Genomic DNA, 72089 nt, shown 5'->3' on the forward strand with positions numbered 1-72089 from the left:
AGAAGAAGAAGAAGAAGAAGAAAAGAAGAAGAAGAAGAAGAAGAAGAAGAAGAAGAGAAGAAGAAGAAGAAGAAGAAGAAGAAGAAGAAGAAGAAGAAGAAGAGGAGGAGGGGGGGGGGGGAGGGAAGGGAAGGGAAGGAAAGCACCAAAAAGAGTTATGCTTTCATTCACATTTATTTTACACATTGCAGATTTTTAGGATCTTTCCAGCTGTTAATTACTGTACCTCTACAAACTTACTTACAACTTTAAAAATAAAACTTATTTAACTTAAGAAAAACAGGCAAAATACATAAACCAACAATTCAAATGATTACAACAACATGCCTCATGGAGGAGGGTCCTACAATGTGTGTGTTTTTGGAGATAACAGTGAGGCCCAGAGGAGAGGGACCTCCTGAAATGCATGCTGGACATAATGAGACATGACTGCTGCTGTCCCAGAGGTCTGTCCTCTCAACGTCCTCTCTGTTTTCAGACCTAAATCAGAGTTAATATCCGTCTCTGATTCTTACCTTGCAGACTCGAGCCACTGATTGTTATGTTTTTATTTATTATTTTTACATTTGTATATTTAATATGATTTTTAAATGTATTTATTCTTTCATATTTATTCTTTGGATATTTATTTCTTATTTAATTATTTGAATTTAACATTTTCTTTTCGAATTATATTTAAATATTTATTTTCTATGTATTGGATTTTTTAGTAAGGTAAACATCACAACATGCTGTTTTGTGGCGCCTATATCATGGATGTATAATAAGAACTGGATAACAGCGTGGGAGGCGGGTCTCGTTAATTCCTTCGAGAGCTGCTCATTGGGCACATGAAGGCAAAATGGCCAACTTTTGAGAGAGCGAAACGTCACAGATTACCCGTCATGCCTGGCTGCCAGAGCAGAAGAACCCGTATGTGCACTCACAGAGCATGCGCCCCTTAAGCCCCGCCCCCCAAGCTCCCACTCTCTCGGCTCACTAGAATGAATGGAGAGAAAAATAATCTAGATTCGGCTTTTAGTGCATTTATACACTTTAAGGACCTAATAGATTCTATTAAGGGCTATAAGATTGTTCATACTGGGTAGTTTATTTACAGACGTGTCTTTCCCAATGTTAGTCAATGGGAAAAAGTCTTATCACGACTGATACGGAAATTGTAGTACTGCCGTTTGGACACAAAATGTGTTCCTCTGAGTCCGGCGCACTTCCTGGGGGCTTGGGCTATATTCCCATTGCTACCAAACCTCCACATACACCAGGTGCCCTAAATACCATTAACCACACCCATGTGATGATCACCGGTAACAACCAATTACAAGTGTGTGTGGTGTTAACAAATAATGAAGATTATATAACTATGAACACAGGCTACCACAGCGTTTTGATTACTGATGTAACTAAAGAAAAACAAGCAGAGTAACTAAAACAAAAGATCAACAACAGTGAATATAACTGGCTGTTACCTTGCAGACTCTGGCCACGCGGCTGTACGTCCTCTTCTCCCACTGACCCGCCTCCACCGCTCGCTCTCTGAAGAAGAAGTAAACTTTATCATCGTCCGGGCTGTGAGTGTCGGGGATCGAGAAAGAGCCCACGAACTCCGGCTCTGAGAGGAAGGAGAAAGGTTCACATGAAGACACCTCACTTCCATCAGAGACTAGAGAGACTAGAGAGACTAGAGAGACTAGGGACACCTCACTTCCATCAGAGACTAGAGAGACTAGGGACACCTCACTTCCATCAGAGACTAGAGAGACTAGAGAGACTAGGGACACCTCACTTCCATCAGAGACTAGAGAGACTAGAGAGACTAGGGACACCTCACTTCCATCAGAGACTAGGGACTCTACTAGCGACTAGAAAGACTAGAGACAACCTCACTTCCATCAGAGACTAGAGAGACTAGAAAGACTAAGACACCTCACTTCCATCAGAGACTAGAGAGACTAGAAGACTAGAGACACCACGCACTTCCATCAGAGGGACTAGAGAGACTAGAAAGACTAGAGACACCTCACTTCCATCAGAGACTAGAGAGACTAGAGAGACTAGGGAGACTAGAGAGACTATAGACCCTCACTTCCATCAGAGACTAGAGAGACTAGAGACACACCGCACTTCCATCAGAGACTAGAGAGACTAGAATACTAGAGACACCTTACTTCCATCAGAGACTAGAGAGACTAGAGAGACTAGAGACACTCCTTCCATCAGAGACTAGAGAGACTAGAAAGACTAGAGACCTCACTTCCATCAGAGACTAGAGAGACTAGAAAGACTAGAGACATCTCACTTCCATCAGAGACTAGAAAGACTAGAGACACCTCACTTCCATCAGAGAGAGACTAGAGAGACTAGGGAGACTAGAGAGACTAGAGACACCTCACTTCCATCAGAGACTAGAGAGACTAGAAATACTAGAGACACCTCACTTCCATCAGAGACTAGAGAGACTAGAAAGACTAGAGAGACTAGAGACACCTCACTTCCATCAGAGAGACTAGAAACTAGAGAACCCACTTCCATCAGAGACTAGGGAGACACCTCACTTCCATCAGAGACTAGGAGACTAGAGAGACTAGAGACACCTCACTTCCATCAGAGACTAGAGAGACTAGAGAGACTAGAGAGACTAGGGACACCTCACTTCCATCAGAGACTAGAGAGACTAGGGACACCTCACTTCCATCAGAGACTAGAGAGACTAGAGAGACTAGGACACCTCACTTCCATCAGAGACTAGAGAGACTAGAGAGACTAGGGACACCTCACTTCCATCAGAGACTAGGGATACTAGAGAGACTAGAAAGACTAGAGACACCTCACTTCCATCAGAGACTAGAGAGACTAGAAAGACTAGAGACACCTCACTTCCATCAGAGACTAGAGAGACTAGAAAGACTAGAGACACCGCACTTCCATCAGAGACTAGAGAGACTAGAAAGACTAGAGACACCTCACTTCCATCAGAGACTAGAGAGACTAGAGAGACTAGGGAGACTAGAGAGACTAGAGACACCTCACTTCCATCAGAGACTAGAGAGACTAGAGACACCTCACTTCCATCAGAGACTAGAGAGACTAGAAATACTAGAGACACCTTACTTCCATCAGAGACTAGAGAGACTAGAGAGACTAGAGACACCTCACTTCCATCAGAGACTAGAGAGACTAGAAAGACTAGAGAGACCTCACTTCCATCAGAGACTAGAGAGACTAGAAAGACTAGAGACATCTCACTTCCATCAGAGACTAGAAAGACTAGAGACACCTCACTTCCATCAGAGAGAGACTAGAGAGACTAGAGAGACTAGGGAGACTAGAGAGACTAGAGACACCTCACTTCCATCAGAGACTAGAGAGACTAGAAATACTAGAGACACCTCACTTCCATCAGAGACTAGAGAGACTAGAAAGACTAGAGAGACTAGAGACACCTCACTTCCATCAGAGAGAGACTAGAAAGACTAGAGACACCTCACTTCCATCAGAGACTAGGGAGACACCTCACTTCCATCAGAGACTAGGGAGACTAGAGAGACTAGAGACACCTCACTTCCATCAGAGAGAGACTAGAAAGACTAGAGACACCTCACTTCCATCAGAGACTAGAGAGACTAGAGAGACTAGAGACACCTCACTTCCATCAGAGAGAGACTAGAAAGACTAGAGACACCTCACTTCCATCAGAGACTAGGGAGACACCTCACTTCCATCAGAGAGAGACTAGAAAGACTAGAGACACCTCACTTCCATCAGAGACTAGAGAGACTAGGGAGACACCTCACTTCCATCAGAGACTAGGGAGACTAGAGAGACTAGAAAGACTAGAGACACCATCACTTCCATCAGAGACTAGAGAGACTAGAAAGACTAGAGACACATCACTTCCATCAGAGACTAGAGAGACTAGAAAGACTAGAGACACCTCACTTCCATCAGAGACTAGAGAGACTAGGGAGACTAGGGACACCTCACTTCCATCAGAGACTAGAGAGACTAGAGAGACTAGAGAGACTAGAAAGACTAGGGACACCTCACTTCCATCAGAGACTAGGGAGACTAGAGAGACTAGAGACACCTCACTTCCATCAGAGACTAGGGAGACTAGAGAGACTAGAGACACCTCACTTCCATCAGAGACTAGAGAGACTAGAGAGACTAGGGACACCTCACTTCCATCAGAGACTAGGGACACCTCACTTCCTTCAGAGACTAGAGATACTCTCTCTCTCTAGAGACTAGAGATACTCTCTCTCTCTAGAGACTAGAGATACTCTCTCTCACTAGAGACTAGAGATACTCTCTCTCTCTAGAGACTAGAGATACTCTCTCTCTCTAGAGACTAGAGATACTCTCTCTCTCTAGAGACTAGAGATACTCACTCTCTAGAGACTAGAGAGACTCACTCTCTCTCTAGAGACTAGAGATACTCTCTCTCTCTCTAGAGACTAGAGAGACTCACTCTCTCTCTAGAGACTAGAGATACTCACTCTCTCTAGAGACTAGAGATACTCACTCTCTCTCTAGAGACTAGAGATACTCTCTCTCTCTAGAGACTAGAGAGACTCACTCTCTCTCTAGAGACTAGAGATACTCACTCTCTCTAGAGACTAGAGATACTCACTCTCTCTAGAGACTAGAGATACTCACTCTCTCTAGAGACTAGAGATACTCACTCTCTCTCTCTCTAGAGACTAGAGATACTCTCTCTCTCTAGAGACTAGAGATACTCACTCTCTCTAGAGACTAGAGATACTCTCTCTCTCTAGAGACTAGAGATACTCACTCTCTCTCTCTCTAGAGACTAGAGATACTCTCTCTCTCTAGAGACTAGAGATACTCTCTCTCTCTAGAGACCAGAGATACTCTCTCTCTCTAGAGATTAGAGATACTCACTCTCTCTAGAGACTAGAGATACTCACTCTCTCTCTCTCTAGAGATTAGAGATACTCACTCTCTCTAGAGAAGAGACTAGAGCTACTCTCTCTCTAGAGACTAGAGATACTCACTCTCTCTCTCTCTAGAGACTAGAGATACTCTCTCTCTCTAGAGACTAGAGATACTCACTCTCTCTCTAGAGACTAGAGAGACTCACTCTCTCTCTAGAGACTAGAGATACTCACTCTCTCTCTAGAGACTAGAGAGACTCACTCTCTCTCTAGAGACTAGAGATACTCTCTCTCTCTCTAGAGACTAGAGAGACTCACTCTTCTCTAGAGACTAGAGATACTCACTCTCTAGAGACTAGAGATACTCACTCTCTCTCTAGAGACTAGAGATACTCTCTCTCTCTAGAGACTAGAGAGACTCACTCCTCTCTATAGCTAGAGATCTCACTCTCTCTAGAGACTAGAGATACTCACTCTCTCTAGAGACTAGAGATCTCTCTCTCTCTAGAGACTAGATATACTCTCTCTCTCTAGAGACTAGAGATACTCACTCTCTCTCTCTCTAGGACTAGAGATACTCTCTCTCTCTAGAGACTAGAGATACTCACTCTCTCTAGAGACTAGAGATACTCTCTCTCTCTATAGACTAGAGATACTCTCTCTCTCTAGAGACTAGAGATACTCACTCACTCTCTCTCTAGAGACTAGAGATACTCACTCACTCTCTCTCTAGAGACTAGAGATACTCACTCTCTCTCTCTCTAGAGACTAGAGATACTCACTCTCTCTCTCTCTAGAGACTAGAGATACTCACTCTCTCTAGAGACTAGAGATACTCTCTCTCTCTAGAGACTAGAGATACTCACTCTCTCTCTCTCTAGAGACTAGAGATACTCTCTCTCTCTCTAGAGACCAGAGATACTCTCTCTCTCTAGAGACTAGAGATACTCACTCTCTCTCTCTCTAGAGACTAGAGATACTCTCTCTCTCTAGAGATTAGAGATACTCACTCTCTCTAGAGACTAGAGATACTCTCTCTCTCTAGAGACTAGAGATACTCACTCTCTCTCTCTCTAGAGACTAGAGATACTCTCTCTCTCTAGAGACTAGAGATACTCACTCTCTCTCTAGAGACTAGAGAGACTCACTCTCTCTCTAGAGACTAGAGATACTCACTCTCTCTAGAGACTAGAGATACTCACTCTCTCTAGAGACTAGAGATACTCTCTCTCTCTAGACATTACATTACATTACATTGCATTTAGCTGACGCTTTTGTCCAAAGCGACTTACAATAAGTACATTCGACCAGGAAGACACAACCTTGAAGAAAACAGCATCATAAAGTACATCAGGTTTCATAGAGCCAAACATTTCAAGTGCTACTCAACTGGCTTTAGGTATCCAGTCCTTTATTAGTATAAAGTGCTTCGTTAATCGTTCTAACGCTCGAAGTGGAGTCGAAAGAGATGAGTTTTCAGTTTTGCGCCGGAAGATGTGCAAGGCTATCTGCCGTCCTGATGTCAATGGGGAGCTCATTCCACCATCTTGAGAGCCAGGATAGCAAACCCACGTGTTTTCGCCGATGGGAACTTGGGTCCCCCTCGCAGCGATGGGCGCAACGAGTCGTTTGGCTGATGCAGAGCGTAGTGCACGCGCTGGGGTGTACGGTTTAAACCATGTCCTGGATGTAGGAAGGGCCAGATCCATTCGCAGCACGGTAAGCAAGTACCAGTGTCTTGAAGTGGATTCTAGCAGTTACCGGAAGCCAGTGAAGGGAGCGGAGGAGCGGAGTGGTGTGGGAGAATTTAGGAAGGTTGACTAGAGACTAGAGATACTCTCTCTCTCTAGAGACTAGATATACTCTCTCTCTCTAGAGACTAGAGATACTCACTCTCTCTCTCTCTAGAGACTAGAGATACTCTCTCTCTCTAGAGACTAGAGATACTCTCTCTCTCTCTAGAGACTAGAGATACTCACTCTCTCTAGAGACTAGAGATACTCTCTCTCTCTAGAGACTAGAGATACTCACTCACTCTCTCTCTAGAGACTAGAGATACTCACTCTCTCTCTCTCTAGAGACTAGAGATACTCTCTCTCTCTCTAGAGACTAGAGAGACTCACTCTCTCTCTAGAGACTAGAGATACTCACTCTCTCTAGAGACTAGAGATACTCACTCTCTCTAGAGATTAGAGATACTCTCTCTTCTAGAGACTAGAGATACTCACTCTCTCTCTCTCTAGAGACTAGAGATACTCACTCTCTCTCTCTCTAGAGACTAGAGATACTCTCTCTCTCTAGAGACTAGAGATACTCACTCTCTCTAGAGACTAGAGATACTCTCTCTCTCTAGAGACTAGAGATACTCACTCTCTCTCTCTAGAGACTAGAGATACTCTCTCTCTCTAGAGACTAGAGATACTCTCTCTCTCTAGAGACCAGAGATACTCTCTCTCTCTAGAGACTAGAGATACTCACTCTCACTCTCTCTAGAGACTAGAGATACTCTCTCTCTCTAGAGACTAGAGATACTCACTCTCTCTAGAGACTAGAGATACTCTCTCTCTCTAGAGACTAGAGATACTCACTCTCTCTCTCTCTAGAGACTAGAGATACTCTCTCTCTCTAGAGACTAGAGATACTCACTCTCTCATCAGAGACACAATGGGGGCCTGACTGAAGAAGGTTGGGAACCACTGGATTAGCTGATATAAATAACGTGTATAAGAGAAGTGTTCCTCACCGTTGAGCCAGTTGTGATCAAAGGCCTGTGAGCTGATGTAGTTCTGAGTGTTTTCCTGCACTGAGGAACGGACAAACGCAGCGTTCGCTCCCATAAAATCCACCGAAGTTCCTGCATAGAGCTCACCGTCTGGGGAGGGGGGGAGAGCAGGAGAAATAATGAGGAGATAAAGAAATAAAACACAGACTAAAAGAGACAAATGGTATCCCTTGAGAAAACATAATCTGCATTTTGAAACAGAGCTTTAGTTAGATTCCTTTACTGACCAATGTAGGCCCTGAGAGGCAAGAGAGCAAACCAACATTCAGATGATGTTCTGAGTGTGAGTTGGACAGTGTAATCTAACATGTTTAGGACTTGGAACTAAGTGGAACTAAGTGGAACAAATGTTTGTTTAGTATTCACCGGAATAATCCTCCATTTGTTCAATTTAGCTACGGACACCGGTGTAAATAGCATTGTTAGCTACAGACACCGGGTGTAAATTGCATTGTTAGCTACTGACACCCGGGTGTAAATAGCATTGTTAGCTACGGACACCGGGTGTAAATAGCACTGTTAGCTACGGACACCGGGTGTAAATTGAAATAGCACTGTTAGCTACGGACACCGGGTGTAAATAGCATTGTAAACTACGGACATCGGGTGTAAATAGCATTGTTAGCGCCGGACACCCGGGTGTAAATAGCATTGTTAGCTACGGACACCGGGTGTAAATAGCATTGTAAACTACGGACACCGGGTGTAAATAGCATTGTTAGCTACGGACACCCGGGTGTAAATAGCATTGTTAGGTCTACCTACAGACACCTGGGTGTAAAAAGCATTGTTAGCTACGGACACCCGGGTGTAAATAGCATTGTTAGCTACGGACACCCGGGTGTAAATAGCATTGTTAGCAAATGTTTGTTTAGTATTCACCAGAATAATCTCATTTGTTCAACTGTGAAAAATGAAAAGGCTGAAATGCATTATAGCTACTGATAATCGCGCTGATTCATGCGATAATGTTACAAAACGTTGTTACGTGCCGTGTTTTGTTAGTGTGTGACGTGTCTCTCTCTTTAATCACTTTATTTTATATGAAAGTTCTTCTTAGTTTGTCTTAAGGTTATTTTGTAAATTGACTAGTAAGCCCTCTTTATTTTGACACTCAAATCCAGACACTTTTTACTCTGACTATGGACTAACGCACATTCTCAAGATATTGAAGTGACTGTTATTTTGTATATATTGATTGTTGTGTTTTTATTTATGGCTTACTGTGTGCATATGTATAAATGTGTCTTTGATTGTGTATATATACATATTTACAAACATATTTGTATATATTTGTATTTTTGTATTCTGGATGGTGGGAAACGGTATTTCGATCTCTGGCTGTACACACAAACTGAAAGATTGACAATAAAGTTGACTTTGACTTTGATTAACAGAACAATTATCTTCTTATTGTTATTTCACAATTGTTACGGTCTCCGCCTTCTATCTGCTCAGTAATCTGTCTGGGAGTGTTTTCAGCGGTGTGTGGGTGACATGTAAATGAGCTGTGCGGTAGCCCTGACGTCATTGGCTGCCCATCCTCTGGTCCGCCCCTGAAGATTGTGATTGGAGCACGCCGGGCCCGACGCACTCCAATCGCAGCGCACAGCCGGCGCACACCGGCTGGAGATGACTACAAAGCCTGGGGACAACGATCACTCTGGAGGCTCTGTGATGTGGGACAGACGCCTCTAGCCTCTTGCTGTACTTACTCGTTTGTTTGATGATTTAGTGACTTCTCTGTGTTAAAGCTATAGGCTATTGTTTAGCAGCGTGTTGAACTAGTGTTTCTGTGTTTAGTTAGGTACTGTAGTATGATAGTGTAAATAGGATCCAAGGTAGCTTAGCGGTTAGCGCCTGTCGATTAGCAGCAGCTGTGTTTTTGTACAGCCCTTTTCAGTTAAATGTACCACGTTTAAGGTGAGGTTTTTGTTTCCCTTTTGTGTACTAATTATTACTCTGTATAATCTGTAAAACTCCCTTTTGGAGTCCTCTTTTAGTTGATTGTTAAACAATCAGTATTTGGCACTTTGTTTGTGCCAGGCTGTATGCCTTTATTATTTTGTAACCACTATTATATATAAATAAATACCTATAATTATACCAATTCTACACTGGTGTATGTTGTTTCTCTCTACCCCTAGAGAGAGACGTAACAACAATGTTCTTTTCCTGGTAATGCTCCAGAGTCAAACTGTACATATTTATAAGCTAAGTTATGAAAATGCTTGCCTCTGTTAGCAAGGAACAACACATACAAACATGTATTATGTCATTCTGCAATAAAAAACATAATTTGCTGTAAAAGTTTGGCTCCTCTTGCTGCCAACACACAGCTATCAGATGTAGAGGAACTCAGTTTAACGACTCAAATGGTTTATGTGTGAAATGGATCCGAACTCTGTTGATGTGTTTTATGTCCGTGAGACAGCAAAATGTGAAATAAGTGGAATAACTGAAGCGGACCACCGGCAAACAGACAGAGGAGAGACTGTGTGTGTGTGTGTGTGTGTGTGTGTGTGTGTGTGTGTGTGTGTGTGTGTGTGTGTGTGTGTGTGTGTGTGTGTGTGTGTGTGTGTGTGTGTGTGTGTGTGTGTGTGTGTGTGTGTGTGTGTGTGTGTGTGTGTGTGTGTGTGTGTGTGTGTGTGTGTGTGTGTGTGTGTGTGTGTGTGTGTGTGTGTGTGTGTGTGTGTGTGTACCCGTCAGGCGAGCAGTAAACGGCTCTCTGGGACTGAAGGGACATTTTCCTCTGCCCGACTCCATCGTATCAGACAACTCGAACAACGGCTCCTAAAGAGAGAGGGGGAGAGATAGAGAGGGAGAGAGAGAGAGAGGGGGACAGAGAGAGAGAGAGGGAGAGAGAGAGAGGGGACAGAGAGAGATAGAGAGAGAGAGGGAGAGAGAGAGAGAGAGGGGACAGAGAGACCACACACACATTTAGAATGACAGATATTACGAAGGGCAGAGAGGAAACTCCACTTGAACTTGAAAATTCCCTGATGGATTTCTTCCTGTATGTCAGAGCACAATGAGGCTCTTCAGAGAGGGACTCCGAGACTCTAAGGACTGAGAACAGTCTCTATGTGTATCATGTGTAAAACGTCCTAATAAACATATGCGAACAACAGCATGGCCAGGTGTATTGGTATGATAATCTTTGCACTCTATAATGCAAATAAGTGCCATAATGAACGATTTCACCATTCACTCTTTCTGCATCAGCACAACTATATACATACACTATCAAACGTTGTGGTACTCAACATGTCAGGGTTCACTACAGGACTCTATGAGCTGTACAACAGACTTTAAAGGTCTCCCATTATGCAACATGCACTTTTTGATGTCTTTTATACATAATATGCTCAAAGAAACTCTCTCCTGTCTGAACAACAGATATCTTCTAATATGCAATACCAGGACACACCAATGGTTTCTCAGCGGTTTGAGACTGGGCGTGTCTTTATAACATGTGTATATAAATGTGTGTATACCTCTGTGTCGTGTCCCACATGGAGGTAGGAGCACTGAGGATGGAAGGCTCCGGTCCCACAGGCGTAAACATGAGTTTTATTGAAGGGCTGCAGCAGCCGCACGAAGTTAGCACAGTCCGTCTGCAAACAACAACACGTCAATATCAACAGAAATACACTGATATATATTACTGTACAGACAATAAAGCAGGGGTGTCAAACTCAAGGCCCACGACCTCATTTAACGTGGCCCTGCAAGAGCTTACAAAGAATATAATATACAATACAATTGGAGTAATTGTTGAATATTTGTTTGCAATTATTTGCCCCAGACTTCTGCTTTCAGACGGAGTCATTACCAGAACTGATAATAATCCAATGCAGAGCCAATAATGTAATATAATACATAATTTTATATATATAATGTATTTATATATGTATATTTATATAGTCTTAAGGTTACAACCGGCCCTTTGAGTGTAACTTTAATATGGCCTGCGAGGAAATAGAGTTTGACACCACTGTCTTAAAGGGACAGTCGCACATTTTAGGATGTAATGAGAAATGAACCAACGACGGTTGATGAAAACTTTAAAACGTTTTTAGTAAAAGTATAATAAGATATGTTTATTGTCGACTGTTCTTTACTTTTCTAAATCGAATTGAAGGACTCTTACCTCTGGATTCTTCCCCGCCATGACGCAGTGTATCTGGTGTTCTCTAGCAGCCGGCCAGTGGATCTGACGGAGGAAATACATCACATTACATCAAATATAGTTATTTAGCTTACACTTTTATGCAAAAATAACTAACAATAAGTGCAATAAACAGCTTAAAACAAGCCACACCATTTTAAGCACTGGTGCATCAGTTTCAAATGAGCTAAAACCCTTTAAATACTTTTTTGGGTGTGTTTGAGGTTTAAATGCAATTGTAAGCGAACCAGGTGGAGTTTCAGTCTGCAAAGTATTCCTGATATCGATGGGCAAACGTTTCCTAAATTGGGATCAATAAAGTACTTCTTATCTTAAAGAAGAGGAAGAAGAAGAAGATGGACCTTTGCCAGGATTAGAGATACAATTATACTTCACATCCATCTACAGTTTCTTTACTGCTCAGTATTTACAAAACTATATAGAATAGAAGTACTCATTATAACTACTTCCTTGATAATCTGTACTAGATAACAAGACACGTACTGATATAATAATACACATTTTAAAAACAAGAATCATCTATACCAAAAATGGGATAAGAAAGGAGAACTTCATACTAAATGGCACCCTTTACAAAAGTTGAATATTCCTCCCTGATTGAGCTTTAAACGTCTCTCATGCACCAGCTTCTCCGCAGTCAGACTCGTTTGTAAACTTTAACTTGTTGTGATTGGTTGATGAGATGCTGTTCCACTTCCTGTTCCTCACCGTGTGTGTGTTTAGCGTCAGGTTGTCGGCTCTCAGCAGGTAAACGTGGTCTTTCCCCCCCACCAGCAGCCAGCCCTGATCCTCGTCCAGCAGCAGAGCCTCGTACCCCCCGCTGACCCCCGCCTGCCACCACACTGAGCTGTTCATCAGGTCTGAAGGGAAAGAAAAAAAACAAAACTTGAATGTCCTCTTCCAACGTGAGAGTAACATGATAACACAGGTATCCCAACTGTAGCTGTGTTCATGACAGGATGTGTGATTAGCAGATGATTGCTCTGTGATTAACATGATGATTCAGCCTCTATGGAGAGAGACATCAAGCATGCTCATTTCTGACGTGGAGCTAATCTGAAGTAAACATTGAATACTGCTTTCTACTCCTCCATCTTGTGACTGTGTAACTCCCTCTCTTGATATCAGCATGTGAAGGACACTGTTCAGGAACTAGTTGATGCTCTGTATGTGATGACTACTTCCATTCTGGAGAGGATCACAGATACATGGATCCTGAGGTTGAAGCTCAAGCCGGGACCAGGGAGAGTTCTCTATTACCAAGTTGAGAAAATTAGCTTTCTTACACCCAGCAGCACCTTTAATCTGCACGAGGTTATAATCAGTAAATTCAAAAAATGTCACGTAAATGTGTTGGAGCGCTAGCCAATAGGAGCGCGGGTGTTCCATAGTGATGTCACTATGTTCAGGTCACACTAAAGGAGAGGGAACACCCCATGAACCACAATAGGGCCTCTTCAAAGTATTATTTATTACTGGATCAGTAATAGTAGTCCAACTGTAGAACAATATAAAACTAAACGCAATAAATACCTGAACCTTTGGTATTTAAAAAAAAAGTGGGGTATTACCACACACACACACACACACACACACACACACACACACACACACACACACACACACACACACACACACACACACACACACACACACACACAGCAGAAATAATGACCACATTTCTTCACAAACTTCAATATATCTGAGCTGGAGAGTCCTGATAATAAATAAAACCGTGGAGCCTGGAAATATATGACTAATGCCAAAAGCCTTTTGCAGTGATGAAGTTTTATGTTTTCATTGTGTTTCTATATATATACAATTGTAAAAACTCACTTTCTTTGCCAAATTTGAGCATAATATGTCTGGATTTATGGCTTTTATCCCGACCTCAAGTCCTCCTCATTCCTCTATTTCGGAGGTAAAATAACGTATTAATCACGCAGCTGTTTTGATGCTCAAATAATTGCTATATTTCAAGCAAAAATACCATCAAAGTTCTGGTTTAAACTTAAGAAATGTCATGATTTGCTGCTTTTCTTTGAGTTATGTGACCGTGACATCTTCATTTGTGATGAAAATGACCTCTGCATGCAGTTATAGTGCATGTTTAGCAACTCAAAACATCACCTCTGGATGTTTCTTTACATTATGTATAAATCCTGTCCTATAACTCCTGCAGTGAATGTGTGTCGTCTGTATAAACCACTGAACTCCTGCTGGAAATGTGAACTTGAGTATATAACTATAACCATTTTTTGAGCAAAAATACCATAAGAGCTCTGGTCCAAACTTACAAAAGTTCAATATTTGTTGCTGTGACCGTAACTGAATATGCATCTTAAAGGTGGGGTAGGTAAGTTTGAGAAACCGGCTCGAGATACACTTGTTGTTATATTCCATGGAATGCTCTGAACATCCCGATAGCAATGAATATCTGAAGTGCTTTGAAGCCGTGGCGCTGTAAAAAGCACGACCAATCATCTGAGCCGGCTAAAGTAACTGGATGGCCTACCTGCCTGTCAGCCTTCCATCGGGGCACAAACTTATCTCGTGCCCTCATTGGTCATGTGCGCGTTCGTGTGTGTTGGAGGAGGGGCTCTGTGAGGAAGTGGCAGATTTTCTCCGGCTGTGTATTTTCAAATTCTAGCGTTCTCGAGCTGGTTTCTTCAAAATTACCTACCCCACCTTTAATTTGTTCAGACGATGATCACTAGATGCAGTTATAGTGCATGTTCAGCTCTGGGTGTTTCTGTAATATAGAACAGTCTAGTATCTCACATGTTGTCCTGCAGTGAATGTGTGTCGTCTGGTATTAACCCATGATCTGTAAACGTGAGTTAAAGCGACTCATTGTGAGTTTTCCTGGCAGATAATCAGCTGAATGAGTTCAGGAAACGAAGCGAGGGGAACCTGCAGACCCCCCACAGAGAACACCCCCCCCCCCCCCCTCTATAGAGACACTTCTGTGCAAGTGGCCGTGTCTTTGAATGCACCACGGCACATTTGTTACACTTCACCACCATTTAAAAAGAGATAATCAAAACGGGGGGGGGGGGGGGGTTCTGCTCGCTCACCAGCCGCGGAGGAGAAGGAGAGAAGCAGAACAAGTCGTTAGAGGAAATAATAAACGAGGCGAGGAAGGAAAGTGACGAGGGGAATCTCTCTTATGCACTAAAACCATAAATTACACACTAAATGTTTATTTCCGGGGGGTTTCTGCATGACTCGATTCAATGCTTTTTCTTAATGTTTCCATTCAGACGCACCGTAATGTGATGTTGACTACAAGCCAACTCAGCTATCTGATTAAACAGATTAACATCAACGTTTTCATGGAACACACTCGACCCAAACACATTGAAGAACATCCTCTGGCAGCAAAGTTCAATTTAACACGTCAGAGGAGTGTGTTACCTTCATACAAAGATACATCCAGATTATGAACAACACACACCTTGGGTCTGTAGTTCATGCTGTAAATAAAATGATCTTCTGTATGTGACAATTAGAGCTCTGGAGAACATTAAACACACACACACACACACACACACACACACACACACACACACACATCTGATGACACACATGGAGTGATGCATTATGATCCAGACAGATGTTTCAAAGGTGCACACGCACGCACACAGAGAGAGAGAACAAAGAGCACTTCTTCCTCTGAAATCAGATCTAACAGAATCGGTCACCGTACGATTATGAGATCTTCACAGCTCATTTTTCAACGAGACAATCTACTCACACACGCACGCACACACGCAGAACAGAGTGTGTGTGTGTCACACAATCTGCTGGTGTGTGTGTGTGTGTGTGTGTGTGTGTGTGTGTGTGTGTGTGTGTGTGTGTGTGTGTGTGTGTGTGTGTGTGTGTGTGTGTGTGTGTGTCACACAATCTGCTGGTTGCCCATCGCTGCTCGGGCTAAACTCTGCTCAGTACCATCAGGTATTGTTGCAAAAGCTGGTTATAATACACCTTAAAACGTTACAACGTGATCACATGACTGTAACTGACAAATAATGGCATGCTGAGACCTGCTGTATGTCATCTGGTCAAAAGGAAATAACATAAATACATATATAAGGTAAGGATAAGCGGTACTTTATTGATCCCAAATTGGGAAATGTTTGCGCTGCAGCAGCATCAACAACAACAACACAACAAGGCATTGCACATAAGTACAAATGAAAGAGTAGAAATACACAATACTAGAATTGAAATATCTCAAAATGGAATTAAAGCAGCTTTAAAAAGTAGAAAATATACAGTATATAAACAATGAAATGACGATTATGAATATATGTACTGTACTGTATTCATGCATGTGGATGTTAATGCAACACGGAACATTTAAATATGTGTTTGAGTTGCAGAAATCACAGAACAGCTTCCTCTCTTTACGCAGAAACCAGGAAAGATCCCAGGAGTATTTTGTGAGATGTTCAGCGAGAGTCCGTTCATCAGAGAGAGGAGCACGGCTTGACCCTGAGCTGCAGACAATAAAGAGGTTTGACTTTAAGGAGCTGTCGTACAGATCCCATCCATCATGAAGCGATGATGAAAGGAAACTCAGCGGGAGATATCTCAAAGAGCTCTCTGGGAAAAACTGAGGGGGAGAAACGCTTTACGTCACCGAATATTCTTCCATTACCTTCCCTGATCATTTGGTTCACCTCCCACATGTTTCAAAGTGAGCGAAACTTCGAGAAAATGCTCTTAAAGTTTGTGAAAACATCAACGGAGTGAAGCGTTCGGAGATAAATCACTAAAAGCTCTAACCTTCCTGTTGTCCTTGAGTTAAATTGAACTCGTTAAGAGGTCTAATTGCCTCAAAAATATCATAAATGGTTTCGTACATTCTCATCACAAGAAAAATGAATGACCCTTTCTTTCATCGTGTTTGATTTATAGCATCTGGTGTCATTATGTGCGGCTACTAAAACAATTTATAATGCTTTCAAAACGGAATAAATGTGGACATTTACAGGTTTTAACTCAAAACTTAGGTTTCATTTTGTGTAAATTATGTGACGGCCGCAGAGCCTGTGGCCGGTTAGTGTGCATGTGTGTTGCAGGTCCTGTGATGGAGCTGAGGAGGCCAATCAGCATAACTGGGGACACCTGGCCGGAGCCCCAGGTTCTACTTAAGCCCAGCTGCCCGGAGTCACGGGGCCTTCGCCACTCTCTCCGATACCTCATTCACACCAGCGCAACTCCGGTTCAAGCTCCATGCTAGAGCTTTTCAGGTTCAGAACCGGTTCTTCGGTTTAGCTCCGGCTCTTTTCACACCGCCCAGAGTCCGACTGGTGCTGCGTCATTGCGTCATCGTTTGCGTCATGACGTAACCGTTTGCGTGCCTGCTTCATAAACCCAAACCGCCCGGAAACCCCTCACAGCTCACACCGACAACAAGAACAATGGCCGATTGTGCTCCAGCTTCCTCTGCACCTCTTCGGAAGACCAGATTCCCAGCAGGTAGCTGGTCTCTTCAGTGGACCACTGCTGCTTGTTACGTTTCTCCATCGTTGTGTACAAGCTGGATAAAACGCGGGCTTCTTGTTGTTGTTCAGGAGTTGATCCCGCCCCTGCCCCTGTCTCGACGTAAGCGCGACGTATGCGGTGCTTTTGCTCTGGCCGAACAATTCTTTGGTGCTTGAAACGAACCGGATTCCGGAGCTAAGAGGCTGCTCCGCTGCAGTGTGAAGAGGAACACCCGGTGCTTTTCAAGCTCCAGCTCCGAACTGGCCCCAAAACACCGTTGGTGTGAATGAGGTACGAGACTGATGTGGGAAACTCTCGCCGGGATTCCTGCCCCTCGCCCAGCCTCTCATTTTAAATCTGGAGCTTGTGTGCAGAACCCACTGCCGTGTTGTTTTTGAGTTGCCACAATAAATGTGCCGTGGTTTTTCGGAAACCCTCGAACGTCTCCCTCTCTTTTCGTTGTGGCCTGCGAGCCGGTCATAACAATGATTTAATTAAAACGTGTGTTAATGAGTTGGATTTGGGTTATGTTTCATATCAGATGAATTACAAACAGTCAAACCAGGTCCTCTGTTTTTCTGTTTTTATTGATTGATTATAATCTATTCTGTACTTTTGTTTTATTTTTGTTTTGTGTACCTTGTACGGCGACCTCGAGAGACTTGAAAGGCGCCTTTATAAATAAAATGTATTATTATTATTATTACTAAAAGTTGCCCGGTTACAGAAGAGGATTTAGAGCCACGCGTGAACATTTGTTAGAGATCACAGAAATAAAAAAAGTCCGAATTTCCAATATTGTGAATTCCAAGATGATCTGAAATCTGAATATTGAGAAGAAATCATAATTCTGTGAAAAGTCATAATTCAGAAATGTGAATCAGAATTCCACAATTTAAAGACAGAATTCCGAAATTAAAATCTGAAATCTGAGGAAAAGTCAGAATTATGAAATGTAAAGGTCACCTATGCTATTTTTAGGCAATAGCAGAGCTCTCAGATATATACAAATATATAAAAAACATGTCTATGAAGTGTTTTGCTCAAAATACCAAACAGATCATTCTAGCCATTCCTCATATCCCTCCATTTCACTTCCTGTTTCTAAAGTGCTGATTTTATGTATAAAGCTTTAAAAAAAAAAAAAAAGTATTAAAAAGAGGGGCGGAGCTTATGCCTGCTCATGCGGGAGATTCTACCGGCAGATACTGCCGTGATGAAACGCCATATCATGGATTATCAAGGATTCTCTCTGAAACAGTCTGGAGCTCAAAGGCTTTCTCTCTTGCCGGTTATACTTCCTGCTTCTTCACACACATGCTCTCCAGTACAGGTTAGCTCTGAGTGTTAGCGATGCTAATGTAAACACCGACCATATTACGTCCAAAACAGTCGGGCATTGTTTCTGATAGCAAAGTTTCTGATTGGGCCGTGGGTCCACATTTCAGATATTACGTCATATCGGACGCAAATCTGGATCAGCTCCGTTGTTCCCCGTTTTTAGAGATTTGGGTACGGAGGAAAAGAGAGAGGGTTTTATTTTCTGACGCTGCGTGAGCTCCCTGACACACCGGGGACACACCGGGGACATGTCTTTATGTATAAAAGACATCAAAAAGTGGATTTTGCATGATAGGTCCCCTTTAAATAAAAGTCAGAATTTCAAGAAAACTAATTATTTTATAGTTTTACGAAAAACATCAGAATTCAGACTTTAATCACAAAACAAAACGCAAAAATCACTTTCGGTCAGATTTCCCAACACAAAGTCCCATGCTGCTTTTCCGTCAGTCAGTCAGTCATTGAGGATTCAATGAGTGACAGATTCACAGAGTCTGGATGTCTGGATGTAATTCAGCTGAATGGTGATTACATCTGATTGGTCAGCAGGGATCTGGATTCAAGCTGATTGGTCGAGGGGTCAGGGTCACGACCTCTACACAATGTAAAGCTAAAATAACAATTGATTCGTTTTCCAGCACGTAACATAAGGAAACAACTCAAATTGCTGCACATTTATTCTTTTTACCTTAACTTCTTATGCTTTTATAGATTTTTTTATTTTTAATTTATTTGTATTTATTATTTTAAATCTTAGGGTTAGCCTAACCTTTTTGTGAAGCCCTTATGTTACCTTTTGTGTATATGATGTGTTACTCAGAGTGTGAGAAGATAAGCAGAGGATGTATAAAAGAGTATTATGTAACATGAGATTTAGGAGATGTTGTTCTTCTTCCAGTTTGACTTCAGCACAACTCTAACTTCGTATCATGTTAACGTGCAGCAGCTTCACTCTCCTCTAATCAACTGGATCATTTACAGAGACCTCGACCAGAGCGGAAACTAAAGTGAGCGTGAACGTCCGTCCGTGTGTGTGTGTGTGCGCGTGTGTGTGTGTGTGTGTGAGAGAGAAGAAGAGAGAGCTTTGAATAACTTCAAACACTTGTTAAACTCTTCAGGCAGAACAGATGAACTGAGAGAGCTGGGAGCGCGCCCAACACCTGAAACACACACCTAGAGAGTGTGTGTGTGTGTGTGTGTGTGTGTGTGTGTCTGCCTGTGTGTGCGTATGTGTGTGTATGTCTGCCTGTCTGGCTGTCTGGCTGTCTGCCTGTGTGTCTGTGTGTGTGTCTGTCTGCCTGTGTGTGTCTGTGTGTGTGTCTGTCTGCGTGTGTGTGTCTGTCTGTCTGTCTGTCTGTCTGTCTGTCTGTCTGTCTGTCTGTCTGTCTGTCTGTCTGTCTGTCTGTCTGTCTGCCTGTCTGTCTGTCTGTGTGTGTGTGTGTGTGTGTGTGTGTGTGTGTGTGTGTGTGTGTGTGTGTCTGTGTGTGTGTCTGTCTGCCTGTGTGTGTGTGTGTGTGTGTGTGTGTCTGTGTGTGTGTGTGTGTGTGTGTGTGTGTATGTATGTCTGTCTGCCTGTCTGTCTGCCTGTGTGTGTGTGTGTGTGTGTCTGTCTGCCTGTGTGTGTGTGTGTGTGTGTGTGTGTGTGTGTGTGTGTGTGTGTGTGTGTGTGTCTGTGTGTCTGTCTGTGTGTCTGTGTGTCTGTCTGTGTGTCTGTCTGTCTGCGTGTGTGTGTCTGTCTGCCTGCCTGTGTGTGGGTGTGTGTGCATCTGGACCCGGTGACGACATTACCTATTGACGCAGCAACCACTGTAAGTTATATTCTTGTTTAATTAGACTTCTCTGTTTCATTTATTCGACTCTGTATAAATTGTTATTGTAGCTTAAACGGCTAAATCGCTTTTGAGAGATTTTAAATCTCAGATCTGCTCAGGCGAAACCTGCTTCACAGGTCTCAGCACTCAAGCCTGCATTATTAATATAGGCACGGCCATCCTATTGTCGCCCATCAGCTGTAGATAGTTAACTAATTAGAGGGCCGTGGCCCTACAGCTGTGAGAACTGAGCAATCAGGCGTCCATTTCGGGTAGCTCTTTCCTGGAGCGTCAGTTTCAGCGTCAGACAGCCGAAGACTGACAAAGACATTGGAGTCCTGCGGGAGTCACGAGGGAGGCAAAGAGGAGGCAAATCCTACTCTGATTGAGCTGGTGTCTTATTTATCTTTTCTTTAGTTTTCTAGCCCCTCATGCTATAATCATGTGTATTTTCTCCATTCCTGTTCATGTGTCTTCTCGCAATTATCACTGGCCCCGTGTATCTCCTAATCGATATAACCGGCCTGCTCTCGTCTATCCCACGTGCTCCACTGAGATCCAACATCTAGTTTCAGGTGGCCTGTGGAACTGCCAGTCAGCTGTTCCTAAGGGTGACTTCATCTCTGGCTACGCCTCCCTGCAATCTCTGGATTTCCTTGCTCTCACGGAGACCTGGATTACTCCATCCAACACATCCACCCCAGCAGCTCTCTCCACTGCATATTCCTTCTCCCATACACCCAGACCCACTGGCAGAGGAGGTGGCACTGGTCTCCTGCTCTCTCCCAAATGGAGCTTTTCCCTCTTCAAGCTACCTAACTTCACTCCTTCCACCTTTGAGTTCCATGCCGTCACAGTAACCCATCCTATACAATTAACCATTGTTGTTCTCTACCGTCCACCAGGCGCCTTGGGGGACTTCTTGGAGGAATTAGATAATCTCCTCTCACTCATCCCTGAAACTGGCCCTCCCGCTGTACTTCTCGGAGACTTCAACCTCCAGACGGGAAGATAGACGAACTAACATCTCTGTTAACCGCCTTTGCTTTCTCACTGTCTCCGTCCCCACCGACTCATAAAGCTGGCAATGTCCTTGATCTCATATTCTCAAGGAACTGCACTACTTCTAACCTCTCTGTAAACCCGCTCCACACATCCGATCACTTCTTCATTTCATTCTCTCTACCCCTTTCCAAACATAACAAACTAATCTCTTCTGTCCGCCGTAACCTTCGCTCCCTCTCCCCCTCTAGCTTTGCCTCATCGGTGCTCTCAGCCCTCCCTTCCTCTGATTCGTTCCATCTCCTGCCTCCAAACTCTGCTGCAGAAACTCTCCTCTCTACTCTCTCATCCTCTCTGGACTCTCTCTGTCCTCTCACATCTCGGCAGGCTCGTCAGTCCCCTCCTGCTCCCTGGCTAAATGATGCACTGCGTGCTAATAGAACCGTCCTTAGGGCAGCAGAGCGGAAATGGTGGAAATCCAAACACCGTGACGACCTCCTAACCTATCAGGCTCTCCTCTCCTCTTTCTCTGCTTCGATCTCTCAGGCAAAAAGCACTTTCTTTCAAGATAAGATCCAATCTTCCTATTCCAATCCTAAAAAACTATTTTCCATCTTCTCCACCCTCTTGGACCCTCCAAAAGCCCCTTCCCCCTCCTCCCTTCTGTCAAGCGACTTTGTTACCCACTTTGAAAAAAAGGTTGATGATATTCGCTCTTCTTTTTCTGACTCACCTTTACTCACCGCTGGGTCACCAGACCCTCCTTCCACCAACACACTGACCTCCTTTTCCCCTCTCTCTCCAAGTGAGGTTCTTACCCTCATTACCTCTGCCCGCCCTACCACCTGTCCTCTGGACCCTATCCCTTCAAACCTCCTTCAGACTATCGCTCCTGATATTCTACCGTTTCTCTCCCATTTCATCAACACTTCTCTAACTTCTGGTCACTTTCCAAACAGTCTCAAGGAGGCAAGAGTAAACCCTCTCCTAAAGAAACCCACTCTCAACCCGTCTGATGTTATAAACTACAGGCCTGTCTCTCTCCTCCTGTTCCTGTCTAAATCACTTGAACGCGCTGTCTTTAAACAACTCTCCTGTTATCTCAATCAGAACAACCTTCTGGATCCGCACCAGTCTGGTTTCAAGGCAGGTCACTCCACAGAAACTGCTCTCATTGCTGTCACTGAGGAACTGCACACTGCCAAAACTGCATCCCTCTCCTCTGTCATCATCCTGTTGGACCTGTCTGCTGCATTCGACACGGTGAATCATCAGATCCTCCTTCGCACTCTCCAAGAACTTGGAGTTTCTGACTCTGCACTTTCCCTCCTCACCTCATACCTGAAAGACCGTACCTACAGGGTGACTTGGAGAGGGTCTGAGTCCGACCCTTGTCAATTAACTACAGGGGTCCCTCAGGGCTCTGTTCTTGGTCCCCTCCTCTTCTCCTTGTACACAAACTCGCTCGGATCAGTCATTAGCCCGCATGGTTTTTCATACCACTGCTACGCTGATGATACCCAATTAATTCTGTCCTTTCCCCGCTCAGAGACCCAGGTCGTTGCACGCATCTCTGCTTGTCTAGCTGACATCTCTCAGTGGATGTCTGCTCATCACCTCAAACTCAACCTTGACAAGACTGAGCTGCTCTTCCTCCCGGGAAAAGATTGTCCCACTCTTGACCTGACTATCAACATCGGCACCTCAGTTGTTTCCCCGACTCAGACTGCAAGGAATCTGGGTGTGACCCAGATAACAACCTGTCCTTCACTGCAAACATCGCTGCTACAACCCGCTGCTGCAGATACACGCTTTACAACATCAGGAAGATACGTCCCCCAGCTGACTCAGAAAGCGACTCAGGTTCTGGTCCAGGCTCTCGTCACCTCACGCCTAGACTACTGCAACTCCCTCCTGGCTGGTCTACCTGCATGTGCCATCCGACCTCTGCAGCTCATCCAGAATGCAGCGGCTCGTCTGGTCTTCAACCTTCCTAAATTCTCCCACACCACTCCGCTCCTCCGCTCCCTTCACTGGCTTCCGGTAACTGCTAGAATCCACTTCAAGACACTGGTACTTGCTTACCATGCTGCGAATGGATCTGGCCCTTCCTACTACCAGGACATGGTTAAACCGTACACCCCAGCGCGTGCACTCCGCTCTGCATCAACCAAACGACTCGTTGCGCCCTCGCTGCAAGGGGGACCCAAGTTCCCATCGGCGAAAACACGTGGGTTTGCTGTCCTGGCTCCAGGATGGTGGAATGAGCTCCCCATTGACATCAGGACGGCAGATAGCTTGCACACCTTCCGGCGCAGACTGAAAACTCATCTCTTTCGACTCCACTTCGAGCGTTAGAACTATTAACAAAGCACTTTTATACTAATAAAGGACTGGCTTACCTAAAGCCAGTTGAGTAGCACTTGAAATGTTTGGCTCTATGAAACCTGATGTACTTTATGATTCTGTTTTCTTCAAGGTTGTGTCTTCCTGGTCGAATGTGTAAGTCGCTTTGGATAAAAGCGTCAGCTAAATGCAATGTAATGTAAGTGTGTGTGTGTGTGTGTGTGTGTGTGTGTGTGTGTGTGTGTGTGTGTGTGTGTGTGTGTGTGTGTGTGTGTGTGTGTGTGTGTGTGTGTGTGTGTGTGTGTGTGTGTGTGTGTGTGTGTGAGTGAGTGAGAGTGAGACAGCGAGAGAGATAGAGTGTGTGACTCTCAGTGTGAGATAGTGACAGAGACCAATGGAAACACTTTTCTTTCACTGTGAGAAGGTATGTGAAGAAAAGAGGAGGGTATATGAGTCTGTCTAACATCTGTGTGTGTGTGTGTGTGTGTGTGTGTGTGTGTGTGTGTGTGTGTGTGTGTGTGTGTGTGTGTGTGTGTGTGAGAGAGAGAGAGAGATTGATTGCTCCCTGCATGAACACGGATTGCAGGGAGCAATCAGGAAGGTGATTAAACTGGATTTGCTTCATTAAAATGGTGTGTGTGTGTGATGTACAATACACAATACAGTGTGACCACATGTCACACACACACACACACACACACACACACACACACACGTTTGACCACAGTACCTCTTGCCAGCTGAATATGCAGACCGCTCTGTGTCCTCTGCAGCTGCTTATTGAGTCATTAAAGTGTTTCAGTTCTTGCTTTAAAGCGGTTATTTTAATGAAAGCACTCTTTGTTCCAGTTTGACAGCAGAACTGTTTTAAAACACATTCAGCAAGATGATTTAATACAAGAATAACCGTAGTTATCAGCGCTACAACTCGTGCTTTATTTCCTTTTTAATTAAGCTGTAGAGTTTTTCTTCATTATTTCATAATTGTTTTGGGCTCTTTATTTCTTTAATTAGTCATTTCTTCCGTTTAAATCTCTTTTTTTGACTATTAAACTGTCAAAAGTGTATTTAAAAAGGGTCGCAGTTTCATTTTATGATATTAAATGTTTTAACATCGTATCAATAAAAATATATAAGGAAAATACACACATTTTAAAGTCTAATAATATACAGTTCAATACAAAAAACAAGACAAAGAAAATAATTAATTTGCCTCATTTTGTTTATTATATTTAGTTTTAATTTCTAAATTATGATTACAAATACATAAAATGTATTTGGATTATTTTCTAGAAATATAATTATATATATGAAGATAAGAGTTAAATGATTTTCCTCCCTTTAGCTATTTTAGAAAGTGAAACCGTGGAATTCTTTTGGACAAATGATGGCCTCTTCACACGTGACAGAGATCCCCCCCCTGCTGAGAGGGAGTGACGGGAGGAGAGGTTATCTCCCCCCAGATAAGACCGATAAAAAAAAAGATTAGATAAGAGCTGACGTCCTGTCTGCTCTCCCGTCAAATACCAGAGACATTAAAACACACCGCCTACGAGTGTGTGTGTGTGTGTGTGTGTGTGTGTGTGTGTGTGTGTGTGTGTGTGTGTGTGTGTGTGTGTCAGCTGGCAGATATCTCTGGAGATCTTCTGAACTCACTGATAGAAAAAGTAAATTCATTCTGACTATATCTGAAATTATTGGCCTTTTTTTTAGGTCCTTTGAATGAAAATGACGGTTTAATTGATATAATTTAAGAAGTGTTTTGACATGTAAACATTCCCATTGCAACCTCTAAATAATAGCTATCTAAAATAACTTCAGAAATCTTCATAATTGTCCACGTGTTGCAAGAGTTTTACAGCAAAATGACCAAAAGTCCACCATGTACTGTGTCTGATGTAGATACACCTTGAGTCTGTTGGGGAATCATTTGCTTAGGTATTCAACCTTTGACCCAGTTCATCATTTTCTCCTTTCCCGTGGCACAGGTCTACGGCCTGGGGTATCCCTGCTATCTCTCTTCAGGAGGGCAGCTTGGGCGCATTGTTGTTGCCAGTCTATGAGCACAAGCTGACATGAGGTAACGAAGGTTCCCTGGCGCACATTCTTTCCTATGGACGACAGCTCTAGTGAGATTCAGGGTCCATATTTGTTTAGTCTCGCTGATAAAGAATGTTGATTATCACACTCTGAACTAGTTAAAACCTGGAGCTACAGAAGAGTTCTTCAGAATTGATTGTGGCATCTCAACCGTGTGGTCAGACCATGGCATGTCTTGTTTTAAAGAGTTAAATGTATAAAGGTAAGAGTTTCCAGAGCAATTAAAGACTTAACGAGCCGTTTCAGAGGAAAAAAGCAGATGGAAAATGTCTCGGTGGTTGTCCTCAGAGGATTAATGCATTATTAAGATTGTCACGCAACCCCAAGCTTTAAAGAGTCCCTATTCTGCTTTCTGGGGTTTTCCATTTGTTTTAGTGCATGTACAGTAAATGGTCTGCAAAGGCTCAAATCCCTGTGTTCTGATAGATAGATCTTTAATTTTGTCATTGTTCAGGTACAACGAAATTACAATGAACTCAAGGTGCCAACACGCAACAACAAGACAATATAAAAACAACAAGACAATATAGAAACAACAAGACACTATAAAAACAATAAATGGGACTTAAATAGACATGATAGGGAATATGTACATAAATAAATAATAAATTAAATTGCACGATTCCCCTCGTATTGCACGGAAGGCTTATATAATTTAAATATTAGCAGCGTTTAGTGCACATATGGGAAAAAAACGGAGCTTGAGTCTGTTTGACGGGAAGACATGGTACGGAAGCGCCTGCCTGAGCGCAGCTGTACAAAGTGCTCGTTACCCGGGTGGTGTGGGTCCTTGAGGATCTTGACTGCCTTCTTAAGGCAACGAGAGCCGTACAGTACCTCCAGGGAGGGGAGGGGGCAACCGATGATCTTCTGGGCCGAGTTGACGACCCTTTGGAGCGCATCCCTCTCTGCGACTGTGCAGCTGAGGAACCACGCAGATGCAGTAGGTGAGGATGCTTTCCACGGCGCAGCGATGGAAGGACACAAGCAGGTCCTGTGGTAATTCCTGAGTATTCACCTCCGCCAGGTGAACGCCCAGGAGTTTGATCACTGAGACTCTCTCCACACAGCCTCCATCAATGTACAGGGGCTGCATGTCGGTCTTCTTCCTCCTAAAGTCAATGATCATTTCCTGGGTTTTCAGCTTGTTCAGCTGCAGGTTGTTTACTTTACACAACGCTAGCAGTTGCTCCACCTCTTCCATGTACGCAGTCTCGTCACCCCCTGAGATGCAACCCACCACGGGGGTATCATCAGCGAACTTTATGATGGAGTTGCTGGTGTGGGCGGGGACGAGATCATAGGTGTAGAGGGCGTATAGTAGGGGGCTCAGCACGTAGCCCTGTGGTGACCCGGTGCTGAGACTGAGGGAGGTGGAGGTGTGGGTGCCTATCCTCACTCTCTGGGGCGCTCAGACAGGAAGTCCTTAATCCATAGACACAAGGAATGGGATACTCCCAGGACTGATAGCTTGGTCACCAGTCTGTCAGGGAGGATGGTATTAAATGCAGAGCTGAAGTCCACGAAGAGCATCCGTGCGTAGCTCCCCCTACTCTTGAGACAGGGTAGAGTGGAGAGCTGTGGCGATGGCGTCCTCCGTGGACTTGTTGGCCCTGTAGGCGAACTGGTGGGGGTCCAGACCGGGAAGGAGGGATGAGATGATGTGGGGACGGACCACCTTCTCAAAAACTTTAGCGGGGGTGGTTCCCTGCCCTCCATTGGACTCCTTTGTTTACTTGCGGAACATAGTGACATCACAATGGAACACTCGCGCTCCTATTGGCTAGCGCTCCAACACATTGTACGTGATAGGCTAAGGGGCGGGACATCTCTAAGCGGTTGACAGAGCCAGCTGAAGCACAGGGAGTACGAGAACAATAATATGTATACCTTTGGAGTAAGTGGAACAAGTATTTTACTTTTAGACGATTTTTATACTTTTGTCGTATTTTTTTTTGTGACCAACTTTTTGTTGTTTTTTGTTGTTGTTTTTTTTGCCCTCACAAAGGGACTTATATACACAGATATAAATGATATAGACAATATAGACGATACCAAAAGAAAAATAAAAGAATAGGGGATCCATTTCCCATGCCACCCCGTCCCTCCCCCTTCCCACCCATCATGCCATTTCACAGACAATCCTACCTGATGTTTGTTAGCAATCGTCTGAGTTCATCTATCTATTATATTATATATATTATTTATATTATTGCAAAACAATTTATCCACATAAAATACATTCATACCTTTTTTCCACATGACATTTAATCTGTTTAAGTTGAATTGAGATTGACTCCTAATAATCACCAAGGTGTGCGTATATGTACAATCATCATTTACAGTGGGGCAAAAAAGTATTTAGTCAGCCACCAATTGTGCAAGTTCTCCCACTTAAAAAGATGAGAGGCCTGTAATCTTCATCCTAGGTACACTTCAACTATGAGAGACAGGATGGGGGGAAAGAATCCAGGAAATCACATCGTAGGATTTTTAGAGAATTTATTTGCAAATGATGGTGGAAAATAAGTATTTGGTCAATAACAAAAGTTCATCTCAATGCTTTGTTATAAACCCTTTGTTGGCAATGCACAATTGGTGGCTGACTAAATACTTGTTTGCCCCACTGTACATGAATGATATTACCTGATCAGCAGCTCTTTGAATAGCCTCTAATGTTTCCCCTTAGCCTTATCACACACACGCCTTACCTTTGTCGTATTTGTATATGTTTGTATGTTTTTATTTTATCACGCTCTTTTGAATGTTATAAGCTTACTAAGGAAAGCTCCTAACAGTATTCAGTTGGAGAGTCAACTCAAAATGCATTTGTTTTACCTGAGATATATATATATATATATATATATATTCCATTCCTTGCACACTTGATGTAAACAATATCCCTCTTTATATTGTGTTCACTGAACTTCAATAGTGTTTTATTTGTCAGACAGATTATAGATTTCCATCCGTATATTTGTCTTGCTCTCTAATGCTGGTTATTTCTATTTCTATTTTGAGATTTCTACTCTTTTAATTTGTGCAATGATTTGTTTTGTTTTGCTGAAACAACAAGAAATGTTCTCAAATTGGGATTAATAAAGTACATCTTATCTTATCTTGTATAACAGATTGCAGTTGATGTAGTTTTACGCTCACGTATGAAGACAGTTATGGACAAAGTATGAAAGGAAAAGGCGTCAAAGAGACGGTAGTAGTGAGACAGCTCAAGGACATCAACGGTTGAGAAAGACGTGCACTTGTTTCTGTGCAAACTAACGAGCATCAGGAGTGAATGAAGTCCTTGAACACAAAACCTTGATTGGACCTGTCTCAGCTCTTTAAAGCTTTTGTGGTCCGTGTTGTTTTCCCGGTAACCGGAGCGAGGGGTCCTGAAGCTGAACTCTGTTGATTCAGTGAATTCAGGGAGCGACGTCTGAGTCTGACAGCACATGGAAGCATCCGGACTAAAACATTTCATTCAACCACGTCTCAGTTGAAGACTTTAAAGAAATTCCTCCTTGACATTTCGTTTTTTCTTGTAATATTAATATTTTTAAGTCTTGATTTCTTGGTCAATTTTTGTTTTTGGTGCATTTTTATTTTATTTTTAGATAATATTTTTTGTTTTAAACATTTTATATTTTGGTCAATTTTCTTTTAAAATAATGTATTTTTCAGTCCAGTTTTTTTTAATGAATTTTGTTAGATTTATTATCAACATTTTTCTGTCCATTTCATTTTTTTAAAAACTTTTTTTAAGATTGTATTTTTGGTTCAAGAAAAATGTCTGATTTCTATTTTCGGTCAATTATTATTAAGATGACATTTTTTGCTAAATTTTTGGGGGGGATATTTAATGTTTTTGGTAACTTATTCATTTTAAGTTACATTTTTTCTGTCATTTTTTTATTTTTTAAATCTTAAATATTTGGTCCATTAATTTCTTATCTTTTTTATTTCCGTGAGCTTTTTTATTAAGATTTTACCTCCATAAAAGATATTATCCTAGACATTTTTAAACATCCTATTTACAATATGTAGCTGCTACAATAGCTGCTAGCCACAGTCCAGACGTTCTCATGTTTCTGTAAATAAAGTTATCCTGATTGAAGCGCCGCTCGTGTTTCAGCTCCAGTCTAAACACTCTCTCTCTCTGCTGGTTGTTTTCAGGAGGATCCAGTAGCAGCTCGCTGAAGTAAAGGACGTCCAACCGTTTGGGTCAGCGCCTCTCAATGTGAGAGTATCAATAATCTACAGGTCTGTGTGTTTAGCTAAGCGCTAACACCGCTAACACTCTTTCCTACCATCACTCCCTCCCTTCAACTCTGGACTGCTGTCTGCATGGACACTTGACCCATCATTTAACTTGGATAAAGAGCTTTGATAGATTCACTTATTTCAGAATTGCTTCCTTCTGCAGGAGGTTATGTGCATTAAAGAGCTCCCCACTGTTAAACAAAAGGATGCTACAGGATTTCTTCTTCTCTGCTTATGCACACAAATCCTCCTCAAACCATTGTTGCATGAATTGAATTGAGTAAGGCTTCAAAAGGGTGGAAATATGAAAAACGCCCAAAGTATATAAAAGAAGAGGTCCAATCCGGGCTGTCCGCAGTGAGTCTGAACAGGTCTTTCTGCTCTGACCCTGAAAACCCTGCATAACTTCACACGGTCTCTTTGAACACTGCATCTGATGGCCAGCTGTCCCCCAACACGCACATGTTTTATTCTGTGCCAGTTATTAGTGTTGCTTAACCAAAGAACATCTCTGAAAGACGAAAACAAGACCATGGTTTCATCACAAGTCCTCTTCTGTCACCCTTCTCTGATCTGACATTAAGTTATTTCACTTTTAGGAAACTCAACCTACAGTGAAAGTTAGAAAGATATGCCCCAGGCATTCAAATAGAGTAAACTGTGAAACCTAAAGTCTACGTTTACTTGCTTTAACTCATGTAGGCACATCCCATCACATATTTAACCTACACAAATTCTTACTCAAACCCAAACGAGGATCTTTTACTAAACCTTGCAACCAAGCATCCGTCTTTGACGACGTGGGAATCACAACAGATTGCAAAAATAACTTGTGTGAAAATCAATACATGACGAAAGGTGCAAACACGCTACAACGGTCAAAGACATTTCCATTAAGAGAAACACGCTGCAGCTTCAGGAAGGATGCAGATATAAAAACACAAATGTTCCACATGAAGAAACATCTTCAGCAACTTGACAACACATGCAGCGTTTAGAGAACATTCAGCAGCTTGAGGAGACATGGCAGCGTTTACTAAAAGCTGCAGGAACCAAACACTCATCTGCATGTGTTTTGGAACATTTGTGTTGAACCGTTGAAGCACACTCGCACCACTATGATGTCATTAAAGGTCTAGCATTAGCCGGCATTCAGACTGAAAACAACCCCGCAAATTAAACAATGTGGGTTGTTGGAGACGTGATGAATAAGACACAAGAAAAAAGATGACATTTGTTCCAGAAAGTCCAGTTTTCAGTAACAGATCGATGCTTTTAGAGCAGGGGGTCAAACTCAAACACACAGTGGGCCAAAATAAAAAAATGGGTGCTAGTGGAGGGCCGGACTGGTTCAATGTTTATTGCAGAACTTATTGAAATGAACTTATTGCACATATTAAACCTGGAACTAACAAAGCTTCAATTATTGCCTATTAAAACAACATTAAACATTAAATAATCAGTTGCATTCATTTCTTATGGCTCGATCTGCAGCTTTTCCAGAGTCATTTATTATGAGTACATTTTCCCACAGGCCAACAACAGCTTCAACAAAACTATTCCCCTCAAAGAGAAAACCAAACATGCCCTGTTGTCGTGAGAGAGAAAGAGCAGAAGGAAACATTTAAACTCAGTGTGCTGCTCTGTGATGCTAGTTCAGATACTTGGCATCTCATCTTGGGAGCAAGGTCATCGATGTTCGGGCTCAGGCTGTGAGCGGAGGAGACCCTCAGGATGGAGTGAAGGTGCAATATACCGGCGGGCCAGATTTAATAGGAATTAGAAATTATCCTGCGGGCCGAAATTAAATCCACCAAGGGCCTGATTTGGCCCCCGGGCCTCGAGTTTGAGTTTGATATGTGTTTTAAAAGCCTGTCAGATGGCAAAGCAACGCAAAACCATTCATAATTATATAATGATGATGTTGCGTTTAACAGAACCAATGCACAGGCTTTCTGGATGAATGCTTCTACTTGGTGTCAGCAATTAAAAACTCATCTCCCCTCTCCACTGACTCCTTCAACCCTCTTCTGTTTTCATTCTGCTGCCAAAGCCCACCCACGTCCTCCCCTCTCTCTGGTTCATTGACTAAATCTCAACCCCCAAATTCCTCCCCATTACTTCACCTCTTCTTTTCCTCACTTGTCTCTGAACATCTGCTCTGTGGTGTACTGTAAGAAACTAAAGACACAGAACGATCCCTTTGTTCCCTCTTTAATAAACCTGAAGATGTGGGAAAGACATGAAAGACCACATTCACTCGTTCTGCGTTTCTACTTTACTTTTCATTCGAGTTCTCCTTAGCTCTGAAGTGTCTCAAAGGAGTTTTACACATTTCAATCATCATTATTAACAAGCTAACGAAAAACCAGAATGAGGGACCCCACATATTCATAGAGGAGTGAAGGGTCCCTTCAACCTGCCGATCATCTTCAGATAAAAGACAATTAGTTAAAGAGCGGTGCAGAGATGTGGTATTTCTGTGTTAGACCATGAAGGCAGCATCTCTCTCATACAATGGGATTTCTCCGTGTGATTTTTGGTAGATAATAATCTCTGTGTCAAACAAACGTTTAAGATACTTACACATTTAGTTCAGCAGGATAATCTCCACATATTAACAGCACTTTATGATTTCTGAAGTAAAAAGCTAATGTTGGGCTATAAAGGAACTACAGAACGGTCACATGACTTCACGTCACCACCGCTAAGCTAAAGGTGGCTAATGGTGGGCTATAAAGGAACTACAGAACGGTCACATGACTTCACGTCACCACCGCTAAGCTAAAGGTGGCTAATGGTGGGCTATAAAGGAACTACAGCACGGTCACATGACTTCACGTCACCACCGCTAAGCTAAAGGTGGCTAATGGTGGGCTATAAAGGAACTACAACACGGTCACATGACTTCACGTCACCACCGCTAAGCTAAAGGTGGCTAATGGTGGGCTATAAAGGAACTACAGCACGGTCACATAACTTCACGTCACCACCGCTAAGCTAAAGGTGGCTAATGGTGGGCTATAAAGGAACTACAGCACGGTCACATAACTTCACGTCACCACCGCTAAGCTAAAGCTTGCTAATGTTGGGCTGTAAAGGAACTACAGCACGGTCACATGACTTCACGTCACCACCGCTAAGCTAAAGGTGGCTAATGGTGGGCTATAAAGGAACTACAGCACGGTCACATAACTTCACGTCACCACCGCTAAGCTAAAGGTGGCTAATGGTGGGCTATAAAGGAACTACAGCACGGTCATATAACTTCACATCACCACCGCTAAGCTAAAGGAGGTTAATGTTGGGCTATAAAGGAACTACAGCACGGTCACATGACTTCACATCACCACCGCTAAGCTAAAGGTGGCTAATGGTGGGCTATAAAGGAACTACAGCACGGTCACATGACTTCACGTCACCACCGCTAAGCTAAAGGTGGCTAATGGTGGGCTATAAAGGAACAACAGCACGGTCACATGACTTCACGTCACCACCGCTAAGCTAAAGGTGGCTAATGGTGGGCTATAAAGGAACTACAGCACGGTCACATAACTTCACGTCACCACCGCTAAGCTAAAGGTGGCTAATGGTGGGCTATAAAGGAACTACAGCACGGTCACATAACTTCACGTCACCACCGCTAAGCTAAAGCTTGCTAATGTTGGGCTGTAAAGGAACTACAGCACGGTCACATGACTTCACGTCACCACCGCTAAGCTAAAGGTGGCTAATGGTGGGCTATAAAGGAACTACAGCACGGTCACATAACTTCACGTCACCACCGCTAAGCTAAAGGTGGCTAATGGTGGGCTATAAAGGAACTACAGCACGGTCATATAACTTCACATCACCACCGCTAAGCTAAAGGAGGTTAATGTTGGGCTATAAAGGAACTACAGCACGGTCACATGACTTCACATCACCACCGCTAAGCTAAAGGTGGCTAATGGTGGGCTATAAAGGAACGACAGCACGGTCACATGACTTCACGTCACCATGGCTAAGCTAAAGGTGGCTAATGTTGAGCTATAAAGGAACTACAGCATGGTCACATGACTTCACGTCACCACCGCTAAGCTAAAGAAGGCTAATGTTGGGCTATAAAGGAACTACAGCACGGTCACATGACTTCACGTCACCACCGCTAAGCTAAAGGTGGCTAATGGTGGGCTATAAAGGAACTACAGCACGGTCACATAACTTCACGTCACCACCGCTAAGCTAAAGGCGGCTAATGTTGGGCTATAAAGCAACTATAGCACGGTCACATGACTTCACGTCACCATGGCTAAGCTAAAGGTGGCTAATGTTGAGCTATAAAGGAACTACAGCATGGTCACATGACTTCACGTCACCACCGCTAAGCTAAAGAAGGCTAATGTTGGGCTATAAAGGAACTACAGCATGGTCACATGACTTCACGTCACCACCGCTAAGCTAAAGAAGGCTAATGTTGGGCTATAAAGGAACTACAGCACGGTCACATGACTTCACGTCACCACCGCTAAGCTAAAGGAGGCTAATGTTGGGCTATAAAGGAACTACAGCACGGTGAATAGACTGAAACATGTGTCCTATGTCTACAAAATAAGAACCATGTGGAGTAGACAGACCAGATGTTTCATGCACGAACCTGATGCATTATGAAATGATTTCTTCTTCTCCAAGTAGATGAAATAAGAAGATAAATGAGGAGGATTATTTGAAGGACGGAGAATAATGAGAGCTCTTAAAAACTCAGCATTTATCCTTTCACAGTTTTACTTTACACTTCTCACACACACACACACACACACACACACACACACACACACACACACACACACACACACACACACACACACACACACACACACACACACACACACACACACACACACACACACACACACACACACACACACACACACACACACACACACACACACACACACACACACACACACACACACACACTTTTCCTTACCATGTCATTTTTTCTGCTGAATCTTGGCCTTTTCTGCAGTGTTTCCAAGAGACTTCAAGGTTGTGTGTGTGTGTGTGTCCTAGCATTACTATCCTTGTGGGGACTTACATCTGTTTACACAGTCACGCGTGGGGACTCGCCTCCCTTATGGGGACAAAATGGCAAAATTACAAAATTCCCCATAAGCGGAATCATTCATTTGAGGGTGAAGACTTGGTTAGGGTTAGGGTTAGGCATGTGTTGGTTATGGTTAAGGTTAGGATAAGTCTCCAGGAAATGCATGTACTGTAAGTCAATGTAATGTCCCCTGAAGTGATGTATACATGGTGTGTATGTGTGTGTGTGTGTGTGTGTGTGTGTGTGTGTGTGTGTGTGTGTGTGGATCATTTCCCACTAAATGTCTTTGATGCTTTTCGAGCGAGCTCTAAAGAGTTTCCCTCTGAACCCTGACACAGAAAACTGCAGCAGGCATTTATTATATCACGTTTCAGCATAAAGACTTCATGCCTCAGACAGAGAAATTACTTCAGGTCACATTTACTTATCCTGAATGTAACCTGCCAGGAGCCATTGGGGTTTATTGTTGGGAGAAATGGAGCTGGCGGATGTATTTACTTTCAGTTATAATGACTCGCAATGTACTGCCAGCTTTACTCTGTATCATAGTTTTAGCTTCTTTATCCGGATCCCTAACTGATATTTAAACGTCAGGATCAGAATCAGAAATCCTGTGTTGCAGTGTTACTGCTAGAGGACAGTGCAGATAAACGGCATAAGTCCATATTAAATGAAGAAGAAAGACCAGATGAATACAATCAAATAAGTACACATCTCTAGAAATCAAGTAGCAGCATTTTTAAAGATGGTTGCACATTAGTTAAATTGCTATTGCTCTGAGAACATATTTATTTAAGTATTAAACTCATTTAAATATGTATTATTTCCCAAACATTACTTTTAAGCATGTAAGACTTTCGTTTTTACAATTTTTATATAAAACTCAATAACAGACATACGAGAGTCAACAAGAAGTATTTAAAAACCACAACAGGATCCCATAGAGAGGCGAAGTCCCTCCCTTTCCTCCATGGGACCTTATTTCGGGAAAATTATGTATTGAAGTCAATGGAGAACAGCAGTGACGCGTCCTAAAACCCGGAAGTAAGTTAGCATTTTTACCACGTCCGGTTACTTCGATAAAAAGCAATGAAATCTCTCCATAGGGTTTAGGAAAATAGCTCCAAATAAGGTCTGTGGTTGAGACACATTGAAGAGACGGATCACGCTTGAAAGCAAGTCCCTGCCTCCTGTAAACTGTTCAAACAAACGCTTCAACTCGTTCCATTTAGAATCTGTGTGTTTGAACATGGATCTGAAGTTGCCGTGACGTTGAAGCAGCGACCCTGCTGTAGTTCGTTTATAGCATAACGTTAGCATTTAGCTTCTGGCGACTAGATTTATGATTAGAAAATGATAAAAGTAGACATGTGGAGATTATCCGGCTGAACAAAACGTGATCCGTCTCTTAAATGTGTTTCAACCACAGACCTTATTTCGAGCTATTTTCCAAAATCCTATGGAGAAATTGCATTGTTTTGACGAAGGAACCGGAAGGAGTTTACATCCGGGTTTTAGGACGCGTCACTGCGGTTCTCTATGGAGAGAGAAAGATTATCTTTCGATCCCGTTTGAATTGTGCCACGAATTACACACATGATGTTTGTCAATTTAAAAGATAATTTTGCAAGTCAAGAAAAAAAAATGTTGTCGTAAAACTGTGAAGTAACACTTTTGTTTGTGTGAAACCGCTCAATGAACTACATCTCCCGTCTCGCACCACACACGTCACCAACACCAAGATGACCGTCACATTTAACACAAAAGTATTAAACGAGGAGAAAATCACTCCAAGTCTGGGCATGTTGAAAGCTGCTATTACACACAAGGGGAGTTAGTCGGGGGAATGAATTATGACATCCCTTACGCGACTCTTGGATTTGTAGTCTTTCTAGTTGCGTATCTTTCCTAGTCTTATTTCAACAGTTTTAAGACAAACTTTTTTTACTTGGAAATTATTTTTTAAGATTGACAAACATCATATGTGTAATTCACGGCACGATTCAAACGGGATCGAAAGATCATTTCTCTCTCTCCATTGACTTCAATACATTATTTTTTCCGAAATAAGGTGCCATGGTGGATCACCGGAACGGGAGGGACTTTGGCTCTCTATTTAATCGTAGACTCACAGGAACAGGAAACGCAGAGAGCTTTTAAAGAATTTAAAGAATGCGTGACAAACACATGAGCCACACAATGTGAAATCAGACAGGTATTAGTTTTCCATTGTATGAATATGTTTCTGTTTCCTTAGTGTTTGCAGACAGAGAACAGACGCACGTTCAACACTCAGCCGCTTTGTGAAGGTTTGCAGAATATTCTCAATTTACATTTCCTGTGTTCTGCATAGATTATTAACTCTGCTTTACAATTTAAACATTTTACTAACAGACATGAATCCAAGTTGTTCTCATGAGGCTTTAACCTAGAATATGTTACTGTCTCTATTTTTCTTCATTAGTTTAAAAAAATCTATAACTGATGATATAACCAGCTTTTGGACAAGAAGGAGTTTTCCCACCTCGTTGACTAACAGCCGTTACTTACATCTTTGGTCACTTGAGATTAGAGAAGCTTATACATACAAATGCCTTTTGTTTCAGTTAAAGGGAACTGATTTGATGTATTTTCAGTCTTTAAAACGGATTATATTCTTTATTTCTTAACATAGCGGGATGCTAAACTAAGTCAGTAGGCAAACAAGTTATTCAGAAGGAGTTATAACTAATCTTACTGTGATAAGAGCCACGTAATATTGTGGACGCTTTGTCAGTACATTAGAGGACTAGATCTAGAACATCCCGACAGCGCAGAGCTACGCAAATGAGATTCAAACAGTGATAAATAATGCAGGTATCCATCCCAAAATGTTAATGGTTATTCCTTGGCTTAATCTACACTCCATCATCAAGTTTCATGAACATCGGGCAAGTAGTGTTGATCTTATTCTGCTAACAGAGAGATTAACATTAAGAAAACATGACCTCCTAAACAGAGACTCATGCAGGCTGTGTGGGCTTCTAAAAGGACACATGAGGATATTTAGGGTCCTCAGAGAGACCCTCAGACCACACTGGAGTATTCCTCCTCCTCATATGATGCTGTTTATGGTAAGAAGCGACAGAGAGGACGATGAACTCTGATCACTGACTGCAGGAATGTGAACTGGATGTTATTTATAACCAGAGTTGGGTGTAACGCGTCACTGTAATAATATTACTTTTGTCGGTAACGGAGTAGCGTAACGCGCTACTTTTATAATTCAGTAATCACACTACAGTTACTAACATTGCCCCGACACGCGTTACTTCGTTACTTTTATAAAATCAGTCATAATCACACTGACAGACAAGAGGGGTTTCCGCCGCAGGTTTATATGTACGTAATCTGCGCGTCCACATCTCCACGTGCAGTGCTGCATAAACATGGCTGAGTCAGCGCTAACTTTCGAGGGGTGGAGGTATGCCCATTACTTTGAGTTCGTCCGAAGAAAGGACAGGAATGTGACGGTGAGGAAACTGTGTCCAGGCCAGAAGCTGTTATCCACTGCTGTAAACACCACGTCAAACCTCAAACACCTGCAAAGAACACATGCTAAGGTGAAGCTAATAGCTAAGGACCCCCGAACCCAGAGTGAGGATGTTGTGAGTGCGCCGCCGCCGACCCCGAAGCAGCAAAAATTAGAATTTGGAGGACCGGTAACCAAAGCAGAGATGGACAGGCGTGAAGCATCCTTCATAGTAGAGGACATGTTGCCCATGTGCACAGTGGAATCACCATCGTTCAGAGATATACTGCGCAAAATACAGATAGCAGGAGAGAGAGGACAGCCATGGTCAGATAGGAGAACATTCAGGATCTGGATCAGTCTTATGCGACAATGGAAACTGAACTAAAGAGAACATTTGAAACGTTAGCAGTCTGCGTGATCTGCCTGTAGGAGGGGCGAGCCGGCCCTGCGAGTAAAGTAACGAGTAAAGTAACGAGTAAAGTAACGAGTAAAGAGTAAAGTAACGAGTAAAGTAACGAGTAAAGTAACGAGTAAAGTAACGAGTAAAGTAACGAGTAAAGTAACGAGTAAAGTAACGAGTAAAGAGTAAAGAGTAAAGTAAAGAGTAAAGTAACGAGTAAAGTAACGAGTAAAGTAACGAGTAAAGTAACGAGTAACGTAACGAGTAAAGTAACGAGTAAAGTAACGAGTAAAGTAACGAGTAACGTAACGAGTAAAGTAACGAGTAACGTAACGAGTAAAGTAACGAGTAAAGTAACGAGTAAAGTAACGAGTAAAGTAACGAGTAAAGTAACGAGTAACGTAACGAGTAAAGTGGCCACTGGCCAGACATCTATCGACGGCCGAAATCGGCTCGGTGTGTCTGGGTCTTTAAATGTAAAATTAGGGTAGTTCTCTTGATGCTGCGTGCAATCAATGTGTAAATATGTTTGAGAAAAGTTAGGTGCATGTTAAACCCAGGTACATTATCATATTCTTATCCTAAATCATGCTCTCGAACTTGGCATTTTATAGTTTTATCTTGTATGTTTTTACCTTTATTCACAACATACCACCTGCCCAAGATAGCCCTATCATCCAATATGATGGACACACTATTCACTATTTTCTTTTGATGTCCTAAGTTTTTTGTTAAAGCAGATAAAAGTAAAAATAATTGCATAAATGATCGGTCTCCTTTGTTTACTTCCGGAACATCTCTATGGAACACTCGCTCCTATTGGCTAGCGCTCCAACACATTGTACGTGATAGGCTAAGGGGCGGGACATCTCTAAGCGGTTTACCAATCACAACAGAGCCGGCCAGCTAACCAATCAGAGCAGCTCTGGTTCCAGACAGAGGGTGAAAAGAGGTGCTGCAGCACAGGCAGGATGAGAGGAATGAAGAGCTTTTTGAACATTGAAGCATGCAGACATAGAATAAATACTAAAATGATCCTGAACATGATGCAAGATGTGTTTTCTTTGTTTTCTTTTTGTTTTAATTTATAGTGTTAACCTCATGTTTAAAACTATGACTCTAAAATAACATATTCAATTTACACTAACTCTCCGAGGTTATTGAGGCTGATAAATTAATCATTTGTTGACAAAAATTCATATCAGTCTCAAAACGTATCTTATTATTCATCCTAAATGATCAGAGCTTTTGTCCTCTATGGGAAAAACTTACTGTATCTGCTACAGATTATAGAGGTAATCTATGTTGTGGGGAAATGTAGCTGTGACACACACACACACACACACACACACACACACACACACACACACACACACACACACACACACACACACACACACTTGAATGACTTTACTTTTAAGGAGGTTGAAGTGTTACAGAGTGTTTGCTAAACACCTGGGGTGAAACAGAGCGAGGTGTCACAGTAAGTCAAGCAGAACAGAGAGAGTGTGTGTGCGTGTGTGTGTGCGTGTGCGTGTGTGTGTGTGTGTGTGTCCTCCCTGAACCTCCTGACCTGCTGATGAGCATCAGAAATGTAAAAAAACTCAGTGACTCAGTGACAGTGTGAGAACTACAGAGTATAAAACCTCCCTTCAGGTATCACGGGAAATCGGTGTGTGTGTGTGTGTGTGTGTGTGTGTGTGTGTGTGTGTGTGTGTGTGTGTGTGTGTGTGTGGGTGTGTGTTCGTATGCCATCAGTACATGTAGTTTATCTCACTACAAGCTTTAATCTCATGTTATCTGTAACCACCGTCTCTTATCTGCTAACGAATTAAAGATTGAGCGTCTGTGCAACGTTAAGCAATGCCAGTGTGTGTGTGTGTGTGTGTGTGTGTGTGCGCACCCCCATCACTCTCACTCCCTAATATCCAACAAAACCATATATACAATTATAATAGTATTAATACAAATATACATTTAATTACAAACAAATAAATATATATATACAAAATTATAATAATTTAATATATTTTGAAATAAAGATATTTATATGTTTATTTTATTTCACTGTAATGTTCTGTATCTCCTCTGATTTTGTTGCATACCAAGTGTAAAGGGAAAAATAAGGGAACACACACACACACACACACACCCACACACACACACACACACACACACACACACACACACACACACACACACACACACACACACACACACACACACACACACACACACACACACACACACACACCCCCTCTCCCTCTCTGACCTTCCTCTCTGCTCTGGTTCTTCTCAGGTGGATGACAGGTTAATTAACCTCAGGAAACCTCCAACCCATCTGTCCTCCCTCCTTTCCTTCCTTTCCTTCCATCCTTTCCTTTCCTTCCCCTCCTTTCCTTCCCTCCTTCTCTTTATTGACACCTTCCATCTTTTCCAGCTTCTTGTTTGTGTTCTCTGACTCCATCGTATCTCCTTTAGTTCTGCCTTTTCATTTCTTTCCTCTCTTCTGCTTTCCTCTCCTCCTAAATCTACCTCCTATAATCACAGAAGGGTCAAAGGTCAAGGTTCACTGCATGACACCACAAGGTACGGGCAGCAGGGAACACACACACACTAGTTTTGCATGCTGTATGTGTTAGTATGCATAAATCAGTTTTGACAGATTTCTCACAACACAAGTTTTTTCTCCGAGTTGATTTGATAATGAAAAGCAAGACTAATCTAGTCACGTACCTTTAACTGAACCCCATGTGTGTGTGTGTGTGTGTGTGTGTGTGTGTGTGTGTGTGTGTGTGTGTGTGTGTGTGTGTGTGTGTGTGTGTGTGTGTGTGTGTGTGTGCAGCTGTCAAAATGATAATTGGATATTTGTAGGAACATAAAGTACCAGTTGGTGTATTTGTATCATGTCTGAGTGAGCAGCTATCAAAATAAAGTGTGTGTGCGAGAGAGAGATAACACACTGTCTGCCACAGCTATCACTGTGTGTGCTTTAACCAGTGTGTGTGTGTGTGTGTGTTTCCCATCCCACAGTCCTGCATGATGTCAGTGTGTTTTTCTTGGATTAATTCCACGTGAGCGTCAGAAACTGAGCAGCAGGAAGAGCGCCTGTCAGAGAAGTTAAATCTAAACCGACCCTGAAACAATAAACCACACACACACACACACACACACACACACACACACACACACACACACACACACACACACACACACACACACACACACACACACACTCAGGTGAGGTGAGAGGTTAACGGAGTGTGTCTCCCTGCAGGATGAGGGCCGTTCTCTGGATTCCTGCACGGGTCACACACTGGGTCACCTGTGATGCACACACACTCTCTCCCTCTGTGTGTGTGTGTGTGTGTGTGTGTGTGTGTGTGTGTGTGTGTGTGTGTGTGTAGCCCCTGAAGCTGCTGTCTGAGTATCTGCCTTATAAAATATTAATAGTCTCTCTAACGTTGATCCTGAAGCTACAAACACAGCGAGAGGATCTGGAACTCCTTCATTAACGGCTTCACTTTACTGCCACGAAAACCTCTGAGCTGCTACTGTTAAAGACACACACACACACACACACACACACACACACACACACACACACACACACACACACACACACACACACACACACACACACACACACACACACACACACACACACACACACACACACACACACACACACACGATGAGGTACAGACTATTTAGGGAAATGGAAAAAGCTCACATGCTCTCGAGGGACAACAATTACGGGAAGACAAAAACAAGCAAGAGTGGAAAAAGAAACAAAACTTAATCACAAACATTTCTTTAACATCCGATTATGTTACACTCTCAGAGAGAGATGTTACTTATTAAAGAAGCCCCTATTCTGCTTTTTTAGGGTGTTGCCTCTCCTATAGTGTGTCCTTTAGGCAGGGCCGGCCCTAGCGCGTTCTCACTCCACATAGCACGGAACCAACTTTTGTCTTATGATGTTAGCACAAGCACACATATTGTATAAATAAGCATGTAAACACCTCACCTCCTCTAGGGGGGTCCTCACCTCCTCTAGGGGGGTCCTCACCTCCTCTAGGGGCATGCTCCCCCGGGAAGATCCTCGTGTGGGCTGGACCAGGAAAGGAGTGAGCAGAGGGTCGAGTTGTCGATTCTTGTTCTGTTTTTCTGTGACTATCTAGTTGCGCACGCTACTAAAGAGACGCGCTACCATGGAAACCAAACAATGGTGTAGCTGTATTAAAGTCCGAGTGGAAACAGTCGTGTGTAAATCTGATTTAGAAATGCGGGACAAATATGACCCCGGGAGGAAACCGGGAGAGGGCTATGAAATCGGGAGTCTCCCGCGAAAATCGGGAGATTATGTCACTTAATGGGTCGGGCCGGCTCTGCCTTTAGGTTTTAGTGCATGTAAATGGTCTGCAGAGGCTAAAATCCCTGTGTTCCCTCCAAGTTCCTCGTCTTTTTTGGAAGTAAAACCACCACCAGGGACTTCTACAGGGGTTTAATAATATAACCTAATTTAGACGGTGTGTTGAAACATAACTCATTCCTCAAAAGCTTAATCGATGCCGGGATTTTTCTCTCCAATTGTTGCTCTGTTTTCACCGACTCTCTTTATCTGCTAAAAACACAAACAAATCCCAAATTGGGATCAATAAAGTACTTCTTATCTTCTTATTGTTTCTTATACTCCACCAAGATCTCCTCTAACTGTGTCCGACTGTCTGATAGATGACCTTTTGGGAGATGTAATCAGTATGGAATGATTTCAGAGATTGTAATATTTTCTGTGTGACTAATGAATCTTCTATCTCACGCTCGTAATCGACAAATGGAGCATGATGTGATCTCATTGTGGAAAATCTTTCTGTGAAGTAACATGAGCCAATGTCATCACGACAGACGCCAGGGAGATGTTTTAAAAATGTAGAAAAACATGGACATTTTTGACATTTTCTAAACTGAAGGATTATAATTAACCTTAATGCTACAGATTGTCATTGTAAGGTACTAAACAGAGGTGCTCTGAATAAATTGGCATGTAAACTGATAGATTCAAGATTCAATAAGTAAGAGAAGGAAGTAAAAGTACGCCCTCGTGAAAATACTCAAAGAAAGACAGTGCTGCTTTCTCTCTCTGTTGTGAAAATGAAACTCTCAAAACTGAGCACAAACAGCTTCACGGTTTAATGACTCAAATGAATCCCACAAACACAATTTATTCTGAATTCTTGTGTGTTCAAGCTAAAGCTCAGAGGAATACTATGACGGATAACATTCATGATTAATGTCGATGTCCAAATGGGGCGCTAAACATATAAATTAGGCGTAAAGTGTTAAAGCATTAAAAATACATTAACTGGAGAAAGAAACATCGTCCTTAATCTGTTTTAGTCAGTGGATTGGGTGTGTACTAATAATGGCCCAAAGAAAGCACAGAGACATAGCCAAAACTGTTTTATATGTGGTCATTAAATCCCTTTTTTATCAAAAACTGCACCACGTGTTTGTTTGCTCATAGGGGGATACATAATTCTAATAATGCTAATCTTTTTTTTACAAGGGGTGTTTAGAGTAGGTGCTGATTAATTCTGACGGTACAAACAATAACTAATAGCTAGCAAGGCCACCTAAAAACAATGCCATGCTAATGTGCTAGCATTAAACTATTGAAATGCATGCAGAATGTTTATGACAACAAGTGCTAATAAACATCCCTAACCCAGTCTGACCGTGGCAGTATTAGTATGAAGGATCGCTGGTTAAGTACAGAGTGGATTGGTAGCTAAAGAGGAGTCTTGAGCAAAGCACTAAACCCCTAAAACATTAGCCTCTTTTAGCTTAGCGGTGGTGACGTGAAGTCATGTGACCGTGCTGTAGTTCCTTTATAGCCCAACATTAGCCTCCTTTAGCTTAGCGGTGGTGACGTGAAGTCATGTGACCGTGCTGTAGTTCCTTTATAGCCCAACATTAGCCTCCTTTAGCTTAGCGGTGGTGACGTGAAGTCATGTGACCGTGCTGTAGTTCCTTTATAGCCCAACATTAGCCTCCTTTAGCTTAGCGGTGGTGACGTGAAGTCATGTGACCATGCTGTAGTTCCTTTATAGCCCAACATTAGCCTCCTTTAGCTTAGCGGAGGTGACGTGAAGTCATGTGACCGTGCTGTAGTTCCTTTATAGCCCAACGTTAGCCACCTTTAGTTTAGCGGTGGTGACGTGAAGTCATGTGACCGTGCTGTAGTTCCTTTATAGCCCAACATTAGCCACCTTTAGCTTAGCAGTGGTGACGTGAAGTCATGTGACCGTGCTGTAGTTCCTTTATAGTCCAACATTAGCCACCTTTAGCTTAGCGGTGGTGACGTGAAGTTATGTGACCGTGCTGTAGTTCCTTTATAGCCCAACATTAGCCTCCTTTAGCTTAGCGGAGGTGACGTGAAGTCATGTGACCGTGCTGTAGTTCCTTTATAGCCCAACGTTAGCCACCTTTAGTTTAGCGGTGGTGACGTGAAGTCATGTGACCGTGCTGTAGTTCCTTTATAGCCCAACATTAGCCTCCTTTAGCTTAGCGGTGGTGACGTGAAGTCATGTGACCGTGCTGTAGTTCCTTTATAGCCCAACATTAGCCACCTTTAGCTTAGCAGTGGTGACGTGAAGTCATGTGACCGTGCTGTAGTTCCTTTATAGTCCAACATTAGCCACCTTTAGCTTAGCGGTGGTGACGTGAAGTCATGTGACCGTGCTGTAGTTCCTTTATAGCCCAACGTTAGCCACCTTTAGTTTAGCGGTGGTGACGTGAAGTCATGTGACCGTGCTGTAGTTCCTTTATAGCCCAACATTAGCCACCTTTAGCTTAGCAGTGGTGACGTGAAGTCATGTGACCGTGCTGTAGTTCCTTTATAGTCCAACATTAGCCACCTTTAGCTTAGCGGTGGTGACGTGAAGTTATGTGACCGTGCTGTAGTTCCTTTATAGCCCAACATTAGCCGCCTTTAGCTTAGCGGAGGTGACGTGAAGTCATGTGACCGTGCTGTAGTTCCTTTATAGCCCAACGTTAGCCACCTTTAGCTTAGCGGTGGTGACGTGAAGTCATGTGACCGTGCTGTAGTTCCTTTATAGTCCAACATTAGCCACCTTTAGCTTAGCGGTGGTGACGTGAAGTCATGTGACCGTGCTTTATAGCCCAACGTTAGCTTTTTACTTCAGAAATCATAAAGTGGTGCTAATATGTGGAGATTATCCTACTGAACTAAGCGTGTAAGTATCATACACATTTGTTTGACACATAGATGATTTTTTCTACGCAAAATCACACGGAGAAATCTCATTGGACCAGGGAGATGCTGCCTTCAGGGACAGCCCACACAAATGGTGAAGACAGAGGACTAAACACTCTGCTTCCTGCTTCCTACCTGAGTGTGAGAGCTGCAGTCTGGGCCCGGTTTGTCTCCAGGCTTTGGGCTCTTCAGTGGTGCTGGTTACTGGCTGAAACCACAGCTGCTGGAGGAGAACCAGCATCAGGATGTGCAGAGACTTCACCCCCCCGACTCCTCCTGCCGCCATCATCTCCGCCTGATCTTCACCGTGTGCAGAGATACACAGAAGAAGGCCAAACACACTCGATCACTGCAGGAGGAGAGAGAAAACACTGTTTAATGTTGGGTTTAATCACACGATTTAAACTGTGGAAAGTAAGAACATTTAAATTATTTCAGTTTAAGACAAGGCAAGGCTATTTATATACCACTTTTCAACACAACGACATTAAGAGCATAAAACACATTATTTTTGTCTTTGATTTACTATTCATCAAGAAATGCTAACAGTCAGCTCAAACAGAAGCTCTCCCCCTGCACCTCGTCCAGTAAATCTGTACATTAATCCCCCCGTGTAGAAAACACAACATTACGAAGTGTAAACGTTTTTCAATGCAACCTCCACTGTAACTTTAGACATGGTTTCAAGTGGCAGGGGAATTAAACAAGCTTTTCAGTAGAAACTGAGCGAGTAATCATGTGATAAATGATGATGATCCATCATGGCGTCTGGCTGGATTACATCTTGTCAGCAGGGTTTAAAAACTCAACAGGTTAAAAGACGCTGCTGAGAGAAGAAACACACACACACACACACACACACACACACACACACACTTCTTCCTCTGAGGCTGTGGATTTCTGCGTTGCATCAACACGTTAGCATTTTCCAAAAGTCTAATTTCCTCTGCGTTGTTTCTGCAGGAAAACAAAGATGGCTTTTAATCTCTTAATGTTACTCTCAGACTCAAACAACTGCAGTGACTCACAGCACTTAATGGTTGCCCCTGGGTAAACCCTCTTCAAATGAAAAGCATTCCCCTTTCATTCCTGTTGACGACACCCTCTGTGATTACTTTCATAATCACTTGTTTGTTTGGGATTGTGCCCACGTTTCTCCGTGACATATTAAAGATCCAGCGTCTGTGCAACGTTAAGCTGTGTGTGTGTGTGTGTGTGTGTGTGTGTGTGTGTGTGTGTGTGTGTGTGTGTGTGTGTGTGTGTGTGTGTGTGTGTGTGTGTGTGTGTGTGTGTGTGTTATAAACGTTAAATAAACACAGTGTCCTGGAATCTAAACAACAGTAAAAGTGTCTCATAAATAATCAAATCCACGAGACAGAAAGAGGTGAAACAACCAAATACACATATATCTAAAAATGAACATCCAATAATTAAATAAACAATAACAAATGTTTTATTTACATTAAAACTGTAAACACTAGATATTCAGTGTTATGTAAGTTTGACAACATTGCGTGTTTGACGTCTTCATCGGTCAGTTGTGTTTAACACTTGACTCGAGGAAACAAACTCCTCAGACCTGTCAACACAGAGACAGACAACGTGTGTGTGTGTGTGTGTGTGTGTGTGTGTGTGTGTGTGTGTGTGTGTGTGTGTGTGTGTGTGTGTGTGTGTGTGTGTGTGTGTGTGTGTGTGTTGTCCAGAGCGTTGACAGGACGTTTTAAATAAATCCCGGGAGGAAGCTCATCGTTTGTTTACTCTGTCTGTTTGATTTACACACACGACTGAATTAGTAACAACTACACAAACATAATATAGAACGCATCCTCAAACACACACACACACACACACGCACACACACACGCACACACACAGGGTGGTAAAGTCAACCGGGTAAGGACATCATCTCAACTTTAGGAGACTACAAATATAAGTTTTGTTTACTTGTGGTTGCGATCAGGTCGACTGCAGGTCACAGGGGAAGGTCATGACGTCATTCTCTTGTTATTAGTTCAATTACTCAAATAGTGATATAATGCGTGTACATCAAGGACACTTCAGGGAACAACTGCCTGATTTACACAGTTCTTACTCTTTATATAAAACCATAACTACTAGGGGTGTAACGGTTCACAAACATTTTGGTTAGGTACGTACCTCGGTTTTTAGGTCACGGTTCGGTTCGGTACGTTTTCGGTACAGCAGAAAAAATTATCACAAAACATTAAAATATATATATTTTTTTTAATTATTATTAAATTGTGAATATTCACTCAAATAAATACAAAATATAATAAAATAAACATTAAGGTGCAGCATTTCGATGAACTGAAATAATCTGTATTTGAACTGTACTGTATTAGCACCTAAGCAGCGAGTTTTACATTAGGACTTGCTTGTCATTGTATTTTCATGTTGTTTAAAGAAAGATGAACTTGTCCACATTGCTGCTGAAAGGGCAGATCTGCTGGCTCTAACAATGTCTCTGTGGAGAACACCCTCTCTAGGGACAGAGGTAGCAGATACAGCCAGGTAGCGCTTTGCTAACATGGCAACATAAGGATACTTGGTGTTTGTAATAGCTTTGGCTCGGTCTGAACTCTCTGCGAGTGGTGGAGGCTTACATGCTAGTGGGAGTTGGGTTTGCACTTCAGTCTTTTTTCTTTTGGTACCGGTGATATTCACATTCGGGTGATGCCTTTTCAAATGAGTGTGCAAGTTTGATATATTGCCATTCGCATAACCAATGTTAGTTGAACAATGCCGACAAACAGCTTTGGTTCGGTCCACCTGTCTTTGTCCGTCATCCTTGTTCGTAACTGCGAAACCAAAATGTTCCCAAACCGGAGACTTCAATGATGCTGGAGGATTTTCAGCTCAACTTTATCTGCGTTCGCCATTTCGATAGTTCCTCAAATTACTGACTACATTTGAACGCATCCCTCTGACCAGCTCTCATAGTATGCCTCTCATCCAATGAAATGACTTGGTCGCTCTATGACGCGTTGAACCCAATGTGAGCAAATTACTCTGAATGCTGCGACGCAGCACCTGAGATTACTTCCAAGAAGTTGTTCACGTTCTCAATTTTTTTACGTTTAACGTTATATTCGTTCGGTACACTTCGGTACACACGTGTACCGAACCGAAGGGCCCGTACCGAATCATTTCGGTACGTGTACCGTTACACCCCTAATAACTAGTCATAAAGAGAGGAGGGGGCTCCTACCATCAGTCAGAGGATCTTAAAGAGGCCCTATTCTGCTTTCTTTAGTGTTCCCTCTCCTGTAGTGTTGGTTTTCGTGCATGTAAATGGTCTGCAGAGCCTAAAATCCCTGTGTTCCCTTCTCTGCCACTCCCTTTAAGTCCCAACTGGATTCTATTGTGAAGCTATAATGACGAACGCGGCTGTCCTTCACGGGGAAAGTCAGGAAAATGATGGAGTAGTGTTTCAAAGATAATAGCAGGAAGTGTGAATGGCGTCCCGTCAGCGATTCGTCACCTTTGTTTCACCTTCGAGACGCTAAACAGCATCTTTTCTTCTGGGAAACCAACATGTCACAGCTGCAGCCTCGGGGTTTAATTGTTCATTGTTTACAAGTTCACCTCATGATAACGAGGAATTGTCTTTATGGCTTCTGAAGTACTTTTACTTAAGAAATGTAGGTACTTCAATTGAGTTATTCCACATTATGCTACGTTCAACTTTTACCCCCCTACAATTTCTGGGCTAACAATGTCCTTATTACTCTTATTTTATAGATTTAGTAACTCGCTCCATTGCAGATTGACTTATTAATGAGTATTTGTACTCTGTAGTATTTCTAATTTTAGCTTTGAGTTCTTCCACCAAGCTAATTACAACTTTAAGAGATTTCCTGATGAGGTTTTTCACCCTCATGCACACAGGGAGAAATGGAGGACATTGTTTAGGGAACGGTTCCCACGCCTATCAGCTGGACACATCTTCACTTCCTGTTCCTGTTGCACCATGGGGGATAAACAACGAGTCAACAGCTGCGTCACTTCCACGTCTGGACCGCCATCTTTCACACGGTTAATGTACTGAGGAACAGCTGGTTTTATTGTTTCCTGTTGTTTCTAATGTAGACGTATGGACAGTTTAAGTTTGAGAGGAGAGAAATACATGCAGAGAAGGAGAGAGGGTTAATAAAGGGTTAAAATATTCAGATTAGGACAGAAATACTGTCTCATTGACCCTCGTCTCTCCTGAAATAGACTGCTTCTGCTCTGAAACGTCCACTCTTTGTGCGGAGCTTCCTGTGTTGATGGAGAGGAAATATTGTTGGAAGGAATGAATAAAACGTCTAAAATTAACTTTCTAAATATGGAAAATAACGATATTAAAAGCTTAAAAAGACCAGAAAAGGGTTCATGGTGGACCATTTTTATATGGAATTCATGTGTAATTCAGTTTGATTTGATTAATAATAGTTTTGTGTTGGAAGTTTAAAGAAGATGCTGAACAGCCTGGTGGATTTATGAATGGGCCAAAAGTATCAGGGCCCGCTGTCACTCTCAGAGACACGTTTCAACCAATCAGGGACTCAAAAAGACTTAAACAAGGCAAGAATCACAAAAAGAATATCTAAAATGACAGGCATAAAGGCATAGGCATACAATGAAAAAAAAAGACTGAAAATGTAGACGGAGACACAAAGCCGTTACAAAGGAACACGATAAGCCCATAAAGAGACACAAAACTACTACACAGATATACAAAAATATGTAAATATGAATTAAAAAGACACAAAACAACCATAATGTGAAACGAACCTGAGACAGATGTGGAACGACTATGTCACTGACAGTGAATTACTACAAATACTATGAGCCACGTCTCTCTGGAGAAGAGTATGAAGTTAGAAATTACGTTTTGCAACTCAATCTGGCTTCATAAGTGAAAGAGAAACAGCTTTAACGTAGTTCACACAAAGTAGTGTGTAATGTTGGACTATAAATGAACTACAGCACGGTCACATGACTTCATGTCACCACCGCGAAGCTAAAGGTGGCTAATGTTGGGCTATAAAGGAACTACAGCACGGTCACATGACTTCATGTCACCACCGCGAAGCTAAAGGTGGCTAATGTTGGGCTATAAAGGAACTACAGCACGGTCACATGACTTCATGTCACCACCGCTAAGCTAAAGGTGGCTAATGTTGGGCTATAAAGGAACTACAGCACGGTCACATGACTTCATGTCACCACCGCGAAGCTAAAGGAGGCTAATGTTGGGCTATAAAGGAACTACAGCACGGTCACATGACTTCATGTCACCACCGCTAAGCTAAAGGCGGCTAATGTTGGGCTATAAAGGAACTACAGCACATGACTTCACGTCACCACCGCTAAGCTAAAGGAGGCTAATGTTGGACTATAAAGGAACTACAGCACGGTCACATGACTTCACGTCACCACCGCTAAGCTAAAGGTGGCTAATGTTGGGCTATAAAGGAACAACAGCACGGTCACATGACTTCACGTCACCACCGCTAAGCTAAAGGTGGCTAATGTTGGGCTATAAAGGAACTACAGCACGGTCACATGACTTCACGTCACCACCGCTAAGCTAAAGGAGGCTAATGTTGGGCTATAAAGGAACTACAGCACGGTCACATGACTTCACGTCACCACCGCTAAGCTAAAGGTAGCTAATGTTGGGCTATAAAGGAACTACAGCACGGTCACATGACTTCACGTCACCACCGCTAAGCTAAAGGTGGCTAAAGTTGGGCTATAAAGGAACTACAGCACGGTCACTTCACATTTCAGGGTAGTAGAACTCATTCCTGCACCCTTCTTTTGTTGTTGTTGTAAAATATATTCACAAACGGCTCTTCAGTGTAACAAGGGTAAAGAACAGTCATAGTTTTTCCTTCCTCACCATCTTCCTGTACACTTTTGACCCTCCTTGTTGAATCAGAGACTCTGAATACTTCGGATGTTTTCTCTGACCTCTGTTTCCTGGGATAATCAAACCCAGTGTCTCTCTCTCTCTCTCTGGAAGGACTAACTGGTTGCATTGTGTTTACCGTGGGAGAGACATCTCTTTTAACTGCATGTTGATTTAAATCTGCAGAGAGGAGAGGATCCTTCTTCTACCTTTCCTCTCTCATTTATCCCTTCAGGTTTTAGTATTTCTTCACCTTCCTCTCTATATTTCTTGTATTTAATCTTCCCCTCCTCCCTCCCTTATCTCTGTGATATATAATATTTCTGTGTGAGGACAGCTTTATAACTTTTCTCTGGCAGCTCTTTAATCCTCAGCATGATTTAATAACTCCTCTGATCCCTCCTGTCATCTTATCACTTCAACACTAAATATTCATCTAGACCCTGATCTAATCCTTTTATCCCGTCTTCAGTTCTTTATCAAATTACTCAACGCCACCAAACATCCACATTTTCCCAGGCCTTTCTGTACCTGCCAAATACAACATTTAAAAACAAAAGAGTTCAATTATAAACCTTATTTTTTTTAATCCCACATGCACCAAAGTGTTTTTGAATTACATTACCACGTTAGCTGAAACATCCAGAAAAACCCGTCATGAGGTACTTGTACTTAACTTTTTAGATGTTATGCTTCTTCATATTTCTACTCCATTACATTTACAACAGCTTTGGCTACTTTTAAAAAGAAAATGCATCTCTAAAAATGATACTAGTGGACTCTTTAAGTCATAATAAAAGAGTCAAATTATTTATATATATATTTGACAAAAAGTCAGTCAGATCTTGGTTTTTCTACAGCAGTAAAATGCAACAATATCACCTTCAAATCTCACATATATAAATATAATTATACACACACACAAAGGCAGTTTTCTGCACAATGAATACTTTTACTTTTGATACTTTAAGTATATTCTGATCCTAATACTTTTCTACTTCTCGAATAACATTTTGAATGCAGGACTTTTACTGTAACAGAGTATTCCATTATGGTACTTCTACTTTTACTCAAGTACAAGATCTGAGTACTTCTAATTTTACTCAAGTACCAGATCTGAGTACTTCTACTTTTACTCAAGTACCAGATCTGAGTACTTATACTTTTACTCAAGTACAATATCTGAGTACTTCTACTTTTACTCAAGTACAAGATCTGAGTTCTTCTACTTTTACTCAAGTACAATATCTGAGTACTTCTACTTTCACTCAAGTACAAGATCTGAGTACTTCTACTTTTACTCAAGTACAAGATCAGAGTACTTCTACTTTCACTCAAGTACAAGATCTGAGTACTTCTACTTTTACTCAAGTACAAGATCTGAGTACTTCTACTTTTACTCAAGTACAAGATCTGAGTACTTCTACTTTCACTCAAGTACAAGATCTGAGTACTTCTACTTGTAATCATGAACAAGATCTGAGTACTTCTACTTTTACTCAAGTACCAGATCAGAGTACTTTGACCTCCTCTGGCTGTATGCGTCTTTTTGTATGATGTTAAAAAGTACTTCTTGTGTTCTCTCTTGATATATGTGTGGTTTTCTTTTCACCAGAGAGATGATGCAACCGAAGCTTTGCAGAGCGTACCTGAAGCAGGAAATGACCTCATGTCCTCACGGGGAGCAGTAAAGGGCTTCTCATGTGTTTCAGGTAACAACATTTATCCAACATGTGGACACATTTGGCTCCGGTGCAGAAAGCGTGTGAAACTAAAGCAGCTCTGGGACGTAAACCCTCTGCTATCTGCGTTACAGAGCAACCTGCGTCAGTCGTCGTAAATATGAGTTACCTAGCTTTCCTTTTCTCTGAGGAGGAAATATACTGCATTCTTGAGTCAGATTCAAACACATAAAAAGGTCATTTGGAAGGAAAACTGCATCAGGAATAGAAATATATATTCTGCAGGTTTATAGGTATGTACAAATGTTTTACTTACATTTTCTTTATTTTACACTTTTATGTTTACCTTAAAATTACAAAGAAATATCTTAAAGTCTTAACAGTAATACACTTTTATATTACGAGTTACATATTTAATTACAGAAACAAAATAGATATTTTACATACTTCTGCATGTATTTTCTGAAAGTGCAAAAACACTATAAATATTGTATAGTAAATGTACCTTAAAGTCCCCTATTATACTGTTTTTCATCAATATATCACAGGTCTCAGATATATCCAGAGCCTGTCTCTGATTGGCTGAAACACCAAACAGATCATTGCAGCATTACCCATAATCCCCTCTGTTTCAGCCCTGTTTCCAAAGTGCTGATTCTCTGTCTGTTACTTTAGATGAAAATAAGGAGCCCCTCCCCACACCCCTCTGAGAGACATTTGGTTACAAAGAACTCAATGGTGCTCTAGAGGAGATTCAGGTGATAAGGGGGGGGGGGGGGGGGTTACCTTGGTTGCTGATTGGCTAATGGTTACACAAGACAAAACATCGTTATATGACATCATCAAAGTGGCCAAAATCTGATCAGCTCATTTTCAGACAGGTTTTTATAGAAATGGATCAAAAAGAGAGAGAATCTTTGTTCCTGAAACTTTCAGAGTCTCTTTCCACAGAGGGGACACATGTTGATGTAGAAGAGACATGAGAAGAGGGGACACATGTTGATGTAGGAAGAGACATGAAGAAAGAGGGGAACACATGTTGATGTAGAAGAGACATGAAGAAGAGGGGACACATGTTGATGTAGAAAGACATGAAGAAGAGGGGACACATGTGATGTAGAGGAGACATGAAGAAGAGGGGACACATGTTGATGTAGAAGAGACATGAAGAAGAGGGGACACATGTTGATGTAGAAGATGACATTGAAGAAGAGGGGACACATGTTGATGTAAGAAGAGACATGAAGAAGAGGGGACACATGTTGATGTAGAAGAGACATGAAGAAAGGGGACACATGTTGATGTAGAAGAGGACATGAAGAAGAGGGGACACATGTTGATGTAGAGGAGACATGAAGAAGAGGGGACACATGTTGATGTAGAAGAGACATGAAGAAGAGGGGACACATGTTGATGTAGAAGAGACATGAAGAAGAGGGGACACATGTTGATGTAGAGGAGACATGAAGAAGAGGGGACACATGTTGATGTAGAAGCGAAATGAAGAAGAGGGGGACACATGTTGATGTAGAAGAGACATGAAGACAGAAGAGGGGGATCACATGTTGATGTAGAAGAGACATTGAAGAAGAGGGGACACATGTTGACTGTAGAGAGAACTATGAAGAAGAGGGTGACACATGTTGATGTGTAGAAGAGACATGATAGGTAAGATGGTGGACACATTGTTGATGTTAGGAATGAGACATGAAAGAAGAGGGACACCATGTTGATTGTAAGATAGAGGACCTGAAGAATTGGGGGGACACATGTTGATGTAGAAAGACATGAAGAAGAGGGGACACATGTTGATGTAGAAGAGACATGAAGAAGAGGGGACACAATGTTGATGTAGAAGAACATGAAGAAGAGGGGACACATGTTGATGTAGAGGAGACATGAAGAGAGGGGGACACATGTTGATGTAGAAGAGACATGAAGAAGAGGGGAAACATGTTGATTAGAGAGAACATGAAGAAGAGGGGACACATGTTGATGTAGAAAAGAGAACATGAAGAAGAGGGGACACATGTTGATTAGAGAGACATGAAGAAGAGGGACACATGTTGAATGTAGAAGAAGACATGAAGAAGAGGGACACGATGTTGATGTAGAAGAGACATGAAAGAAGAGGGGAACATGTGATGTAGAAGAGACATGAAGAAGAGGGGACACATGTTGATGTAGAAGAGACAATGGAAGAAGAGGGGACACATGTTTGATGTAGAAGAGACATGAAGAAGAGGGGACACATGTTGATGTAGAAGAGACATGAAGAAGAGGGGACACATGTTGATGTAGAAGAGACATGAAGAAGAGGGACACATGAAGAAGAGGGGACACATGTTGATGTAGAAGAGACATGAAGAAGAGGGGACACATGTTGATGTAGAAGAGACATGAGAAGAGGGGACACATGTTGATGTAGAAGAGACATGAAGAAGAGGGGACACATGTTGATGTAGAAGAGACATGAAGAGAGGGGACACATGTTGATGTAGAAGAGACATGAAGAAGAGGGGACACATGTTGATGTAGAAGAGACATGAAGAAGAGGGGACACATGTTGATGTAGAGGAGACATGAAGTAGAGGGGACACATGTTGATGTAGAAGAGACATGAAGAAGAGGGGACACATGTTGATGTAGAAGAGACATGAAGAAGAGGGGACACATGTTGATGTAGAGGAGACATGAAGTAGAGGGACATATGTTGATGTAGAAGAGACATGAAGAAGAGGGGACACATGTTGATGTAGAAGAGACATGAAGAAGAGGGACACATGTTGATGTAGAAGAGACATGAAGAAGAGGGGACACATGTTGATGTAGAAGAGACATGAAGAAGAGGGGACACATGTTGATGTAGAAGAGACATGAAGTAGAGGGGACACATGTGATGTAGAAGAGACATGAAGAAGAGGGGACACATGTTGATGTAGAAGAGACATGAAGAAGAGAGGACACATGTTGATGTAGAAGAGACATGAAGAAGAGGGGACACATGTTGATGTAGAAGAGACATGAAGAAGAGGGGACACATGTTGATGTAGAGAGGACATGAAGAAGAGGGGACACATGTTGATGTAGAAGAGACAGGAAGAAGAGGGGACCACATGTTGATGTAGAGAGAGACATGAAGTAAGAGGGGGACACATGTTGATGTTAGAAGGAGACATGAAGAAGAAGGGGGGACACATTGTTGATGTAGAAGAGACATGAAGGACACATGTGAGTAAGAGAGACATGAAGAAGGGACACATGTTGATGTAGAGGAGAGGACATGAAGAAGAGGGGACCACATGTTGATGTAGAAGAGACATGAAGAAGAGGAGGACACATGTTGATGTAGAGAGAGACATGGAGAAGAGGGGACACATGTTGATGTGAGAAGAGACATGAAGAAGGAGAGGGGACACATGTTGATGTAGAAGAGGACATGAAGAAGAGGGGACCACATGTTGATGTAGAAGAGACATGAAGAAGAGAGGGACACATGTTGATGTAGAAGAGACATGAAGAAGAGGGGACACATGTTGATGTAGTAAGAGACATGAAGAAGAGGGGACACATGTTGATGTAGAAGAGACATGAAGAAGAGAGGACACATGGTGATGTAGAAGAGACATGGAGAAGAGGGGACACATGTTGATGTAGAAGAGACATGAAGAAGAGGGGACACATGTTGATGTAGAAGAGACATGAAGAAGAGGGGACGACATGTTGATGTAGAAGAGACATGAAGAAGAGGGGACACATGTTGATGTAGAAGAGACATGAAGAAGAGGGGACACATGTTGATGTAGAAGAGACATGAAGAAGAGGGGACACAGTGTTGATGTAGAAGAGACATGAAGAAGAGGGGACACATGTTGATGTAGAAGAGACATGAAGAAGAGGGGACACATGTTGATGTAGAAGAGACATGAAGAAGAGGGGACACATGTTGATGTAGAAGAGACATGAAGAAGAGGGGACACATGTTGATTGAAGAAGAGACATGAAGAAGAGGGGACACATGTTGATGTAGAAGAGACATGAAGAAGAGGGGACACATGTTGATGTAGAAGAGACATGAAGAAGAGGGGACACGTGTTGATGTAGAAGAGACATGAAGAAGAGGGGACACATGTTGATGAAGAAGAGACATGAAGAAGAGGGGACACATGTTGATGTAGAAGAGACATGAAGAAGAGGGGACACGTGTTGATGTAGAAGAGACATGAAGAAGAGGGGACACGTGTTGATGAAGAAGAGACATGAAGAAGAGGGGACACATGTTGATGTAGAAGAGACATGAAGAAGAGGGGACACATGTTGATGTAGAAGAGACATGAAGAAGAGGATTTTGCACAATAGGTGACCTTTAAAATAATGTTTTGTTCATTTATATTTAATATCTGTAATTTTACAGGATTTTGCAAGTTATTTTAAAAAAAACATGATAATTACTATAAAAATGTAGAGTTTTTTTTACAGTGTTTATAGGTTTACAGCATGCAGTGGAAATGAAAGAAAACAATGCGGCTTAGCAACATTTAAATCGGATGTTCTTTTTTCAATAATGCCTGCCTCGCTGCACGTTATCCCGCTTATCACACGCCCAGATACTAAACACACTAATTAATTGAAATAATTGTGTGGACTTAAAAATGATCGTATTGCTTCTTCTAAGAAAGTGAACTCATACCGTGTTCCTGTTAGTGTTTACTTCCTGTCTTTTCACCTCTGTCTCCCTCTTCATCCTCCTTAGTCATCATAGTGCTTAACATCAGACTCCTGTCATTTTGACCTCTGAAGTGTCCCAAATTGACCAATCAGAATCGAGTATTCAACTAAGCCCTGTAATCAAGCTCACTATTGTTAATGTTCAATTCATCATGGGGCTTTTGTTTTTCTTTGGGAGGAAATTAAACTCCTAAATCTCTTTTTATAACAATGGAGTCTGGTCTGAGAGGGGGGTAAAATCAATAATACATGATTGTTATTAGATTTAAATCATCCTCCGTTTCATTCCCTGGAAAATGTCCAACACACAAGAGACCATGTGTTGCATGAAGATGAAAATATGCTCGCCAGAATACACGCTTCACTTTTTAGATTTCTGTTTATCTGTAATCTTGATTGTGTCTTTTAGGAAACGCAGAGTTGTATCCCCGTTGCTTCCTGAGGTTACTCAAGTTGATCCTACGGTTTATTTCACAAAATGTGACTTCAGACTCTCCACAGGAAAAACAACATTCTTGAATCCAGGACAAAAGTTTGAGTGATGGAGACATTTTCCAAAGTTTTCTCCAGGAAGGAACACATTGAGACATGCTCCTACAAGAATACAAAACACATGTACTTTTCAGAGATGGACAAAGCCAAAAGGGGAAAAAATGTAATTCAATCTGATGATCAATGTTAGAGCAAGTGCTGTCGAAGATACTTAACCCTAAACTGCTGCCGTAGGCATGTCTAGTTACTTTGGATAAAAGCCAAATGACATAATGTAATGTAGAGTGAGGTCCAATAGGAAGTCAGATATCAGATTCACGTTTCTGTATCCTGCTGATGTTCAGGTGTATATCAGTATGTAGTGTCTCTACTTTAAAGAGTCCTCTCCTGCTGATGTTCAGGTGTATATCAGTATGTACTGTCTCTACTTTAAAGAGTCCTCTCCTGCTGATGTTCAGGTGTATATCAGTGTGTAGTGTCTCTACTTTAAAGAGTCCTCTCCTGCTGATGTTCAGGTGTATATCAGTATGTAGTGTCTCTCTACTTTAAAGAGTCCTCTCCTGCTGATGTTCAGGTGTATATCAGTATGTAGTGTCTCTACTTTAAAGAGTCCTCTCCTGCTGATGTTCAGGTGTATATCAGTATGTAGTGTCTCTACTTTAAAGAGTCCTCTCCTGCAGATGATCAGGTGTATATCAGTATGTAGTGTCTCTACTTTAAAGAGTCCTCTCCTGCTGATGTTCAGGTGTATATCAGTATTAGTGTATCTACTTTAAGAGTCCTCTCCTGCTGATGTTCAGGTGTATATCAGTATGTAGTGTCTCTACTTTAAAGAGTCCTCTCCTGCTGATGTTCAGGTGTATATCAGTATGTAGTGTCTCTACTTTAAAGAGTCCTCTCCTGCTGATGTTCAGGTGTATATCAGTATGTAGTGTCTCTACTTTAAAGAGTCCTCTCCTGCTGATGTTCAGGTGTATATCAGTGTGTAGTGTCTCTACTTTAAAGAGTCCTCTCCTGCTGATGTTCAGGTGTATATCAGTATGTAGTGTCTCTACTTTAAAAGAGTCCTCTCCTGCTGATGTTCAGATGTATATCAGTATGTAGTGTCTCTACTTTAAAGAGTCCTCTCCTGCTGATGTTCAGGTGTATATCAGTGTGTAGTGTCTCTACTTTAAAGAGTCCTCTCCTGCTGATGTGCAGGTGTACATCAGTATGTAGTGTCTCTACTTTAAAGAGTCCTCTCCTGCTGATGTTCAGGTGTATATCAGTATGTAGTGTCTCTACTTTAAAGAGTCCTCTCCTGCTGATGTTCAGGTGTATATCAGTATGTAGTGTCTCTACTTTAAAGAGTCCTCTCCTGCAGATGATCAGGTGTATATCAGTATGTAGTGTCTCTACTTTAAAGAGTCCTCTCCTGCTGATGTTCAGGTGTATATCAGTGTGTAGTGTCTCTACTTTAAAGAGTCCTCTCCTGCTGATGTTCAGGTGTATATCAGTATGTAGTGTCTCTACTTTAAAGAGTCCTCTCCTGCTGATGTGCAGGTGTACATCAGTATGTAGTGTCTCTACTTTAAAGAGTCCTCTCCTGCTGATGTTCAAGTGTATATCAGTATGTAGTGTCTCTACTTTAAAGAGTCCTCTCCTGCTGATGTGCAGGTGTACATCAGTATGTAGTGTCTCTACTTTAAAGAGTCCTCTCCTGCTGATGTTCAGGTGTATATCAGTATGTAGTGTCTCTACTTTAAAGAGTCCTATCCTGCTGATGTGCAGGTGTACATCAGTATGTAGTGTCTCTACTTTAAAGAGTCCTCTCCTGCTGATGTTCAGGTGTATATCAGTATGTAGTGTCTCTACTTTAAAGAGTCCTCTCCTGCTGATGTTCAGGTGTATATCAGTATGTAGTGTCTCTACTTTAAAGAGTCCTCTCCTGCTGATGTTCAGGTGTATATCAGTATGTAGTGTCTCTACTTAAAAGAGTCCTATCCTGCTGATGTGCAGGGTGTACATCAGTATGTAGTGTCTCTACTTTAAAGAGTCCTCTCCTGCTGATGTTCAGGTGTATATCAGTATGTAGTGGTCTCTACTTTAAAGAGTCCTCTCCTGCTGATGTTCAGGTGTATATCAGTATGTAGTGTCTCTACTTTAAAGAGTCCTCTCCTGCTGATGTTCAGGTGTATATCAGTATGTATTGTCTCTACTTTAAAGAGTCCTCTCCTGCTGATGTTCAGGTGTATATCAGTATGTAGTGTCTCTACTTTAAAGAGTCCTCTCCTGCTGATGTTCAGGTGTATATCAGTATGTAGTGTCTCTACTTTAAAGAGTCCTCTCCTGCTGATGTTCAGGTGTATATCAGTATGTAGTGTCCTCTACTTTAAAGAGTCCTCTCCTGCTGATGTTCAGGTGTATATCAGTATGTAGTGTCTCTACTTTAAAGAGTCCATCCTGCTGATGTTCAGGTGTATATCAGTATGTAGTGTCTCTACTTTAAAGAGTCCTCTCCTGCTGATGTTCAGGTGTAATCAGTATGTAGTGTCTCTACTTAAAGAGTCCTCTCCTGCTGATGGTTCAGGTGTATATCAGTATGTAGTGTCTCTACTTTAAAGAGTCCTCTCCATGCTGATGTTCAGGTGTAATATCAGTATGTAGTGTCTCTACTTTAAAGAGTCCTCTCCTGCTGATGTTCAGGTGATGTATCAGTATGTAGTATCTCTACTTTAAAGAGTCCTCATCCTGCTGATGTTCAGGTGTATATCAGTATGTAGTGTCTCTACTTTAAAGAGTCCTCTCCATGGCCTGATGTTCAGGTGTATATCAGTATGTAGTGTCTCTACTTTAAAGAGTCCTCTCCTGCTGATGTTCAGGTGTATATCAGTATGTAGTGTCTCTACTTTAAAGAGTCCTCTCCTGCTGATTTTCAGGTGTATATCAGTATGTAGTGTCTCTACTTTAAAGAGTCCTCTCCTGCTGATGTTCAGGTGTATATCAGTATGTATTGTCTCTACTTTAAAGAGTCCTCTCCTGCTGATGTTCAGGTGTATATCAGTACGTAGTGTATCTACATAAAATAGTCCTCTCCTGCTGATGTTCAGGTGTTTATCAGTATGTAGTGTCTCTACTTTAAAGAGTCCTCTCCTGCTGATGTTCAGGTGTATATCAGTATGTAGTGTCTCTACTTTAAAGAGTCCTCTCCTGCTGATGTTCAGGTGTATATCAGTATGTAGTGTCTCTACTTTAAAGAGTCCTCTCCTGCTGATGTTCAGGTGTATATCAGTATGTAGTGTCTCTACTTTAAAGAGTCCTCTCCTGCTGATGTTCAGGTGTATATCAGTATGTAGTGTCTCTACTTTAAAGAGTCCTCTCCTGCTGATGTTCAGGTGTATATCAGTATGTAGTGTCTCTACTTTAAAGAGTCCTCTCCTGCTGATGTTCAGGTGTATATCAGTATGTAGTGTCTCTACTTTAAAGAGTCCTCTCCTGCTGATGTTCAGGTGTATATCAGTATGTAGTGTCTCTACTTTAAAGAGTCCTCTCCTGCTGATGTTCAGGTGTATATCAGTATGTAGTGTCTCTACTTTAAAGAGTCCTCTCCAGCTGATGTTCAGGTGTATATCAGTATGTAGTGTCTCTACTTTAAAGAGTCCTCTCCTGCTGATGTTCAGGTGTGTATCAGTATGTAGTATCTCTACTTTAAAGAGTCCTCTCCTGCTGATGTTCAGGTGTATATCAGTATGTAGTGTCTCTACTTTAAAGAGTCCTCTCCAGCTGATGTTCAGGTGTATATCAGTATGTAGTGTCTCTACTTTAAAGAGTCCTCTCCTGCTGATGTTCAGGTGTATATCAGTATGTAGTGTCTCTACTTTAAAGAGTCCTCTCCTGCTGATGTTCAGGTGTATATCAGTATGTAGTGTCTCTACTTTAAAGAGTCCACTCCTGTTGATGTTCAGGTGTATATCAGTATGTAGTGTCTCGACTTTAAAGAGTCCTCTCCTGCTGACGTTCAGGTGTATATCAGTATGTAGTGTCTCTACTTTAAAGAGTCCTCTCCTGCTGACGTTCAGGTGTATATCAGTATGTAGTGTCTCTACTTTAAAGAGTCCTCTCCTGCTGATGTTCAGGTGTATATCAGTATGTAGTGTCTCTACTTTAAAGAGTCCTCTCCTGCTGATGTTCAGGTGTGTATCAGTATGTAGTGTCCTCTACTTTAAAGAGTCCTCTCCTGCTGACGTTCAGGTGTATATCAGTATGTAGTGTCTGTACTTTAAAGAGTCCTCTCCTGCTGATGTTCAGGTGTATATCCAGTATGTAGTGTCTCTACTTTAAAGAGTCCTCTCCTGCTGATGTTCAGGTGTATATCAGTATGTAGTGTCTCTACTTTAAAGAGTCCTCTCCTGCTGATGTTCAGGTGTATATCAGTATGTAGTGTCTCTACTTTAAAGAGTCCTCTCCTGCTGATGTTCAGGTGTATATCAGTATGTATTGTCTCTACTTTAAAGAGTCCTCTCCTGCTGATGTTCAGGTGTATATCAGTACGTAGTGTATCTACATAAAATAGTCCTCTCCTGCTGATGTTCAGGTGTATATCAGTATGTAGTGTCTCTACTTTAAAGAGTCCTCTCCTGCTGACGTTCAGGTGTATATCAGTATGTAGTGTCTGTACTTTAAAGAGTCCTCTCCTGCTGATGTTCAGGTGTATATCAGTATGTAGTGTCTCTACTTTAAAGAGTCCTCTCCTGCTGATGTTCAGGTGTATATCAGTATGTAGTGTCTCTACTTTAAAGAGTCCTCTCCTGCTGATGTTCAGGTGTATATCAGTATGTAGTGTCTCTACTTTAAAGAGTCCTCTCCTGCTGATGTTATGGTGTACATCAGTATGTAGTGTCTCTACTTTAAAGAGTCCTCTCCTGCTGATGTTCAGGTGTATATCAGTATGTAGTGTCTCTACTTTAAAGAGTCCTCTCCTGCTGATGTCAGGTGTATATCAGTAGTGTAGTGTCTCTACTTAAAGAGTCCTCTCCTGCTGATGTTCAGGTGTATATCAGTATGTAGTGTCTCTACTTTAAAGAGTCCACTCCTGTTGATGTTCAGGTGTATATCAGTATGTAGTGTCTCTACTTTAAAGAGTCCTCTCCTGCTGACGTCAGGTGTATATCAGTATGTAGTGTCTCTACTTTAAAGAGTCCTCTCCTGCTGACGTTCAGGTGTATATCAGTATGTAGTGTCTCTACTTTAAAGAGTCCTCTCCTGCTGATGTTCAGGTGTGTATCAGTATGTAGTGTCTGTACTTTAAAGAGTCCTCTCCTGCTGATGTTCAGGTGTATATCAGTATGTAGTGTCTCTACTTTAAAGAGTCCTCTCCTGCTGATGTTCAGGTGTATATCAGTATGTATTGTCTCTACTTTAAAGAGTCCTCTCCTGCTGATGTTCAGGTGTATATCAGTATGTAGTGTCTCTACTTTAAAGAGTCCTCTCCTGCTGATGTTCAGGTGTATATCAGTATGTAGTGTCTCTACTTTAAAGAGTCCTCTCCTGCTGATGTTCAGGTGTATATCAGTATGTAGTGTCTCTACTTTAAAGAGTCCTCTCCTGCTGATGTTCAGGTGTATATCAGTATGTAGTGTCTCTACTTTAAAGAGTCCTCTCCTGCTGATGTCCAGGTGTATATCAGTATGTAGTGTCTCTACTTTAAAGAGTCCTCTCCTGCTGATGTTCAGGTGTATATCAGTATGTATTGTCTCTACTTTAAAGAGTCCTCTCCTGCTGATGTTCAGGTGTATATCAGTATGTAGTGTATCTACATAAAATAGTCCTCTCCTGCTGATGTTCAGGTGTTTATCAGTATGTAGTGTCTCTACTTTAAAGAGTCCTCTCCTGCTGATGTCCAGGTGTATATCAGTATGTAGTGTCTCTACTTTAAAGAGTCCTCTCCTGCTGATGTTCAGTTGTATATCAGTATGTAGTGTCTCTACTTTAAAGAGTCCTCTCCTGCTGATGTTCAGGTGTATATCAGTATGTAGTGTCTCTACTTTAAGAGTCCTCTCCTGCTGATGTTCAGGTGTATATCAGTATGTAGTGTCTCTACTTTAAAGAGTCCTCTCCTGCTGATGTTCAGGTGTATATCAGTAAGTAGTGTCTCTACTTTAAAGAGTCCTCTCATGTATCTGCTCTAATGTAACCTTACTGAAGGAATCTTAAACGGGAGAAGCTGATAACTACAACTCCCATTATCCCACATTGCTTCAAACTTTACCATATTGTGCATTTAATGAAGAGTCCAGACGTGTTTCCAGTCATTGTTAAAGACTCTGTCGGCTTTTCATTCATTGTCTCTGTGCAAAAGCAGATGTATATCAACAGGGGAATGGATGGTCCTTCAGTGATGTGTGAGCATTACTCATGGTTCAGGGTCATTGTCGAATTTAATCTTGGTTTTCTGATAACAATTACAATGCTCCCTAGTGATGTCTCTTTCTGTTTTATCTTTTGGCTTCCATTCACAAATATATTAATCCCAAATGCACATACGGTAATAACTACTGTACATGAAGGTGATGAATGAGAGCTAGAGTGAAACCAGAACATGGATTTCAGAAGATCAGAAAAACTCTCCGTCTGGATCCAATTGCACTTTGGCTCACTTCTGGAGTTCTAATATCAGGTTTGCCTTTAGCGTGAAGTATTAAATACTTTTGCTGGTCATGCACTTAGGAGGAAGGGCAGGGTACTGTTGCAACCAAAGAGGCATTTATATTTATCAGCATGAAATGAAAAGGAGTTGTAGTAGATGCTGATTTATCCCACAGTATTGAAAGTATGTTTGAAAAGATGAAAAAAGGGAATCCTATAACCATGAACTGACTCAGTATTTCATCACTTCTTGTCTCCTGGTCTGGAAGTCAATGGTTTTTTGAGTGTGTCTTTGGTTGCTATCCTGAAATAAGTTATGTGGTTAACACAAGCTGAAGAGATTTTTGTCCTACGACATAAAATACGTCAGTAAACACACGACTGGTGTCTAAATGAGACGACTAAACGTCATCAAGCCCAACTCTATTTCCTTTATAGCCCAACATTAGCCACCTTTAGCTTAGCGGTGGTGACGTGAAGTCATGTGACCGTGCTGTAGTTCCTTTATAGCCCAACATTAGCCACCTTTAGCTTAGCGGTGGTGACGTGAAGTCATGTGACCGTGCTGTAGTTCCTTTATAGCCCAACATTAGCCACCTTTAGCTTAGCGGTGGTGACGTGAAGTCATGTGACCGTGCTGTAGTTCCTTTATAGCCCAACATTAGCCTCCTTTAGCTTAGCGGTGGTGACGTGAAGTCATGTGACCGTGCTGTAGTTCCTTTATAGCCCAACATTAGCCTCCTTTAGCTTAGCGGTGGTGACGTGAAGTCATGTTACGGTGCTGTAGTTCCTTTATAGCCCAACATTAGCCTCCTTTAGCTTAGCGGTGGTGACGTGAAGTCATGTGACCGTGCTGTAGTTCCTTTATAGCCCAACATTAGCTGCGCTCAGCGGTGGTGACGTGAAGTCATGTGACCGTGCTGTAGTTCCTTTATAGCCCTATGCTGGGAAAATACTGAAAGTTCCTTCTATATCAGAGTAGCTCATGATAACAGAGGCCCTTCGTAGCTGTGTACATAGCCGGATGTATGACTACATGGATGACGCTCATGAGACACTGTGTTGAAGTTATGATAGCTATGTTCCTAAGATTGGCATGATCACACAGCTCCTAGAGATAGACGTATGACGGTCATGTTTATGGCTCACGCAGGCCTTAGCTAATCTGAACTAATGTCAGAATACTGCTTTGAACCAGTATTCTTCCATCTTGTTGACTGTAACTCTTGTATATCAGCATATCAAGGACTCTACTCTGGGAACTATTTGTCCCACGCAGCCCTGTGTGTGATGACCACTTTTATTCTTGAGAGGATAATAAATACATGTATCCTGATATTGAAGCTCAAGCCGGTGACGAGTGATATTTTTCCTAACACCCAACGTTAGCTTTTTACTTCAGAAATCATTAAGTGGTGTTAATATGTGGAGATTATCCTGCTGAACTAAACGTTTAAGTATCATAAACGTTTGTTTGACACAGAGATTCATTTCTGACATAACCAAAGAAAAATCCCCTTTGGACCAGAGAGATGCTGCCTTCAGGGTCCATTACAGAAACAGGACATCCCTGCAGCACATGTTCATGTCAGAACGACCCGACGCCAACCCTTCACCTCGTCTCGCTCCACTGATCTGCAGAAACATGTTCAGCTTCATTATTCCACAGTTCATAAAACCGTCTCACATTGAAGGAAACTCTGACGCTGCTTTCATTTCCAGATGAAAGACTTCCCGGTTCAGCGAGAGCCGCACCGAGGAGAGGCTCTGGGTTTTCCAGAGATGACCAGAGTCAAGATAAACAAGCAGCGATGTGGGAACTGAGCACAAGGGATTCTGGGAAAAGGAGAGTATCTTCCCAACATTTCTCTCTCCTTCGTCTATCTGTTTCTTGAGGAAATATCTCCTCCCTGGGGATTCTGGGAAGAGGAAGCTGTCGTCATCCACTTCCAGATGGAAAGAGAAGAAGAGGAAACGGGCCTCTGGATTCTTACACAACTCACATTTCCTTTACCTTAGTCATATTCTGACGCTTTTTAAAAACAAACACCTGCAGCCTGTTATTCATCTTTCTGTTTGCTGTGCACGATACTTGAGGAAGTTGAGGCTAAAAAGAAAGTCAGTTTTCTATAAAAGATGTAGAAAATAGGGCTAAAAGGAAACCAGAGAAAGATATTACTGAAATAGTAAGAAATATGCGTATTTCTAACAGGATCCATTTGTACGGAAGAGGATAAGAGCCATATGAGTTCTCACTTTAATCCTAAAAAGTAAATAACCCACTGGTGAATTAAAAACAGAGGTTGCTAACAAGTGTCTAGATGAGACGACTAAATGTCATCCTGCCCAACATTAGCCTCCTTTAGCTTAGCGGTGGTGATGTGAAGTCATGTGACCGTGCTGCAGTTCCTTTATAGCCCAACATTAGCCTCCTTTAGCTTAGCGGTGGTGATGTGAAGTCATGTGACCGTGCTGCAGTTCCTTTATAGCCCAACATTAGCCTCCTTTAGCTTAGCGGTGGTGACGTGAAGTCATGTGACCGTGCTGCAGTTCCTTTATAGCCCAACATTAGCCTCCTTTAGCTTAGCGGTGGTGATGTGAAGTCATGTGACCCGTGCTGCAGTTCCTTTATAGCCCAACATTAGCCTCCTTTATCTTAGCGGTGGTGACGTGAAGTCATGTGACCGTGCTGTAGTTCCTTCATAGCCCAACATTAGCCTCCTTTAGCTTAGCGGTGGTGACGTGAAGTCATGTGACCGTGCTGTAGTTCCTTTATAGCCCAACATTAGCCACCTTTAGCTTAGCGGTGGTGACGTGAAGTCATGTGACCGTGCTGTAGTTCCTTTATAGCCCAACATTAGCCACCTTTAGCTTAGCGGTGGTGACGTGAAGTCATGTGACCATGCTGTAGTTCCTTTATAGCCCAACATTAGCCACCTTTAGCTTAGCGGTGGTGACGTGAAGTCATGTGACCATGCTGTAGTTCCTTTATAGCCCAACATTAGCCACCTTTAGCTTAGGCGGTGGTGACGTGAAGTCATGTGACCGTGCTGTAGTTCCTTTATAGCCCAACATTAGCCCCCTTTAGCTTAGCGGTGGTGACGTGAAGTCATGTGACCATGCTGTAGTTCCTTTATAGCCCAACATTAGCCACCTTTAGCTTAGAGGTGGTGACGTGAAGTCATGTGACTGTGCTGTAGTTCCTTTATAGCCCAACATTAGCCTCCTTTAGCTTAGCGGTGGTGACGTGAAGTCATGTGACCGTGCTGTAGTTCCTTTATAGCCCAACATTAGCCGCCTTTAACTTAGCGGGGACTTTAATAATAAAAAGTACGAATTTAGACCCATTTCTCAGAATTGTGAGGACGTTAAAACTATGTGTACTGTATGAGGATGTGATCACTATGTGTGTGTGTGTGTGTGTGTGTGTTCATTGCAGGTGCAACAGGAACGCTTTCTTTTCTATTCCATCAACACAGGAATGAAGCTGGTTTTCCTGGAAGAAGCCCGGAGGGTAGCTTGTGATCATTGTTAAAGAGGTGTGTGTGTGTGTGTGTGTGTGTGTGTGTGTGCGCGTGCGTGCGTGTGTGCCTGCGTGCATGCGTGCACCTAACACTTCTCCATTCATCTTGTGTTTTTCGAGTATTTATGTTTTATTTGTGATATAAATTGAGTGCATAGATTTACGGTTTGGTTTTTATTCCGTGAATGTGATGCGTTAATCTGTGTGTGTGTGTGCGCGTGCGTGTGTGTGTGTGTGTGTGTGTGTGTGTGTGTGAGGAGTGCGTGAGTTTGTGTTATGGTTACTGTCTGCAGTGATGGATAGCAGCTTTCATGTCTATGCTGCCTTTGGGCTTTGGGGAAGGGTGGAGCAGCAGCAAGAGACCTAACACAACTGTTTGTGTGTTTGTGTGTGTTTGTGTGTTTGTGTGTGTGTGTTAACCCTGCAGCTGCCTATTTAAAATGTTAAAGATCAATGTCGTCCTCACCTAAGTCTGAAAAGGGGGATAACCAGCAACCTGGCAACCTGATGAATGATGAAAATGATGAATAATTTTGGATAAAACCAGCCGTATTAAAACCTACAACAAGGTACAGTTTGAAACTTCAGGGTCTGGTTTTCCCCTCTGTGAGTTTACTGTCGCCTCCTTTAGGCATTAAACGCAGATGTGTCCACATCTTGTTATATTTATGCATCTGGGATTTATTACTGATAATAAGGGATGGGGTTGGATGGCATTCTTATTCAATTGTCAGTAAATAAAAAAATGTTTTTTAAATCATATGGTGTGTGTGTGTGTGTGTGTGTGTGCGTGTGTGCGTGTGTGCGTGCGTGTGTGTGTGCGTGTGTGTGGGTGTGTGCGTGTGTGTGGGTGTGTGCGTGCGTGTGCGTGTCAGAATTCAGAGAATAAATTCAAAATCCTGCTAAAAAGAAAGTCTGTTTTTTATCACAGTTGCATTAAAGTTATGTAAAATCCTCTCAAACTTCTTATAAAAAAGGTACATTTGACATATTTGAAAGATGCATTATCATCTAATCTGCAGCCAGGTTTTACACTTCCATCTTTATTGATTCCCATAGTGTCTGAAGTCTGAGGATTCCTCCCTTTGAAGCTGCACAAAGAGACCCTGAAGACTGAGGGGGAATTCTCCTTTAAAGCCCATACCGTGGATATCTGAGTGATAAGTCAGAACTGAGATACTGCACAAACACTGAAGTCCACATGTTGGAATTCCAGTCAGTCTGAAGGGAGCTCTAAAGGCAGCGAAGGTGAGGAGAAACACATTTTAATTTACAGCTGCAGGGAGATAAGGTATGATTTAAAGCAGAGGCATATTAAATATTTGAGGGGTGCAATATTTCGTGCCTTAACGAGGGGAGTTAACTCTCAAGCTAACAGAAACTATGCTTTTGTCAGTGGATTTGATTTTGTTCGACAATGTGACAGTCAAACACACACACACACACACACGGTATAATGATGTTGCTCCCATAATTACACACAAAATATTCAAGAGGAATGGAGTAATGTTAGGTACACACACACATACCCCTGAAGTGATGTATACACACCATGTATACATCACTTCAGGGGACATTACATTGACTTACATGCATTTCCTGGAGACTTATCCTAACCTTAACCATAACCAACACATGCCTAACCCTAACCCTAACCCTTAACCTTAACCTTACCCTAACCCTAATCCTAAACAAGTCTTCACCCTAAAATGAATGATTCCCCTCATGGGGACCTCCAATTTGTCCCCATAAGGGAAGCGAGTCCCCACACGTGACTGTGTAAACAGATTTAGGTCCCCACAAGTATAGTAATGCTAGGCCACATACACACACAGATTGCCCCACAGAAAGTAGTCCCCCCTCATTAGGCGTCTCAGTGAAAGTCTATTCTCTGGATCTGCTGGGAACACTGGGAGCAGCCGAGCAAAAAAACAACCCACGACTTCTCACAAGAACACAAAGACGTGAAAGCGTGTGAAGCTTACATCTCAAACTAGTATACCCTCGCTTTTTCTCCATCTTCATCCCCCTCCTCTTCCTCTCTGTTTTGTGAAGTTTCTCTGAAAGAAAGGCTTAAGTCCTCCTGACAGCTGTCACTCGGGGCAGCACACCCCCACTTCACACAGAGAGAAGACGAAGCAGCTCCACAAGAGGAGTTAACGAGGAGCGGGATACTGTTTCACTTCTTTCAGGACGACTTACTGATATCTTCATGGCAGAAACCACATTTGAAGTTCATTCCGTAGGCTGTCCCTGAAGGCAGCATCTCCCTGGTTATGTCAGAAAATGATCTCCGAGTCAAACAAACGTTTAATGTACACGTTTAGTTCAGCAGGATAATCTCCACATGTGAAACCACTTTGTGATTTCTGAAGTAAAAAGCAACAGAATTTGAATTTTTACTCAGAATTTAGAATGATTTCAAAATTGTAGATCAAACCAGAATTGTGACTTTTTCTCCTACAATTTTGACTTTTTTCTAAAACATTTGATTTTTTTCACACTTTTGACTTTTTCCCCAAATTGTTGACTTTTACTCAGAATTTGGACTTTTATCCAAAGAAATTGACTTTTTCTCAGAATTTTATTTTGTTCCCGATATTTTTGTCTTTTTCTCAG

The 72089-nt window shown here is 42.2% G+C and overlaps 1 protein-coding gene across 1 annotated transcript; it reads right to left on the minus strand.

Moving 5' to 3' along the window:
• Positions 1-1466: 1466 nt before the first annotated feature.
• Positions 1467-46839, minus strand: si:dkey-49n23.1 (semaphorin-3D; the record flags this gene model as incomplete). The annotated part of the gene is given in 7 exon segments (XM_034235517.1): positions 1467-1609; positions 7639-7767; positions 10380-10470; positions 11175-11294; positions 11831-11893; positions 12578-12729; positions 46637-46839. Coding segments are annotated over 7 exon segments (852 nt in total), but the record flags the coding sequence as incomplete, so codon positions are not given.
• Between the last annotated feature and the right edge of the window lie 25250 nt (positions 46840-72089).

This window comes from Gymnodraco acuticeps, unplaced genomic scaffold (genome assembly GCF_902827175.1).
Source record: "Gymnodraco acuticeps unplaced genomic scaffold, fGymAcu1.1, whole genome shotgun sequence".
Lineage (NCBI taxonomy): Eukaryota > Metazoa > Chordata > Actinopteri > Perciformes > Bathydraconidae > Gymnodraco > Gymnodraco acuticeps.